Below are 72,089 nucleotides of genomic sequence, written 5' to 3'. Positions count from 1 at the left end.
CAAAGAACCAGGTTTTTGTTTCATTGATTCTCTGTATGGTATTTTTTTTTATTCTATTTCATTAATTTTGGTCCACATTTTAATTATTTCTCTCCTACTTGTTTTGGGTTTTGCTTGTTCTAGTTTTTCTAGGAGTTTGAGATGTAGCATCACGTCATTGATTTGAGAACTTTCTGTCCTTTTAATATATGCACTCATGGGTATAAACTTTCCACTTAGCACTGCCTTTGCTGTGTCCCATAGGTTCTGCTAAGTCATGTTTTGATTTTCATTAACTTCCAGGAACCCTTTAATTTCATATTTATTTCAGCAATGACCCACTAATCATTGAGCAATGTGTTGTTCTGCTTCCAATTGTTTGCATATTTTCTGTGGTTTTACGTTGTTGCTGCTGTTGAGTTCTAGTTTTAAAGCATTGTGATCAGATAGAATGCTTGGGAATATTTCTATTTTCTTATATTTGCTGACACTTGCTTTGTGCCCTGAGTTTTGATCAGTTTTGGAGAATGTTCCATGGGCTGCTGAGAAGAATGTATAATGAGCAGAAGTTGGATTACATATTCTGTAGGCATCAGCTAGGTCCATTTGATCTATGCTGTGATTTAAGTCTAGAATTTCTTTAGTGATGTTTTGTTGGGGTGACGTATTGATTATTGGTGATAGGGGGTTATTAAATTCTCCCACTACCACTGTGTTGCCATCTATATATGCTTTTATGTCCTTCAGAGAATGTTTGATGAAATTGGTTTTACTGACCTTGGGTGCATAGAGGTTGATAATTGTTTTTTATTTTTGATGTAGTTCCCCTTTTATTCATATGGATTGTCCTTATTTATATCAGTTGAAGTCTTCTTTGTCTCTCCAAGATAATTATTGCACTCCTCCCTGTTTTGGGGGTCCATTAGCTTGGTAAATCTTCTTCCAGCCTTTCACCCTAAGCCAGTGCTTGTTTCTGTGGATGAGATGGGTATTCTGAAAACAACAGATTTTTGGATCTTCCTATTTAATCCAATTTGCCAAAAGGCATCTTTTGATGGGGGAGTAAAGACCATTAACATTCAGTGTTAGTGTTGACAGGTATGTGGTGATTCCTGTCATTTAGTTGTTTTTGTTGTTTAAGAGTTTGATTGTGTACAGCTGCATCAATGTTTTTCTCTGATTCCTTGTCTTTTTTCCCCCTTGGTTTCCTGCTGCCTGTCCTTTCATGGTTTTGTTTGCTTTCATTTTCTCTGTGCAGAATTCCTTGGAGATTCTTTTGTAGTGGTGGCTTGGTGTCATATGTTGTTTTAGTTTCTGCTTATTGTGGAAGTCTTTTATTACTCCACCTACTTTGAATGATAGTTTTGTTGGGTAGAGTATCCTAGGGTTGAAGCTATTTTCATTCATTCTGTGAAATACCTCACTCCATGCCCTTCTTGATTTTAAGGTTTCCATTGAGAAATCTGCTGTGATTTTGATGAGTTTTCCTTGTTATGTTATTTGTTTTTTTCTCTCTTCCAGCTTTCCACAGTCTTTCTCTATTCTCTGTGGTTGTTGTCTTAATGATAATGTATCGTGGGGCAGTTGTATTTTGGTCTGGTCTGTTTGGTGTCCTGGAGATTTTCTGTACCTGAATCTGCATAACTTTCTCTAGATTTGGGAAATTTTCTGTTATTATTTTATTGAATATGCTATGAATCCTTTTTGCTTGCACCTCATCTCCTTCTTCAATGCCCATAATTCTCATGTTTGGTCTTTTGATGGAGTCAGTGAGTTCTTACATATTCCTTTCACAGGTCTTGAGTTGTTTCACTAATAGCTCTTCAGTTTTTCCTTTAATTTCCATTTTATCTTCAAGTTCTGAGATTCTGTTTTCCACTTGTTCTAGTGTGCTGAAGTGCCTTCTATTTTTTGTGTATTTCTATTTCATTCTTTTTTCTGAGGTTTTCCATATCATGGGTAGCTTCCTCTTTAATATTGTCAATTTTTGCCTTTAATTCATTTATCTCTCTATTTATAGTGTTCTCTATTTCACTTTGGTGTTTATTTTGGGCTTCTATGAGTTCATTTATTTGTTTCTGTGTCTTCTCATATTCTTTATTTTTTAGTGTCTTGAAATTTCTTGAGCATCTCTTGTACATTTTTGTTAACCATGTCTAGTATCATCTCCATGAAATTTTCAGTGATTTCTTGCCAGATTTTTTCTTTGAGGGTGTTCATGTGGACATTATTGGGTTCTTTGGTGTCATTTATCTTTGTTTTGTTGGAGTCCAGAACTGGGTTTCTGTTTTCTTCATTTCCCTCTGAATCCTATATCAAATTATTTTGGGGCAGAGAATGGTTTCCAGCCCTTTTTCTTCTTCCCATCACTCCACTTTGTACCGTGCAACTATGTTCTAGATAGGCAAGTTGGTGGTTTCAGTCACCTGCTTTCTTTCTCTTGGATTAATTTGTTTTTTAGCTGTATTGGGTTTTAGCTTAGTATGTATATGGTATTTCTGTCTTCAGTCTGGGTGTAATGTAATGTTAGCTAATTCACAATAATAAAACTAACAACAAAAACTCAAGAAATCAATGGTGAGAGATGAACAAACAAATAAGAATCAAAACAAACAAACAAAAACTCCAGATTCAGGAACAATAGAATTTCAGTCTTAATTTATATTATATTGTCGCTCCTCCAATATCTATTCCTCATGGAAGCTCTGTCATAGTTTCACCAGTTGTTTGGCTTGTGGGTAGTGTTTTTTTTGTGTGTGTCTTTCAGTGGCAGCTGCTTGGTCAACTCCTCCCTCAGTGCGGTGTGGCTATTTATGTTTGCTTGTTATCCTCAGGTTCAGGAGATCAGATCTGTAACCCACCAGCTGTCCCTCTGCTTGTTTACTGGGGACTTGTTTCTTTGCCTCTCTCCTTTCTCTGGGGCAATGTCAGTGATCCATCAGCTGGCTCCCTGCTGTCAGTTTGTTGTGATGGTTTGCTGTTCGTTTTTCAATTTTGCAGAGCCATTAGACTTTGGGTGTTGTTCACTGGCTCAGGAGATGATCTTTGTTGTCTGCTACCAGCCCTACTTCAGGCAGTGGCTTATCACTTGCCTGCTGTCACGTGGAGATTACCTCCTTGCCCCTCCCCCCTTCTTCAGTGCACTTTCAGAGTCTTCACCCCCTCTGCTGTGTTCTAGTTTTCAGTTCATTGTTAATCATTCAGGTTTTTTTTTGTGTGCAGAGGTCAGTCTGCCCAGGGAGCTATTCTGGTTTGTCCCAGGGGTGGCTGGGGGAATACTGTGTGATGCTTGGCATTCACCTCTTTGGTCTGCTGAATGTCTCCCAAGCAGGTTTGGAACTGGTAACTGGCTGCAGTGGCAGCCCACCTGTTTTCTCAGTGTAATGTGGCTTGGAGTAGCTTTCCATGGGATAAGGGTTCAGGGTGTTATAGTTTTGAATTTTCTTGGTCCTTTATTTCCACCAAGTGTGGCTCCAGTGTCTCAACAAAGTTTTTGATTCACAGAGCTTACGCTGTCTGCTTCTTTGCCCTAGTTGCCATCTTGGATCCTCTCTCAAAAATTAGTATGTTAATATTTAATCATTTGTATCATATTCAAATATACAATGCTATATCTTATTTTACAGGAGTAATCATACTATATATCATTTTACAACTAAAGTTACTTTTATTCATTAGTGAATAAATGAATCCACTTGTTACCATTCATGGTTCTTGTATCCATTCCTCAAATTCTCATGAAGTGATTACCATAGGTCAGGTACTGTGTGAGGTGACAATAGGGGCAAAACAATGAAGAAAACTTATTCCCAGAACTCAATATCTAGGAATTAGACATATTTAAACAAGGAAAGAAAAGGCTCATATTCCATGGGACAAACAGGAATCTTTTTTTAGGAAAGCAAAGAAGTTCAGAGAAGAAATTACTTATTCTTGTGAATATGGTGGCATAGAGATTCATACTGAGCAAGAATGACTTTGCTGACACAGTGACATTGGAATTGGGTCTTAAAAGACAATTTAATCAGGCAGAGAAGAGTAATTCCGGATATTCCATTTAGAACCAAAAAGAAGAGAGAGAAGACACCAATGCCCACCCAGGGAATTTGAAGTGGAGTGGTAAAAAACGAAAACGTTAAGGTGGAAAAGGCTGGAGTGTGAGGTCCCAATGAAGGATTTGGCTTTGATCCCACAGGTTACTCAAAAATATCAACAGATGATTGCTGTTTCCATATCTATGTCATTGTGTCCTCATTGTGGCAGTCAACAACGTGGATGCTGCTGATTCCCTGGAGAGAACCAGGCAGAAGGTAGCAGGCAGTATAATTAGGTTAAAGAATCAGTAAGAGTCAGGGAAATTTATGAATATATCCAAAGGAAAGTGACTCAGTTTACTCCATAGGCACTTGCACACCCACGTTTATTAAATTCAAAATTTCTTTTTAGTGTTACTGAACTTTGAACCCAGGGGATTGTGCTTGCTAGACATGTACTGTACAAATTTCTAGTATTTCTTGATTTGATATAATTGTCAGATGCCATCTAGACTTGCCTAAGTTAAGACTCTTTCCCTATTTCTATTCTTTTTGGTGTGTGTGGGTGTGTGTGAGGATTGAATTTAGAGCCTGTGCATGCTAGGAAAGTGCTCTACTACTAGTTATGTCCCTATAGTGAACATTTTTGGCTATGTATATTTGTGTAAATATTTCAAATAGAAGATGATAGATAGATAGACAGATAGATAGATTGATTGATAGATAGATGATGATACATAGATAGCCCATTAGGAAAGATTTTATATTTATATTTTTCATGGTAACTTTTACTAGTAGAAAAAAGAATGGTCTTCCTTGTCAACCCTCATATGACAGACAGACAGAGTGGGTTTAATATTTCTTTGAATGAAGAGTAAAGGGATTCAGAGTTAATCTGTTAATCTCCTACTCTATTGGCTGCTCTACTTTTTGAAAAAATGTATATATAACTGTTAAAACAAAGTAGAAAGATATGAAGGAAGATAACTATCAAATGGAGTGACATTCTGCCAAATATTTCAGAACATTAAGAAGTTGAAAACTCCAAATATCTGCTTGATTTTTCAAAATCTTGACTGATTTTACCACCTACACATCTTGAGGAAAAACAAGATGACTACCTCAACTTACCTTTGCAAAATTGTATATCTATCAATTTTAATAAGGCAAATTCCATGAAATTATGTGATCTAAAAATTATAATCACTTCAAACACACACAAGTATCTTGTCTCCTATGATTTAGGAAGTTCTTTTAATTAAAGCTTTAAAGCTTTCAGAATCCAATTAGAATTCTACTGTGGACACTTTTTCATAAGTTATTTTTTAGCATTTTATTTACCCAGATAGATTAGAAAGTAATAAAAACTTTCATTGAACCATTTAGTGAGTTATGAATTGATAATGATTTTCAAATTAATTTTCTGAATTTCCAAATTTATTCCAATGTGTTAGAAGTTTCTCGAGAATGTAGTGGTTGAGTGGAGAGGACATGAGCATATATTTACCATTTCACATGAAAGAGAGAGCACTACTTCACCCGTGCTGCAATATTGGACTTATAGCAGGAGATGTGAAAAAATATAAATCATATACCTGGAATAACTTATCCTGGTATAAAAACTATTGTGTTTTGTGGTCTTTAAAAGTTTTTAACATTATTTCTTATGTTTTCTCTCCAACAAGATCAGAGAAAAAAAGGAAGAAGAACTCCTGCCAGGAGTGCACAGGGCAGGGGGCAGGGTGGGGAAGGTGCCACAAATAATGTATACACAGTAAGTGAATGTAAAAATGATAAAATAAAATAAAAAAATAGCAAAAACACTTTTAAGATGCAGCACTAAGATTAACTTCAATTTGAAACAGGAACATATAGCTCTTTGTATGAGAACCTGGAGATGGACATAACATTAATGCCAATCTAATTTTCCATATCTGTCTTTATGATGTGACCCATCCTTGCTTCTCCCAATGTTACAAGATTATTCAGTATTCTTTAAAAAAACCCTCTAACTTTTCATTGTAAGAAAGTAGTAAGGACAAACAGAATAAAGCATCATAAGTAGCCTGGGTGTGCTTTTAGATCTGAAAGCCATCTGGAAACCATTTGCATGATCACTGTGGTTCGGCATGTTTCTTCTTTCTTACCCTTTGCACCAGTACAAGTATTCAAATGCACACAGAGCTGTGTGCACAAACACACACAAGCATTTTCTCTCCTCCATCCCCCTTCTCCTAATTCCTGGAACAGTTTCAGCAGGTATCAATTTTGCATTTACATACATGAGTATACATTGTTTGCACTGTATTCATCCTCCTACCCCTTTCCCTGCCACCTACCCCCTCTCATCAGTTCCAACCCCCATCCCCACATGCAGAACCTGTTCCACCCTCCTGTTCTCTGATTTTGAAGGAGAAAAAAAATAAAAGTAAAAATGAGAAGCATGACATTTTGCTACTTTGAGATAAAATAGCTACACAGGGATTTTCTTAGTATTGTTCCCATGCCTGTGTTTATTACAGCTCCAGGTGATTTGTCTCTTACAGTCCTGTTCACTCCTCCCTGGTCTGATTCCAATGGTGGCCCCAGCCAATTTAAAATTTCTGTATTTATTCTTGTACAGTGAATACATCAACCTCATTCAAGTTTTTGATTTCTTTCCCTTGCCTGATCCTTCCCTCTCACAGCCTCGCCTTCATGTGACCAGTGTCCCATAATATCGCTACATTTGTTTAAGGTCTACAGTCCACATATGAAGGAGAACATGCTGCTTTTGGCCTTCTGAGTCTGGCTAATGTCACTTAAGACGATATTCTCTAATTCCATCCATTTACCTACAAATGACAAAATTTCATTCTTCTTTGTGGCTGAATAAAATCCCATTGTGTATAAATACCACAATTTCTTAATCCACTTGTCAGTAGTGGGGCATCTTGATTGTTTCCATAGCTTAGCTATTGTGAATAGTGCTGCAATAAACAGGTGTACAGGTGCCTTTGTAAGAACCTGATTCACATTCCTTCAGGCATATTCCTACGAGTGGTGTTGCTGAATAGTATGGCAGATGTATTTCTAGTTTTTTATGAAGCCTGCATACTGTTTTCCATAGTCGTTGACCTAACTTACATTCCCACTAGCAGTATATGAGGGTTCCTTTTTCTCCACATCCTTGCCAATATTTGTGGTTGATGGTGTTCTTCATGGTAGCTATTCTAATAGGGGTGAGATGGAATCTTAGTGTGGTTTTGTCAAACTGTTTATAATTAAACAATGCTCTCCTGTTCTAAGCATTTTATAGTAGTTACTCATGTAGTCTTAAAAGTATTATTTTCTTCCAATGCTGAGGTTTTTTTTTTTCCTTTTATATTCACCTAGTATCTGGCAGAACTTAGATTTAACTCAGGTGCAGTTTAGAGAAAGTGTAGAGTCAGTCTACTCTTTAACATTAAGAATACTAGATTCCAGAGACTGTTTGAAATGTAACAAATACATCTCTTGTATTATGTCCAGTGTTACTGTATTTTCATCTATATTTCATAGATCAGGAAACATTTCTCTTAAGTTGTGCAAAATCACACGGATCCTGAAATGAAGTAGCAGGGAACAGGAATAGATAAAGTCTATGAAGCTCAATATTGTGCACTCTTTTCATGATGGTAGATATTGGTTCCTAATGCTGATGATAAATTCCTTTGTATCATAGCATAAAAGGCAGTTAGTGAAGTATTTCAACACAGCTCTTCAGGGCAATGAAGTAGAAAAGAGGGTAGAGAGTGAAGGAGGCCTCATGAATGCAGATTGCAAATGCCTGGCAAACACAGCTGTAAATCATCACCAACCAATGTTTAAAAACAGTTTTATCTTCTCTCTGCTTGCATGCAATATTATTTAGGTTCATGTGATTAGCTACTATCTCTGTCTATGGTAAATGATGTTTGAGACCTCAAATAGGAAGCAAGTTCAGGTAAATTTGATGCCATAATATATTCAGTTTGAAATTTTAAGGTGCTCATATTTTAATTGGCCAAGGTCATTTTTAATTAATGTTTTCATTTTCTTTGCTTTATTAGATAAATTAATTAAACATATCTTTCTGATATTTGCATGCATGCATATAATTTACTTTGATCAAATTCATATCCTCTAGTACTCTTCTTAACCTCCCTGCTTCCTCTTTGCTTCCTTCCCTCCCTCCTTTTTAATAGTTTTTAATGAGTTTAATACATACATATTTATTCATACACATATATGCATATATATTCTGCATATATTTCATACATATATTCTGCATGTGAGCAAAAAAGCAATATTCATATTAATTTTAAATTTCTGGCTTAAGTCAGCATCTCTGAAGAGAGAATTTTTTCAGGAAAATTTTTACAGTTTCACAATGATTAGTACACATGGCACAGGTTGAGCACACTGATCTAGGATCACTCCATGTGCACCTATTGAATATTCTTGGAAAATTATCTGCATCAGACATTTGGCAATGAAGACACAAATACAAAAACTCTTCACTTGAAGATTTCAGGTGCCAAGCAGAATGCAATTTTCACACTGATGTCTACCAGCTCCAGGATAGGGCCTGGTGCCCTAACATGACATTCTCTACAAATATGAAAAGTTAATAAATGACCCTTGTCCAACTAAGCATGTTCAGTAGTCATAGTCTTTAAACTGTGACCTGTAACTATCTCTGCCAGTGGCTTCTATGTGAATGAATTGAACAGGTTTCTCTTCTGTGAATGAAAGGTTGGTATTGTGGGAAGAACTATGAATTCTAATAATGCAATGTGATTACTTTTTAAATTTCCATTTCATCTCCAAATTGTTTTTCATTCTTATCTTTCATTTTGGCTGTGCTTATGTCATTGACTGTTTTTTTTTTTTGTGAACAAAATTGGTTTCCAACATTCTTTAATTGACCTTACATTGATAAATAAGTACACAGCCCATTTCTATACCTCATTACTCATTTTTCTAGTTACTCTGTTTCTGTAAAACTCTTCTCTTGTTCCAGGATTAAATTCTTTTAATCATTATACATGAATTCAGTACTTAGATTACTTTTTTCTGATTTTGATAATTTAAAAGAGATAATCCCAGGTTTGTCCTTTTATCTTGATTGGTGTCTCATCCCTTCACTTTTTCTTTTTCTTTTTTTCATTTTTCTTTTATTATTCATATGTGCATACAAGGCTTGGGTCATTTCTCCCCCCTGCCCCCACCCCCTCCCTTACCACCCACTCCGCCCCCTCCCTCTCCCCCCCCTCAATACCCAGCAGAAACTATTTTGCCCTTATTTCTAATTTTGTTGTAGAGAGTATAAGCAATAATAGGAATGAACAAGGGTTTTTGCTGGTTGAGATAAGGATAGCTATACAGGGCATTGACTCACATTGATTTCCTGTGCGTGGGTATTACCTTCTAGGTTAATTCTTTTTGATCTAATACCAATGATAACATCTATTCTCTAGATCCTGCTTTACTTTGCAGAAAACTGCAGACATACTTAAATGGTTAGATATACTCTCATGTGAACAATAACACAAGGTAAAAGCTAGACTTGGGAAAAATAGCCTATCAGAGAACCTTCTTCATATCCTTCATATTACTGGCCAGACACCCAGATAATACCATGACACAAATGTTGACGTATCAATTGATTTCTTGGTACCAATTTCTTCAGACACTTGATTTAATGACCATAACTTATACAACATTCAGAATGACTTCTATAAAACAGAAACATTGTGGGATTTTAAATTACTTCAGTCTCATTCCCCACTCATCCACTCAGCAGAAGCTGTGAAAAAAACTTGCACTGGAAAGGAACAAAAGGAGGTCATTCTCAAAGAATTTAGTGAATAAATAAATAAATAAATGGAAAGAAGAAGAAAATCTCCTATGTAAGTGAATTGTAAATAATTCGTTTTGGTGCTTTGCCCTCAAAGAGGTGGAAGATAAGTTTTTTCCTCCTTAAATGCATAATGACTTCTTTCTGAGGAGCAAATAATGGAAAAGGCAATATTAATGTAACTTTGCACTATAGAAACCAGATGTTCATTACTTCTGGCAAGCAATATCAAAGTCAACATCAATAGTGACAGTCATCTAGACAGTATGCATATTCAATATTATGTGATGAAAATTGTTCATCACTGCTGTGAAATGATCTTTGCCCTAAAAATCTATAGTCCCAGTGTTATAACAGTAAAAACATCTCAACTAAATGAGTAATCTTCAACATTGCCAAGATTATCAAAAACAAGTTCAGTCTGTAAAACATTCACAATCATGAGCAGCATAAGTAAACATGGTGACTAAATGTGATACTAGAATGGGATCTTGGTGTATATAGTAGACAGAATGTAAGTACTAAGAAAATTCAAAAAAATATAGTGTTCATTGATTATCTGCCAATATTGGCTTATTAATTATGATAAATGTACCATACTAATTTGATATGTTAATATTAGAGGAAACTAACCGAGCATGCAATACATGGTATTCTCTGTATTGTCTTAAATTTTCTGTAAATGCAAAATTATTTTAAAATCTAGACAGTATTAAAGATGATATTAAGAAATGGTATAAAAAATTCATGACTTTTTTTAATTTTAAATTAATTACTTAAATATTTAAAGATCCTGAGAATAATAGGTTTATTTATATGACAATAATATTATATTTTTCAGTATTTGTAAGGATTTCCCCGATGAAAAATCCATCAAACTCATTTACACAGTTTTAAATATATAAATATGAATCACAATTGCATTGTCCCTGTGTTATTAACTTTTAAGGCAAACAAAATTTTCCTGTTGAAAATTAAAAATATGATATGTAAATGGATTTTTACTCATTCACAAAGAAGAATGAAATTTTGGGTGGAACTGGAGAAACTCATCTTAAAGAAAGTTAGCCAGGCTCAGAAAGCCAAAAATTGTATGGTCTCCCTCATATGTGGATTACAGACCTAAAACAAATGCAGTAATATTATTGGACGTAGGTCACACATTAAGGGAGAATGTGTACAGGAAGTAAAAGGAAAGTGAAGGAAACCTAAAACTTGAAAGTGTTTGATGTGCCCATTGTAGAGGAGAGAATAAAGTAATCTAAATATGACAGAGGCCACTATGGGAAGGTGACCAGTAAGTAGTGAAGAGGTCTGGCAGAGATGAACCAATTCAGGTTGTAATACATATGTGTATGGAAACAATGCTGGGATTCTCTCTGTATAGCTATCTTTAGTTCAAGCTAGCAAAAATGCTATGTCTTTTTTATTATCTCTTATGTCTTTTCTTTAACAAAATTGGAGAAGAGGCCTAGAAGGGAGGGCAGTTGGGTGAGGGGAGGGGGAAGAGGCAGGGGGTGAGATTGCCCAAACCAGGTATACCCATATGAATAAATGAATAAATAATAAAAAATCTAATGTGTAAAAAAGCTGTCAATTTCACCTTTTGGTGAATTATCTTAAATAATAATTTTGGATAATTATCTTAAAGTTATTGTTTAAACAAATATAACCCTTGGTTGCCATTTAATTGCTTCCTTTGTAACTTTTAAAGAACAGACTAATGTGCAACTATTTATCTTTTACTTAAATAATGATGCTTTACATAAATGATTGTAATTTCTGGCTGCATAGAGAACTGATTTCATGTATTTGAGGAGAGTATAGCTATTCAAATTTAGAACTAAATGTACCAAATGAGAATATTGATACTTCAATAGAGTATCAATATATTTGAATGCTTGCACATAGATTTTGGTATACAGGCAGTATAGGACTCAACTGATTCAGAGAAAGCGGATGATACAGCTTTCAGTCAATAGAGTATTTCCCCCAGCATAGCTCAGAACACTTACAAATGTTCAGCATTCTTAGCATAAAATGTACCACTTTAAATCCAAAGGCAGAAGCTAATTTAATATCACCATACTAAAAACATGCAATAAATATACACATTTAAAGTCTACTGATACTCTTATTAATTCCAGGTCTACAAAATAGTATGTATAGGGGTATTTGTAGGGAGAAGAGTGAATGGAATAGATGAAGTTGATACTCTATGGTTAATGGTCTTCATACACATATACAAAACAGAAGGATGAAACCTCTTACAATTGCTTTAAGTGGGGTGGGGAGGGCATTGGGAGGAAGATGATGGGGGTGATCTATCCAATGTGCAATGTAAGGCTATTTAGAACTGTCACATTGAATCCCCCCTGTACAATGAACATAGCCTAATAAAAATGAAAAAATAATGTTTACTGATATTAGTGAAGAAGAGAACAATACATTTGAAACTGGCTTATATTTATCAAAGGAAAATAAGTGTTTAATTTCAGAATAGATTTTCCTCAGAGTTTCAGGGGAACCTGTTCCTTCATTTTCCAAGAATGGATAATATTGAAGAAAATCTTTGAGGCCAGTCTTCATTTCTCACCCAGTCTATAGGTATGGGAGGCTGACAGCCAAGAATCTAAAATGCACTGATCACTTTTTGAATATATAGCAGTATAAAGATGTTAAGGTACTTTGTTTTCTCATAGCCTCATTTTACCACTCTCTTTTGCAGCATTCTTTTGTGGAGCTTGCTAACATTATTTCACCCCTAACCACTGTATGTATAAGAGTTCACAGAATGCCTCCATGTGATGTTTTTATCGATCCCATTGTGTAGTAGATAACACTGGTTGATTTTTCAGTATTGAAACAGCCTTGCAGAGTTGGAATAAGCCTCACTAGATTCCTTTGTATAACTGTTTGAACATGTTTTTACTCTAATTACTAAAATTTTGTTGACTGATTTTTAATCTATGTTCACAAAAATACTGATCTGAAGATTGTTTCATTGTAATTTTTTTCTGCTTTGGGTTTTAGGGTAATGCGATCATCATAAAGTGAGTTAGGATATATTTCCTCCTGTCTCAGGAAAAAATTGAAGTAATTCATAGCATTTCTTTCTTTAACGTTCTTTAAAATTAACTAGCAACCTCATCTTGGTCTGGTGTTTTCTGCTTTCTATGCTTATATGGTATTGATTCAGTTTCCTTAATTAATGTAGGCCTTTTAGAATGTCTAGTCCTACACATTATTTATTTAATTTCTTACTTACTTATTTTCTTGAGACTGTGATTTGAACTCAGGCTTCAAGCTTGTAAAGCAGGTGCTGTACAGTTTGAGTCACACCTGCAGTCCATTTTACTCTGATTACTTTGTGGATGGGATCTCCAGAGCTATTTATCCAGGCTGGCCTCAACCTGTGATCCTCCTGATCTCAGCCTCCCAAGAAACTGGGATTACAGGTCTGAGTCATCAGTGCCCAGTCTCCACATGCCTTTTAATATCATCACTTTATAATTTTCTCAAGGATCTCTTCCTTGACCCTTCTCACAATCTAGTTGCCCTTATGCATTTTCTCAGCACTGTCAGTTATTTCCTAATCCTATTCTTTTTATGTTAATATTTCATCTACTAAATTATAGACTAATACCTGATTGAAGACCATATGCTTCTTGAAGACAATGATGTATATTCAATCTAGATGAAAGTTTCACTTTATATGAATGTTATTGGCTCTTTATGTCTATTTTAAATTAATTACTAAGCATCTACTATGTACTAAAAATCACATGGACTTTAGATCCTCATGAAAATAAAACAGTGCCTTATTGTGGAGGAGAAGTCAAATACATTGTTTGAAGAGAATATGGAAAGATCTAAAATATATACATGTTCATGTGACTAGCAATTCATAGCACTATTAGAGAACTTGATGTTTGTATCCAGAGATGGAATTCTGGAAAGTATTGACCATTGGTTATGCTATAATTGTAAGTGTTTTCTAGAACTTGATGGATGGCTGGGGAAGACACAAAAATATCATAACTGGGAGCAGTACAACGATGTAAACACATAATTTCTTTTATTAATTCTTGTTTTATCACACCTTAATAACATGAGGGTATTTATTATAATAATTCTATACATGTGCACAGTATACCTTGAAAAAGTTCACCCTCCATTGTGTTTCCATTCCTGCTCTCCCTCTTCCACCCTTTTATCAAACAATGTTAGGTGAGTTTAATTATGCTTCCTTTATGTGTATATATACATCCTCTTCACTCCTCATTATCTTTCCTTTCCTTCTTCCCTCTTCCATTGATCCACACAGACAGTTCTCCATATAGGATCATGTCTTCTTCTTCATATTATTATTATTATTTTATTATGATCATCATCATTGTTTGAGGTCTAGTTTCCACAAATGAGCAAGAACATGTGATATTTGGTCTTTTGAGCTTGGCTTATCTCATAAATATATATTTTCAATGATAAGTATGAAAAGAGGAGAGATTCCCTACCCAAAATTTGGAACCTAGCAGGGTTTCTAGGACAACATGATATTTACATTGAAGCTGTATGAAAGAGTAAGAAATATTCAGGTGAATAACTGCTAAGAAGATACTTTGGGCAGAGGAGATAAAAAGGAAAGAAATCAAAAGAAGAAATAAAATACACATAAAACTGCATACAATTTGAAATTGTTATTGTAAAATGCTTGGGGTAGGTCAGGGTTGATGATGAAGAAAGAGTAAAGAGGAAGTTCATGGAACACTTATATGGTGTACTAAAAAACTAAATTTAATTTAATAGGAACTGTTAGAATGTTAAAAGATTTTTGAGAGGAGGCTGTGAGGCAAATTTCCTTGAGGCAAACTCTTCTAGCTTCCAGATGGACAATATGGGAGTCAAGGAGAATGACAAGGACTTCCAATAGGTAGATGCTGCAGTGATTTGGAGGATGAACTGATGGAATAGGCTGGAACAGAGAATGTAGGGATGCAAAAAATATTTAAGAGAATAAAGTTTGTGAGGCTCTTCCCTAAGGCCATAAATAATCATTAAATCATGATGTAATCATCTCTTAATTATTGCAACGTCTTGATTGCAGAATTCTAACTTCCTGAGTTAGATAAGTAAGAAAATCTCTTTCAGTTCCTTTAGGTTTTCCTGTTTCAGGGTTGTGTGGGATAATGTGCGAGAATTATGTATTTTCACATCTTGGTATAATTTTAAGAGGCAAATATGTATCTTTTAGGACAAATTTGACTCTTGCAAGTTTCATCTAGTTTAAAATTGGCAGAAGACTTCATCCAGATAAAGAGGAGACTGATATTCTGCTGCTTTCTAAAAGTCACTTTCAAAAACAATTTTATAATGGGTATCTATTGATAAAACCTATAATCTGCATTAATGTTTAGTTGAATTGTACATAGCTTTAATAAATCATAAAATTTAAAGCTTCTATACACATGTAAATTCCTACCGTAAGTGACCTGAACACTCCATTTTACCATCATTCTCCTTTTCAGCATTTAATATGTCACCCTGGCCTCTTTTTACAACTTGAAAGATCCAAACTTCTGATGCTCTATCAAAGCTTTGTGCTGTTGTTAATTCTCTTCCCCTGCATAAATATATCCTTCACCAGTTCATTCAAGTGGCTAGCTCAATAATCTTTACAGGTCCCTCACAAAGTTTACTAGGATTTCTTAATATACCAATATGGCTACTCATCTAATATATAAGATTGGCATTTGAACAATTTTTTGAGTTAAGCAGTAGACATTTATTTTCTCAGTTCTGAAGACTAGAAGTGTGGCTCAAGGAGTACAGTGCCTGCCTAGGAAGTGCAAAGACCTGAGTTCAAATCTCAGTACTGACAAAAAAAAAACTTGTCCTAGTTTCTTATACTTACATTCTTAATATTTCTGAGCATAGAAACAGAGATATTTAAAAATTGATTGAATACAGCAAAAATATCATTGAAAAATTAGATATACTGCTTTAAATTCAGGGACTTACACAACTAAGGGTCATGGATACAGATATTAGGACAATGACAATGCTAGATAGTGAGGAATAAATGAGACTCAGAAGAATGAGAGTGAATACCTGTGCCACTACATATAATCTAGGTAATACTGGCTCATGCCTATAATCCAAGCTACTTGGGAAGCTATGATAAGAAGTCAGCTGGAGTAAAATGCTCACAAGACTCCCATCTCAACCAGTAGCTGGTCACAGTGATACTTGCTTATCGTTCCAGCTACACAGGGAGCTAAGATTGGGAGGATTATGATTCCAGTCCAGCTTGGCCTAAAAAGTTGGATATGGTGTTTTGAACCTGTCATCCCAATTAAGGGAAGGAAGATCTGTAAAACAGGAGGATTGCAGTTAAAGCCAGCCTGGACAAAAAGCAAGACTTTATCTCCAGAATAACTAGAGCAAAATGGTCTGAAGGTATTACTCAAGCTACTTAGGAGATGGAGATTGGAAGGATCATGGCATGGCTTAACAACTGCACAGGCAAAATGTTAGGGAGATCCCCAAGTTAAGAAGTAAGGAGAGGCAGAGTTAGGAAGATCAGGGGGAAGGTTAACTTGTGCAAAACCACAAGAACCTTTTTTAAAAATGACTAAGAGCCAAAAGAGCTGTAGAGTATGTTGCAAGTGGTAGAGAGTTTATGTAGTAAGTGCCAGATCTTGAGTTTAAGTACCAGTACCAGCCAGAAAAAGAGGTTCTAATTAAAAATAAATAATTATTTTACAAATACTGTTAGTAACAGGATAAAACACTTTACTTATTTTGTGCAAGGAATTGAGATGAAGGCTTACATGCACTCCCATTTTTAATCATTATAGCAAAATTCATCTTGATGTTACAGATGAGTAGTGGCCCAGATATTAAGTGAATGACTAAGTCATGCAACAACTAACAGACTAAATATTGATAACCAAATTTTTCAAATTATGCGGAACAGCTCTTAACTGTCATGCTAAAATGTAAGAATAAGTGAAAAATCATGATAAAAATAAAAGTCTCCTAAAATAGGAGGCCATAAATAAAGGCTGAAAATCATAGTTTTTATGTGCTACAAAGACAAATTCGAAGTGACTTTTTAGTGGACCAAAAGGAATCATCAATCCAAAACTGCATTTTTAGTGTATGATTCCATGGGTTTTCTCTTTTCATTCTTTTATATTGTTTTCTTTTTGTTTTTGAGCTATTTAACAACATTTTATAGATAGAAGTTAATTTGTGGAAAAATAACAATGCAAATAAATATTGTTTATAGACATGCAACTATGTTTTCTGGTTGATTTCAACTTATTCCTTCTGTCTGCTATAGAAGAAGCCAAGTTCAAGTCTATTAATAGATTTGTGGTTGTATGGCATGTGAAATATTGAAGTATGAAAGCATCAGACAAGTAAGGTAGTGTTTTAGATGTGAGTCCTCATGCAATATTATTGCTTATTCTCAGAAGCTTCTTGCTTTTGTATTATTATATGACCAAGTACTCAATACAAATCTGTTGAATGAATTAACTTCTACTTGAACTCAGCTGTACTGCTACAAAATATAACCTCTGTACCTATCTTGTTTGCTCTCACATTTAAAACTCATGAATCACAATTATTTTCTCTCTTAGCAGAGGTAAGGCAATAGTAAACAACTTCCTTATTTATTGAATTTAAAATGGAAGCAGAAATACTAGCAATGATTTGAAATACTTAGCACAGGAAAAAAAACATTGCATATACAACCATGATGTAAAAGGTGACTTAAGAGTTGTGAAGTGGAATGAATTAATAAACCTTGGCACAGCTGTTATGTATCACTCTCCTGGAATCATACAATCTTTCAGCAATTGTGTTGCAATAAAGGACAATGAGACACTATTCTCAGGGAATCACCTGAGGATGTTTTGTACCATTTGTTTAAAATACAGGTGTATAAGCCAAGCCTGTAACAGATTTTACTGTGCAGTATAAAAAAAATAAAGTGATGTTCACTTTTCACTGTCTTTGTCAGTAGTAATAAACAATAATCTAACGTAATTCTATTAAATAGGAAAAAAGTGGAAAGGGTTAGAATTTAATTAGTGCCTACTATATCCCACTTTTGTCATTCAGTAATTTTATAAACACTGTCTGTTTAGATCCTGGATACAAAACTAAACAATAGTTGTGTTTTTTATTCAGTTGAAGAAATACACTCAGAAAGTTTAAGACATTTTTTCTATGCTAGAATGTTAAAAATCATTGGAAATGAGAATGTAATCTTTCAGATCTCTGTCTCCAGATGCAAATCCAATAAAATTATCTTCATAAATTAAATTTAGTGCTTGATATATAATCCATTGATATTTTTTAACAAAGGAACTCATGGGAATCCTTATCACCCTTATCAAGGAAATAGTCATAATGATAAACTTTCTGTAAAGCTGCAATTCTGATTGTAATAACCTAAGAAACAACAGGGTATATGAACTCTGGATTCTACTGAATAAGTTCAAGAGGCTTTTGCAGTCTAATGTTCAATAAAAAATAAGACAAAAAACTGTGCTTCATGTAATCGGGGTGAATTACTTCTGTAAGAAAAGAGAGGGAAAAAGAAACTCAAACTAAGCCAAACCAAACCAAACCAAAACAAAACAAAATGGTAATTTACTATATTTGTATACATTCTAATAGTTGAAAAGTCAGAATTATAACAGAATGGCATATTAATTAAGAGAAAGAGTATTGCGTTAAATAACAAAAAGCAACCACAAAATTAATTGAATATAACATTTTTTCAGGAAAAAAAATAACAAACCATTTTTACAGGTGAAAATATAATTTTATATGTTTAAAGATTCTTACATTTGTACAATAAGATATCTTGCAAGATGGCTTTACAAACATAATCACTCTTGTTCCTTTCTAACAACTCTGAGTGTAGCGTAATAGTAACATCCCAGTTTACAAACAGGCATGTTGATAAGCAGCAAGGCTAAGAGACGTGAATGTGCCCAGCTGTCAGGTAATTGAAGAGTTGAGGAAGAACCGAGATTTTGACCACATAATTACTTAACCATATGAAGTTATGTTTGCTAAGCAAGAAGTCATGTCAAAATGGTTAGTAGAAAATGTTAAATTTGTGTATGATTTAAAATATGTGGTTTAGTGGGTGGAATATCCTGACACATTGTTATAAAGTTTTCTTAGAGGCATTTTTCTGTAGTGAAGACCTGGACCCAAACTAGATGCTTCTTAATTATAGAATAAGTATCCTGATGGATATGGAGCGGCATTAATTTCACAAAACCATTTAGGTGATTTAAAATTCAGAGTCTTCACACGTCAAATATTTCAAGATAATCTGAAAATAGCATCAACCTCAGAGCATATCTTTAACTCTAGTTTTTGAGGCAGAGTGGCAATAACTGGTTTTCCAAAATAGACTTTACAAAACGAGGGAGAAGATGGGGGAAAGGTGTAAGTTTCATATGGTTTTACTAATTAACTACTGCCTAAGAGTCATGATAGGGCACTGACAATAATTTCCACACTCTGTCTGAATATTTGCTTCCTTTCCAAGTGATTTTTTTGTATGTGGTTGTGCTGTACTGGAGTTTGAACACAGAGCCTCATGCTTGCTAGGCAAGTGCTCACTTTTGCTTTAATTATTCTTCAGATAAGGTCCTGCATTTTTACCTAGGTCAGACTTATCTCATCCTACAGATGCCTCTGTTAAGCTGGGATCATAGGCATGAACCACACTTGATTTATTTGTTGAGATGAGGTCTCTCTCTTGCACTGTGATTCACTTCAGCTTCCTATATAGCTGGGATTACAGGTATGAGCTATTGCACCACCTCTAGGTTACTCTTATCTTTTACATAAAGTAGTTTCCTAGTAATGGAAACTACTTTCACCAGTGCCTTAAATTCTTCTTAGAGAAAGTGAGCATAGAGAACTGAATGGGTAGATAGAGATAAAGAATAGTGAAGAAAACAAGAGGAGAAACTGGAAGGAGAAGACATGCTTCCAAAAGACATCACTTCTCATAGAAGTGCGCTGAATTTTCCAGTGGTGTTTATTACAGGACTTTATAAAATCGTACTTCTTTTTGTATTGTATGGAGGTTCCACAGCCCTATGAAAAAGAAGGCAGGAAAAGAGGTCCCCGACCCTTATGAGTTTGCAAAAGCCCTTTAACTGAGAGGCACAAAGGATGCCTACTAGGGGCTGGTGAAATAATTCTTCTCAGAGGATGAACTAGAGGGACTTTCATGATCATTTAATACGGAGATTTTCAATTTCTAGAAACACTTTTCAGAATTAGTTAAGATTGACCTATCAAATTTTTCATGCATAGGATGTCTCTTTTTGGTGGTTCAGGGTAAGCAATTCTTTGATTTTAATGATATTTTTATAATGTGGTTGAACTACTTCAATAAACAATTCATTTTGAGAAGAGTAATACATGTTGTCATAGTAGACTTTTTTTCTTTCAATTCTTCCTTCTTTTTCTAAGGTGTAGGTCTGGTTTTAAAGGTGATTGTCTTATTCTTCTTCCTCTTTTTAAATATAGGTTCAAAATTTCATTTTAGCAGAATATAAGTGACACATAAATTGAAAGTAAGTTTAAAATTCACTTTCAAAATGACACCTTCTAATATCTAAAAATGTGCTGAACTGTGGAGCTACACATTGTGTATAATATAGTCCTGAGTTTTCTGATTTTGATTGTATGGACTTCATGCTTTTCATTGCCTTTCAGCTATTTCAGACTTTTTTTGTTGGTACTGGGACTTGTCTTGAGCCAATCCACAGCCCCTTTTTTTGAAGGGTTTTTTTCGAGATAGAGTCCTGCGGAACTCATTTGCCAGGACTGAGTTCCAAACACGATCCTTCTGATCTCCGCCTCCTGAGTAGCTAAGACTACAGGTGTTTTTTGAGAAGGAAGGCCAAAACTAAAATTCTCCAGCATGGTGAGAAAATTTTCTACAATTAGGACAAACGCTTACTTCTTTGTCCTCCTCTGTAAAAAGACTTTCACTTCTGTCTGGCTGTCTAATATTCTATAGCTTCCAGTCATTTTCTACCTAATGTCTGGATTACAGTTAATGAATGTGATTGTTGGTCCTCAGAAGAAAATGATAAACAAATCTTCATGCAGAAGCTTTCTGGAATTGGACACAGGACACATCTCTTAGAACTCTCTAAGTGATGATAATAATACAATGATGGAATCCAAGAGTGATGGTTTTTTAGGAACACTTAATGTCCTGTTTGACAAAGACTCTAAGCCTGGATACAAACTCACATTGAAAAGATTGTCATCAACCTCCAGCAAAGCCTGAAACAAGAACATGGAAGGGCTTGTATGTATTAATAGCTGTAAATATGTGATCATTTCTGGATTATATAAAGGAATATTTATATTTTCCTTTTATATTTATAATGATGTTTTTGAAAATATGAATTAGCAAAACAATCATATACATCTCTATATTTATATGTATAGTAAATATTTCATAGAAATATGAAACATTAGTTTATGAGTCAGCTTTTTAAGGTTGATATTCCATTCCATAAATTGCTACTAACAACTGAAAATTTGGGATTGAAAGCCCTAGCCTCAACTCACAAACTAGCAAACTAATTTGGAGAAACAGAAAAAGACAGAAACTGAAGACTAATATATATATTGACTAAAGAGAATGGTATCTACAATGAAAAAGAGCCCTTTTCATTGTCTTACAGTATAGAAAATATAATTTCAGTAGTTATAATAAATAAAAAATGAACACTTTGAAGCTAAGAAATTGATAATTAAACTGTGGTATTATTTAAATTTCTCAAACTCTCTCTTTTTGGCAGTACTGGGGTTTGAACTCAGGGCCTCATGGTTCAAGGCAGGTCCTCTGCCACTTCAACCACTCCACAAACCCATAGTTTCTCAATTTCTACATGTACATTGCCTTTGTCTTTTTGCTTTTAAAATATAGTAGGCAGTTGGTGATACAGTTCAGTGATACCTTGCTTGGTTAGTATGCTCAAGACCCTGAGTTTAATAACCAGCTCTATACAAACAAGCACACACACACACACACACACACACACACACACACACTTTATGAAGTGTGATCTCTGAACTTTTCTGACAAAGTGTACTTTCTAATTAGCTTTTAAACTTTGACCATAGTAGCAATAAGCCCCAAAGAGTTGCTTTTATATATATTTCCTGGTCATGATATGTTTTAAACTCTTACTGTACATATTTAAAGAATTTACTGTTAATCAAGAACTTGGAGGGAGTGGGAAGGAAGGACATAGGTGTGTTAAAAAAATTATCTCCTCAAATCAATGCTTACTTTGTAGTAAAAATCAACATATTTATATGGAATATGTTGATGTTGTTAAGAAACTGCACTGGATTCTGGTGAAGCTTTGATATATTTCCATATCATTAACCAAGATCTCCAATAATGTATGTCAGGCTTCTGCATTTTTAGTATATATTAAATTTATTATATAGGTTCTTGATATTGCATACTACATAGAAGTCAAACTATAAATTCATTTTGCTATTCAACATATAATTTAATAAGAAGAAATATCAGTATATCGTCCATATCCAGCTATTATCTATCAATAAATCAATCTATCTAGCCATCTATCATCTAGCTACCATCTGTAATCTACATATGTACCATATACCCACCTATCTTATGTAGCTACTTGTTTTAAGCCTTAAAATCGTCATAGATTCATGGTTTTAATAAGTACACAGTTTACTGTGAAAATAAATATGTACTTAAGTTTTGTTACAATGACTTTGTAATGAGTTTGGTGAATTTCTACTTCATTCTTCTCATCTATGAAATAGATAACATCTCTTTGTTGTTTCCACTCTTCTTAAAACTTCTCTTCCTTTTGCATGAAAAGCACATCAGCCATTTTATGGAATATTTAGTTTGTTTTTGCAGTAGTGAATTCATAAATATTCAATATTAGTGTACAGTTTTTGTCTGTAGATTTTTTAAATGTTATTACTCTATTGGCATATATTTTATCTCCAGGATTTCTTTTCAGGGATTGCATATTTGAATCAGTGCTATGGCTATTTTCAAAAATTTATCTACAACTAGGTCAGAGCATGTCTTTCTGAATCTTAACTCTCTAGAGGAAGAAAGATCACACTCACTGTGAACTACATTTCTACCACAATAAACAGGGAATGATAAAGATTAGGTGTATTTGATGGAGAAGCAAAAGAGAATAGTTGACAGTAATTGAATGTTCTAGTTAACACTAAAATAACTAGACTGGGTTGATTAATAAGTGGTACATGAAACTATTTTTCTTGTCTCAGAAAGCACTGACAAAAAATTATCAGTTGACTACAATCCATCAGTCTCCACACATTGTTCAATATGGTGAATGGTGTAGCACTGATCTTCAGAATTTACATAGAGTAGTTACTAAAATTCCTCAGAATGTCAATGCAGGGACAGGTATTTATTACTGAAACCAACCTGGTAAGCTAGATAGTAAAGTTGTTATTCAGTAAATTAAAATATATATATATTTCAAAGGCTGGTCATTGTGGCAAATGCCTTAATCCCTGCTACTTGGGACACAGGTATAAAAGGACTGTAGTTCAATGCTGTCTTAGGCAAAAGCGTGACATCCTTTCTGAAAACCAAAGCAAAAAAGGGTTGACTGTGTGGCTCAAGTGGGAGAGCACTTGCCTATCAAGTCCAAGGTCCTGAGTTCATACCCCAATACCACAAAAAGCATTATTTTGGAGAAGACACTATGTTGCATGTGACTTTTATTTGAATCCAGTGTACAATGTTCAATATATATAATATTCATAGGCATATTCCCACATGCGTATGAATTATGAAGTATAACACAAAGGCAAAGTATATGAGGTATTCAACAGTAATCAAGGACACACTATTTGGGCCGGATGAGTCAAGACATTTCTAAAGAGGAATTAAGACATGATCACATAATGTGAATTTTTATTTTCAGACATTAAAAAAAGATAAGCACACTCCACATGTGTAAAATTCATTTCCTTTGTTCACTTTTTTCATGCAATTTTAATATGGCACAAATATTCTAAAAACATTTTTTTCACTAAGCCCAAGAAATTTTTTTCAGCTTCTTCACACTTGGTCACATTTTATAGTAGTCACCTCTTTTTTGCATCTGGTACTTGTATATGATTTCCCTAATCCCTGTGTTCTATCAGATTCCATTTCTATGGAAGATCTTTTGTGATCCTCTCAACAGAACCTTCATTTTCTTCTTTTTTTCTTTCTCTTTATATTTTCTATTTTTTCTTTCTCTTCTCTCTCTTCTTCTACCCTTTCTCCCTGTATCCCAACCACCCTTCCTCCTTTTCTTCCTTGGTTGTACTGGCAATTAAACTCAGAACCTCAAGCTTCATAGACAAACACTCCTATGAACACACCATTTTAGCTATACCCCTAGATCTATTTGCTTTTCTTCATTTATCAGACAGTGTCTCACACTTTTGCCTGAGGCAAGTCTTGGACAGTGATCTTCCTACCTGTACCTCCTGAATAGCTTGGATGATAGACAGTGCTCACCAACCAGTCCCAAATCTTCATCTTCTTCTGAGTTAGAAATGTCCAATTTTGGAGACATGAATTCAGTACCATAATCTATTTCAGACTAATTATTGAAAAGAATGTTTTTATGTGTCTTGCCAGATTTGCTGAGAACAGTTGGGAGGAGCCATCAAGCTTGGTTTCATCTTTACTCTCTGGAGTAACTGTCTAAGACATATTCTGTTATTTGGTAGTACATCTTCTAACTCCAAGGTTATTTCTATCTTTGGCATATATTTTACTCATGCCTTAGCAGTTTTGGCAGGGATTCTCAGGGTCAGTTTGTCTCTATTACAACAGTCAGATGGAGAGGCTTAAAGGCTTATTACCCACTGAGACCCAAGCTGATTTGGTTACTTATTTCCAAAAGCAATCACAACTCCTGTTTTGCATGTTGTCCTTTTCTCCTTTCATTAGCTTATACTTATTTTCCCTTCAATGCTTACATTTTCTTCAGAAAACTTTCTGTGACCAGCCTGTCCTCCATATTAACATTCTGTTTTGAACTGTTTTCAAATAATGATTGTAATTTTACATTTAGCAAATCAGTTACTAATTATCTTATGTCTTCCCAAATATTCAGTGAATTGGGTAGTGGGAATACAAACATGGACAGGGAGGTCGTTTGTTTTCAGAGTGAATGTTTTGGAGAACGAAGCGTATAGATAGGGCACTAATAATCAAAATTGAACATCTACTAACCATGTGCCTAGTGGTCTGGAAGGAGGCCTGCATTTTATTCTCATATAAAAATTTGAAAAAGGCACAGTGATTCACACTTGTAGTTCCAGCTACTCAGGAGGCAGATATCAGGAGAATCACAGTTTGAGGCTATCCCTGGCAAAAAGATAGTGAGAAACCATCTATCTACCTCAACAACAAAAAATGTTGGATGTGGTGGCATGTGCCTCTCATTCCAGCTACTTGGGAACCATAAGCAGGAGGATTGTCATCCAGACTGGCCTCATACCAAAACACGACACCCTACCTTAAAAATAACCAACACATAAAGGGCTGGGGGAATGGCTTAGTGTTAGGGTGCCTGCCTAGCAAGCAGGAAGACCTGAATTCAAATATTAATCCTTAAAAAAATTCAAAAAATATGTAAATTATTATTCCATTTATCAATAAATACTTAAAAAGTATTGTTTATCAATACATAATCATACAGAAGATTTTTTATATCATTACAAAATTGGAGCTTAAAATATGAAAATCTATGCAATATTATTTCATATTGTCTGCAAAAGGACATAATTGAAGTTATGATATGCAGATGAAAATATTTATGTGATTTGGTGGTATTGTATTTTTTATGATTTTGTTGTAAATGTAATAAATTAATATTTTAATATAGTTCTCTTAATTTAAACCATATTTTTCAAATTTAATTTATATGCTTGTAGTAGAAAATAGTATGCAAATAGTATGTACATTAGAACATTAATACTTCTGCACCTCTAAAGAGAAAAACATTTAATATTGCAGTAACAAAACTTGAATTATGATTTCTGTTTTAAAATTATTTCTATGTAATCCCTGTTTCCTCACTCAAACTACACCTTTAATCTATGACTGTTTTTTCTTTCCGTTTACAGTACAAGAAACAGGCTCTTTGTTATTGATTCTCAAGAAACTTTTTTGTCTCTGAGGACAATTTCATTGCTATAAAAGGAACAGAAAATTCAAAGCTTCATTAGATGTTGTGTTGTTGTATTACCTAATTTAGCAAAAGCTGAACATCTTGCATCCATATTTTAAAAAGACCTAATATACTTATTAGCATGCACTGTATTTTGCTGCCCGAAAATTGGAAAGAGAATGTCTTCCTTACAAATAGAATGCCTTATCCATAAATGCTATAGCAAAATTTAAGCTGTTTGTTTCTCTTATGTCTTGACACTCAGGAATACTGCACTGGCTTCAAAGACATTATTCTGTGCTCCCCTGGTGAGCAAACAAGATCATGGGTATACTTCCAAGATGGGCACTTCTCACCAGGCTGGGAGCCCAGTTAGCTTTAGAATCACGTTTTCTTCAAACATGTACACTCAGGAAATGAGCTCAGTGAATAGACAAAGGGAGGTGCTCAAAAAATGTGTTTGAATGTATAAATTAAATACATTTCGGAGGATTGTGAACCCAGTGGGAGGTCATTACATCTAAAACACATAATTGAATGACAAATTTCTGTATTACTTGTTTGTCAGGATGGAATACATTACATTGCCTGTTGAATCCAGACACACTTAAGAGATAAGCATTTAAAGGGATGGATTAGGAAGTTTGTCTATGAACATAATCTGTGAGTTAGTAGTAACAAAAGGTGTCATACATGTCCTATGTTTTCGTAAATAGAAATTTCACCATGTGAAATTTATGCAGTTTATATTATTCAGAACACTATTATGAATGCAAATTAATAGCTTAGTCTACAGTCTGGCAAACACTTTCTGTGAAGAGCCAAACAGTAAATATTTTAGTCTTTGATAGCCATATGGTTTCTGTAACCATAATTCAACCCTTTTTAGGCACAAAAACAGTGACAGGCAATATGTTATAGAGAGAATACTGTGGGTGGACTCCATAGATAGGGAGACTTCCAGCAATATCACTAATGGTCATATATCTGAAAGAATGTTCTCTAGGATATTATTATAGAGCCACTTGCACACCCACATTTGTTGTAGCACTATTCACAATAGCCAATCATTAGAAAAAGCTCAGATGTGCCACAACTAATAAATGAGCTAAGAAAATACGGTATATATACACAATGGAGCTTTATTCATCCATAAAGAAGAATGAAATTATGTTGTTTACAGGTAAATGGATGGAACTGGAGAATATCATGTTAAACAAAATAATCGAGTCTCAAAAAGGCAAAGGTCACATCTTTTCCCTCAAGTGGAAGCTAGTCCTATAAGTTAAATATGTATATAAATACATATACAATCATATATATACATATACGTATATATAGTGAGAAAACAGATACTATTTGTGGGTCTGTCTGAGGCAATAACTGAAGGTGGGAAGTGAAAGAAAATATTAGAGGATGAACTATATTGAAACAACCCAAGTATGAATATGCATCATAAGTAGTTGGCTATTAGGGAGCATGGTGATAGAGAAAGAATAAATAAGGGGGACATGAATTTGATTAAAGTGTGGTATATGCAGGCCTAAAGAAACAAGGCAAACCCCCCTTGACCTATCAATAAACACTTAAATAACAAAGGGTAGGAGGGTAAAACAGGCCTTTTCTAAGGGTGAGGACAGTGGGAGAGTGATGGACATCAAAGAAAGGGTGAATGAAAGTGAATGTGGTAGATGTATTTTATGTTTGTGTATGAAAATAGAAGAATGAAACCAGTGAAAATTGTTTGAAGAAGTTGGGGGTGGGATAAGGAAAAATGATGGAAGGGGTGAATCTAATTAAAATATATTCTAAGTACATATGTAACTATAAAAATATATCCCAATGTGGAACTATTACATGCTAGTAAAATTGTTTTAAAACTTGAATAGCTGTGTTGCATTTAAGTTTTATTTACTAAAGAGAGGTTGCAGGTCAGACTCAGTCCAGGGTCTGTAAGAGTATAATTTTGACTCTGTATCTTAATAATGAGATCATTGGGTATTGTTGAGATTTATAATATACTTTTAGCTTCCTTTAAAATGCCCAATGTCTGGCTTTCATGTCTTACATTGTGTGTTTATACATTTTTATGTTGTGGGGATTCAGAGCCTCCTAATTTATATGTGTATACATACACATATATACACGCATATATATATGCATATATATATATATATACAAATGCATACATACACATATATATATATACATGTTTTTATTTTTATATTCATATTATATTATATTTATTATATTACATTATATTAATCATATTATATCTTATCTTATAAAATCATATTTTATATATATTAGCATCTTAATATTTAAATATTAGAAGATTTTGAATCCCCACAACACATATATATACATATATAAACCATATATTTATTTAACTATATAAATGTAGTTGTATATGTATGTGTACATATAAACCATATGTTTATGTAATTATAGTTATTTCAATACTACTAAGTATATTATAGTAACAATTATAAGTACAATTTATTTTAAGTTGAAAAATTCAAATCAGATAAATTGACAAAAGAAAGAATATAGTAAAATGGAAACATTTATTCTTGTCAGGACAAATGGTAACCCCAGTTTGTAGAATTTATATAAGTAGGGCCCCTATTATACTTTTTATTCATTAGCATATAATAATTGAATAGACAGGATTCATTATGACATTTATAGATGTACGTACAATTTAGATTCTCCTCCTCCATCATCTTGCCTCATTCTCCCTTCCCCCCTTAGAACAATTTCAACAGGTTTCATTGCTCTATTTTCATAAAAGTACACCATAATATTCACCCTCCTTCACCCTCTCAGTTTACCCTACACATACACTGAAATCCTCATCAGGGAGCACCTGTTTACATTGTTTTAAGTGTATATTGATTGTTCACAGAGTTTTGCCTTAGTATTTTACACACATATAGTTACTTCAATAAGATTAACCTTTCCATTACTTACTCTTTTGTTCATTTATCTCACCACTTACCTTAACTATCAAAGAGCTTTCATTGATAAATAAGGTCTAAATGATTGATTGGTTTAACCATTTGCTAATAGCTACCAAGCAATTGTAAGTTTACTAATGATGATTACTCATGGTAATCAAAACCAAGTTCACAGAAACTTGTGAGGTTATATCCTTCATCAGTTCTCAAAGACAAAATATTTTTTCAACTTAATTACATAATATTCAACTAAAATAATGCTAGGAAATAATTTTTGATTAATAAAATAATTTACATATGTAGTCTCTTTACATCACACATCTTTATTGCCTCAGTTAAGTTTAAGTCAATTTTTAAGTTTTTTTTATGCAAACTGCTTTCATGCCTACCTTAATTTTAGAAAACTCTCTTACACAACATATTTTTGGATTTATATTTGCATGTAGTCATTCAGTTTTGGAATTTGTTAGTAGTGATCATTTGAATTCATAGGTGTATATTTGGAATGAACCTTTTGTACTTTGTGTCACACTCATTTTCATCTGTATATAATATATTGATTTCAGTTCAAACAATCTAATGAACTAACAGTATTTGTTTCAGCTAAAGCAAAGAAATATTCACTGGTATTTCCTTATTTATTTTCTTTGATTCTAGAGTAATTAGGCAGCATAATTCATAAGGGTTCACTACAAGTATCCATAATATTCTTGAATGATGAACTTGGACTAGCCTAGGAAAGATTGCCAGGCTTGGACATGGTCACCAGAAATGGGCAGTGATTTTGATGGATGTCTAGGGTCCACTCCAGAGGCCAGTAGTTCTAGGCAATTGAGTAAAGTAATATGTTTACATTAAGCCAAATGTTATTCCCAACATTTCACTGTTAGAGCAATTCGCTCTCTGGAAACAGATCCAGAAATATGTACAATTAAAAACATTCACGGTTTGGTCAATTGAATTTGAAAGCTGAATAAGGCTCAGGGCAGTCTGTTGGCAAAACTTGTGCCGTCTCATTGTTATGTGAAAACTTAGATGGCAGGGGTGCCAGGGGAGCAGGTGCTGACTCTTAAATCCTGTGCTGATGCAGACTTTTTTGTAGATTTTTTTTATTTAGAAAAATAGTTTCTATAGCCTGTACCATTCCCATATTAACTCCTAATAACATTGAAATTCATAATGAAACTACATAGACAGCCACTGTAAACAAACAAAAATGTCTTTTTTTCAAAAACAGAAAACAGGAAGTTAAAACAGTTTCTGTCTGGGTGCTGGTACTTGTGTGAGGGAGGAGGATAATAAGGAAAGGGTGCAGGAGGGTGAATATGGGGAAATGTTATGTACTCATGTATGAAAATGGAAACATGAGACCTGCTGTAAGTATTCCAGGAATGGGGGAGGGGGAAAAAGGAGAATGATGGAGAGAGTCATTTCACCTATGACATGTGGTTTTCTTTTCTTAATTTTTTTTATTGTTATGCTTGGCGGGGGTACATTGTGGCATTTACGAAAGCTCTTATAATATTATAAGAAATATATCAAATTTATAACTGAGTTCACCTCCTCTACCATTCTCCTTCATACCTCTTTCCCCCATTTGTGGAATAGTTTTTTTTTTTTCCTTTTTCTTTTATTATTCATATGTGCATACAAGGCTTGGTTCATTTCTCCCCCCTGCCCCCACCCCCTCCCTTACCACCCACTCCGCCCCCTCCCTCTCCCCCCCAATACCCAGCAGAAACTATTTTGCCCTTATTTCTAATCTTGTTGTAGAGAGAGTATAAGCAATAATAGGAAGGAACAAGGGTTTTTACTGGTTGAGATAAGGATAGCTATACAGGGCATTGACTCACATTGATTTCCTGTGCGTGGGTGTTACCTTCTAGGTTAATTCTTTTTGATCTAACCTTTTCTCTAGTTCCTGTTAACCTTTGCCTATTGGCCTCAGTTGCTTTTAAGGTATCTGCTTTAGTTTCTCTACGTTGAGGGCAACAAATGCTAGCTAATTTTTTAGGTGTCTTACCTATCCTCACCCCTCCCTTGTGTGCTCTCGCTTTTATCATGTGCTCATAGTCCAGTCCCCTTGTTGTGTTTGCCCTTGATCTAATGTCCACATATGAGGGAGAACATATGGTATTTAGTCTTTTGGGCCAGGCTAACCTCACTCAGAATGATATTCTCCAATTCCATCCACTTACCAGCGAATGATAACATTTCATTCTTCTTCATGGCTGCATAGAATTCCATTGTGTATAGATACCACATTTTCTTAATCCATTCGTCAGTGGTGGGGCATCTTGGCTGTTTCCATAACTTGGCCGTTGTAAATAGTGCTGTGATAAACATGAGTGTGCACATGCCTCTGGAGTAACAGTCTTTTGGGTATATCCCCAAGAGTGGTATTGCTGGATCAAATGGTAGATCGATGTCTAGCTTTTTAAGTAGCCTCAAAATTTTTTTCCAGAGTGGTTGTACTAGTTTACATTCCCACCAACAGTGTAAGAGGGTTCCTTTTTCCCCGCATCCTCGCCAACACCTGTTGGTGGTGGTGTTGCTGATGATGGGTATGCTAACAGGGGTGAGGTGGAATCTTAGCGTGGTTTTAATTTGCATTTCTTTTATTGCTAGAGATGGTGAGCATTTTTTCATGTGTTTTTTGGCCATTTGAATTTCTTCTTTTGAGAAAGTTCTGTTTAGTTCACTTCCCCATTTCTTTATTAGTTCATTAGTTTTGGGAGAATTTAGTTTTTTAAGTTCCCTATATATTCTGGTTATCAGTCCTTTGTCTGATGTATAATTGGCAAATATTTTCTCCCACTCTGTGGGTGTTCTCTTCAGTTTAGAGTCCATTTCTTTTGATGAACAGAAGCTTTTGATGAACAGATAGCTTTATCTATGCTATCTCTTAGTTGCTGTGCTGCTGGGGTTTCATTGAGAAAGTTCTTACCTATACCTACTAACTCCAGAGTATTTCCTACTCTTTCCTGTATCAACTTAAGAGTTTGGGGTCTGATATTAAGATCCTTGATCCATTTTGAGTTAATCTCGGTATAGGGTGATACACATGGATCTAGTTTCAGTTTTTTGCAGACTGCTAACCAGTTTTCCCAGCAGTTTTTGTTGAAGAGGCTGCTATTTCTCCATCGTATATTTTTAGCTCCTTTGTCAAAGATAAGTTGCTTATAGTTGTGTGGCTTCATATCTGGGTCCTCTATTCTGTTCCACTGGTCTTCATGTCTGTTTTTGTGCCAGTACCATGCTGTTTTTATTGTTACTGCTTTGTAATATAGTTTGAAGTCAGGTATTGTGATACCTCCTGCATTGTTCTTTTGACTGAGTATTGCCTTGGGTATTCGTGGCCTCTTGTGTTTCCATATAAATTTCACAGTAGATTTTTCAATCTCTTTAATGAATGTCATTGGAATTTTGATGGGAATTGCATTAAACATGTAGATTTATTTGGGGAGTATCGACATTTTTACTATGTTGATTCTACCAATCCATGAGCATGGGAGATCTCTCCACTTTCTATAGTCTTCCTTAATCTCTTTCTTCAGAAGTGTATAGTTGCCCTTGTAGAGGTCTTTTACATCTTTTGTTAGGTTTATACCTAGGTATTTGATTTTTTTTGAGGCTATTGTAAATGGAATTGTTTTCATACATTCTTTTTCCATTTGCTCATTGTTAGTGTATAGAAATGCTAATGATTTTTCTATGTTGATTTTATATCCTGCTACCTTGCTATAGCTATTGATGATGTCTAGAAGCTTCTGAATAGAGTTTTTTGGGTCTTTAAGGTATAGGATCATGTCATCTGCAGTATTTTGACAGTTTCTTTACCTATTTGTATTCCTTTTATTCCTTCTTCTTGCCTAATTGCTCTGGCTAGGAATTCCAGTTCTATGTTGAATAGGAGTGGAGATAGTGGGCGTCCTTGTCTGGTTCCTGATTTTAGAGGGAATGGTTTCAGTTTTTCTCCGTTAAGTATAATGCTGGCTGTAGGTTTGTCATATATAGCTTTTATAATGTTGAGGAACTTTCCTTCTATTCCTAGTTTTCTTAGAGCTTTTGTCATGAAATGATGTTGGATCTTATCAAAGGCTTTTTCTGCATCTATTGAGATGATCAAGTGGTTTTTGTCTTTGCTTTTGTTAATGTGGTTTATTACGTTTATTGATTTTCATATGTTGAACCACCCCTGCATCCCTGGGATGAAGCCTACTTGGTCGTGGTGAATAATCTTTTTGATGTTGAATTCGGTTTGCCATTATTTTGTTGAGGATTTTTGCATCAATGTTCATTAAGGAGATTGGCCTATAGTTCTCTTCTTTGGAGGTGTCTTTGCCTGGTTTTGGGATAAGTGTAATACTGGCTTCATAAAATGTGTTTGTAAGTTTTCCTTCCCTTTCTATTTCATGGAACAGTTTAAGGAGGGTTGGTATCAGTTCTTCTTTAAAGGTCTGATAGAATTCAGCAGAGAATCCATCAGGTCCTGGACTTTTCTTTTTGGGGAGACTCTTGATTGCTGCTTCAATTTCATTTTGTGTTATAGGTCTATTCAGGTGATTAATTTCCTCTTGGTTCAGTTTTGGATGATCATATGTATCTAGAAATCTGTCCATTTCTTTTAGATTTTCAAATTTATTTGAATATAGGTTCTCAAAGTAGTCTCTCATGATTTCCTTGACTTCCATGGTGTTTGTTGTTATCTCCCCTTTTGCATTCCTAATTCTACTAATTTGGGTTTTTTCTCTCCTCATTTTAGTCATGTTTGCCAGGGGTCTATTGATCTTGTTTATTTTTTCAAAGAACCAACTTTTTGTTTCATTAATTCTTTGTATTTTTTTTGGTTTCTATTTCGTTGATTTCAGCTCTTATTTTTATTATTTCTCTCCTGTTTGTTTTGGGATTTTCTTGTTCTTGTTTTTTTAGGAGTTTGAGATGTATCATTAGGTCATTGATTTGGGATCTTTTAATCTTTTTAATATATGCACTCATGGCTATAAACTTTCTTCTCAAGACTGCCTTAGCTGTGTCCCATAGGTTCCGGTAGGTTGTGTTTTCATTTTCATTGACTTCCAGGAACTTTTTAATTTCCTCTTTTATTTCATCAATGATCCATTGTTCATTAAGTAATGAGTTATTTAGTTTCCAGCTGTTTGCATGTTTTTTGCCTTTACTTTTGTTGTTGAGTTCTACTTTTAGTGCATTGTGGTCAGATAGGTTATCATTTTTCCCTTTACATACATGTGTACATAGCATTTGCACTATATTCCCCCTCCCACACCTTTTCCACACATTTTCCTCCCTCCCACTGATACCACCCTCCCACAAGGCAAGACCTGTTCTGCCCTCCTTTTCTCTAATTTTGTAAAAGAAAAACAAATGACATTTTTATTTGTTTAAGATAGCTACCTACACAGGGTGCTTCTTTGTAACATTTCTATGTATATATTAATTATAACCCAAATTGGTTCCTCTATTTTTCTTCTTTCTACCTTAGTCCCTTTCTTAAGGTAGTTTCAAATATTAAAACTCCTTCATTTATTCTTGTATAGCATGTACATCAAGCGTATTCACCATTTTAGCTTCCTTCTTTTACCCTCTCCTTCTTATATGTGACCTCCCATAGCATCTCAATATATATCTGAAATCAGGAGATAGGTTTAAAACAATATATGTAATTACAATATGAAATGATATAACCCTATTGGATTTTCATGACAAATTTTATTATCAAACTACCTAAACTTCCACAAATTATAAATTTAAAGATATGTGTCTCACTTGTGTTTAAAGCTAAATAAGATTTCATTGCATCCACGCAGCTGAAAATGTTTTCAAGATTCATTAAATCTAAAATAAGTTTTCACCACTATTATGTGTCACATAAAGAGAGGATACTGTGGTGAAACTTATCCTGTCTGACATTAGTTCTTTCTACTAGCCAAAGGATGCACATTCCTCAGAAGGGACCCATTTACTAAGGTCCAGTACTCAAAAGTGTGTAATATTTATTTTTGGTGTCCAAAAGTTAAAGATAAGGATCGGAGGGTATAGCTTAGTGTTGCAACACTTGCCTATCATGTGTAAGGGCCTGGGTTCAATCCCCATTATCACAAAGAAATTAATATTGGATTTTCACAAAATTAACATATATGGACTTTTGAGGGCCAATATTTGGGAAAGGAGGGGGGAAAATGGGAGGAAATGAAACAAAGAAAAGCTAATACAAAAAGATAATCTCTATATAAATGTTATTTCTGATGGGGCTTGTTTTTTGAAAGTTGATTAAGTTTGAGGAGTTATGTATGTTGTGTGTGCACACATGGGCATGTGTATGTTTAAAATCAGAAGGGGGAGCCTAAATTTTCTAATTCTTTTTTTGTTTGTTTACTAGAGTCATATCTTTAAGAAATTTGTCCCTAACTTTCAAAACTCATTGATTCAACATTTGATGGTGGAATTATGTTTATAATTAAACTCAGGATAGTTATGTAAATATTCAAAAATTAATTTCCTAAAACTTGTGGTAAAGGTAGTTAGCTTCCTGTAATTAAGTGATTACTCTATAAATAATACACAACCTATCCTTTTTCTCAAGTTCTAGAGATTTTGTTTCTATTAAGTCCTTCGCATCTCCTAGATTAAGAATACTCAAAACTATTTTTGAAGCCTGAGGAGTAAAGTATCATAAATTAAATTTCAAATAGTTTTTAAATTGCTATTTACATATATATTAAGTAAAAGAATTTCCTGAGTTATATCTGGTATTACATTTGCAGGTGCAGTTGCATAAGCATCACTCACTTATATTAACTTCCATGTTTTAAAGGATTTTCATACTAGTCTATGAATGCTCTGAATGCTTCAGAGAAAAAGAACCACAATCAATATTTTGTTTTTCTAAGATTTCTCAATTGAGTTATCCTTCTTTTCTACACACATAATAGCATTATCCTTTCATCTGATACCATATTGATTTTCAATATAGATTCTGAGTAGAAGGTAAAACAAATGCACAACTGGTTAATTCTCATCTCTTCTCATTTATCTGCGTCTTCATGCTATATTACATTATATTTGCAAGTAAAGTGCTTTGATTTCAGTTTTTTAAAGAGAATATGATCTATCATACACATATTTGTTTAGCTGTCCATCCTGCACCATTAATATAATGCCTTTCTCTGCCTCTTAATGTTTGTATCAATGTCCCCATATCTGCTACATTTAAACACCATAAAAAGCAAGTGTGATTTTGTGTTAGTGCTTTTGCTGATCAACTCAATATTTCTGTACCAATCACCATACTTATATGTATGCAGTAGGTGTATAGAATTGTTCAACATCAGAATAGTTGTTTACATTAAAATGCATGTAAACTTTCTGCCATTGTTCTCCATTTCAGTCTGGTAGAATAAGGAAGATAGAACATAAAAGTACAAATGAAAAAGAAAAAACAAAATGAAAGATAATTCATCTGTAGAAGCATTCAGGCTAAATCTTGAGTCATCCATGTCTTACTGTGGAAAGCAATTCCTATTTAAAATGTACTAAAGTAGCTGTATATAAGTCACCCCATAACTGTTTGAAATCCACACTTGGTTGAATTTAACCATTTCTTAAATTCTTAAAGTACAGATAAGTATGACTTAAAGGTATAAATTTTCAAGGAATGAGGAATCAGGAGTTAATTTTAAGGAAAATCATAGTATACAGTAATTGCTATAAAATGAAAATATCTTTTTTATTTATTAGATAACTTCTTGTCCATTTGAAAAGTTTCTGATGCAATGACTCAGTTTAACAAACATGAAAACCTTTTATACATTATTCCTTTTTATTCTGGGATGCTGATAGTAGGCCAACATCTTAGTTAAAATGCCAATTAAAAGTAATTGATACAAAGAAGGATTCACAGAATCTGTTGCTTTAAAGAAACAAATGTAATAACTTTCTATAATCAAAATGTATATTTGCATTGTATTAAAACTTAATATGATTTTATTGGCAGATGAATGCAGTTTTCCCTTTTCAATGCAAACATATGCCGCCAGGCAACATAAAATATTATGATCCAAGAAGTAGCCTATAGCTGAAGCAGTAACTAAGCATGATGAATTTGCTGTGAAATCATTAGGAAAAATAGTTAATTTATCTATAATTATGCTGAAACTATTTTTGCCCTAACATACCTAATTAAAGCCTGAACACCTGGCACCTTTTCCTTGATGTTCTGCTGGGAATCCCTAGGCTAATAAAATCATTTCATCACAGAAACATGGCTGGGTGATTGCAGTGATTAAAAACATATCTTACTCTTGTATCAACTTTTTGGAAAATTCTTGGAGCTTTACCATTAAAACTTCAGGCCAAATGTATATAAACATATTACCTATTTTTGTTAACTTAATCATACATAAATATGCTTCTATTTAAAGTGTTAGGGTAAAAATTAACAGTTGGTAAACAAGACATACTAAGGTCATCAAAGCTAATTTACTGGATGGAATAAGAGAATATCTAATTTATTATCTGGACAGGGGTTAAAGATGACCAAAAATTTATTGGTGAGAACAATTGCTCTTAATAGATTACTGTCTAGACTCTCATGTGTAACTAAAGTTGACAATAAAATACAATTACATATTTATGAAGTAAGATGGTTTGTACAATGCATTTGTTTTAGTTTTTATTCCATAAGCATTCCTTGAAAAACCTAAAAGCAGGGAACAATGGTCAGGGGCATATCAATCAAATAACCTCCATAGTTATTTTAAATCAGTATAAGTTAGCTCTGCTTATGGCATAAAATATTGCATTGACTGGAGATCATGAGCTCAGCAATATTTTTTATTTCATGTGGGCAACAGTAAAACAATGTAAGAGTGTTCACAAAATGTAGAGAAGATTGTATTTATCAATTACACCATAATTCCCTTTGTTTCCTTTCCTCTTCTGTAATTAACAGCAATGGTGAATTATGTGTATGTATTTCTATATATTTGAGAAAGCTGTAACTGCATGCATAATAGAATTCATAAGTAATTTTACATGATTCTTTTGAGTAGGTTGTGATGGATTTTATGATGACATTTTCACAAGTATATAAAGTTGTTTAATCGTATTTGCTACAATTACCCTTTCTTGTCTCTCCTCCCTTCCTTCTTCCCAAATAGACCCCTTCTACTTTCATGTCCTTTTAAAATTTTTAAATCTTGATAGCACATATAAGAGAAAATATGCTATATTTGCCTTTTCGAGTCTGATATATTTCTCTTAACCTGATGATCTCCAGTCCATTTTCCTGCAGTTGGCACATTTTTGTTCTTTATGGCTGATTAAAACTCCAGTGTGTATGCATACTACATTTTCTTTAACCATTCACCTGTTGACAGAAAATTACTCTAATTTCCTAACGTAGCTATTTTGAATGATGCTTCAATAAACATGAATGTGAAGGTTATGTCTATTGTATGTGGATTTACATTCTTTTGTTTTATGCTCAGGAATAGTGTAGCCAGATGATATGGTTAGTTCTATTTTTAGTTTCCTGAGGAATCTCCATACTGATTTCTATAGTTGCTAGACAAATTTATAATCTGACTAACATTGTACAAATCTCCTTTAGCCTACATCTTAACCAGCATTTATTGATTTTTTTGAAGATAACCAATCCAATTGATGTGAGAAGATATTTCATTGTAGACTGGAATTTCATTTCCTTCATGAATGAGGATGTTAAATTTTTTGGTATATTTATTATCCATTTATTTTGCCTTCGGGAACCGTCTGTTCAATTTGCCCTTTTTGATTGGATTGCTCTTTTGGTTTTTAATTTAATGATTCTTTATACATTCTGGATATTAACTCCTGTATGATGTTAGCAGACAAAGATGTTATCCTATTCTGTAGCTGTTCTTTACTCTGGTAATTGTTTGTTTTGTGTGCAACTCTTTAAATTGCTGTCATAATGTTTGCTTATTATTTCACTTAATTCCTGAGATACTGAGTCTTAATTGTGCAGGCCTTTAATTTGAACTATTTTCTCTGAATTTTCCTTTTATACTTTCAGTTTCAGATTTTATACATTTATGTCTTTGATTCAAACTGATGTACTTTTTTACAAGGTGAGAAATAAGGTATATAGTTTCATTATGCATGTGGATATCAAGTTTTCCCAGCAGTTTGTGTTTAAAAGGCTGTCTTTACTCCAATGTATTTGTCTGGCAACTTTATCAAAAATCAGATAGTGGTAGTTGTGTGGGATTATTTCTAGGACTTCCTTTTTTATTCTATTGGTGTACATGTCTTTTTGTGCAAGTTCCATGCTGTTTTTATTACTATGGGTCTGAAATCAGGTATTATGGTATCTCCAGCAATATTCTTTTTGTTCAGGATTGCTTTGGGTATTCAGAGCCTTTTTTTGGTTCCAAATTTTAGGATTGAATTTTCTATTTCTCTGAAAAGTGACATTGGGATAGAACTTGCATTGAATCTATAGATTACTTTCAGTAGTGTAGCCATTCTCACAATCTTAATTCTGCTGATCCATGAAGATGGGAGGTTTTCTGTCTTTTAGGTTCTTCTTCATTTTTTCTCTTCAAGGTTTTATAGCTTTTATTGTAGAGTTCTGTCAGTCCTTGATTAGGAATATTCCTAGGTATTTTGCGGGGGCTGGTTTGATGGGACCATTTTTTCATTTCCTTTCAAGCCTATTTAATATTGGTATATAGAAAAGTTATTGAATATAAATACAGAAAGTGTACATTTGTCTCATTCCTTATTTTAGATGGGATGCTTTCAACCTTCCTCATTGTGAATAATGTTGGCTATAGTTTTGTCATATGTATCCTGTATAATATTGAGGTATGATCCTTCTACTCCCGTTTTCTTCAGGACATTTATGATGAATTGATGTTAGCTTTTCTCAAAGGCCTTTTCTGCAACTATTGAGGATCATGCAACTTTTGTCTTTTTATTGATAAACTGTGTTATGTTTATTCACTTGCATATGGTGAACCATTCTTGCATTCTTGGGATGAAACCAACTTGATCATGGTGTTTATTCTTTTTGATGTGTTATTTAATTTGATTTGCAAGTAATTTGTTGAGAATTTTTGGCTTCATGTACATCTTTATGTAGTTTTCAGAGCTGGGTCATACTTCACAAAATTAACTTGGCAGGATTTTTTTCTTTCTCCTTTTACGGAACTGTTTGAGGAGTATTGGTTTTTGTTTTCCTTAAATGTATGGGAGAATTCATCAGTGAATGTCTTCAGTCCTGGGCTTTTCTTTGTTGGGGAATTCTTTATTATTGCTTCAATCTCATTGGGCATAGGTCTGGTTAGGTCATTTATGTCCACTTGTACTATTGTCATTATTATTATTGCTATTATTAGTTTAGGCCTAGATTCTGCATATGAAGGGAAATTTGCAATATTTGTGCTTCCAGGCTTGACTTATGTCATTCAACATGATGAACTCCTGTTTCATCCATTTTCGTGCAAATGACATATTTTTTCTTTATTATTGAATACATTTATTCTTTGTATTGTACATTTGAATTGTATAAATTAATTTCAGCTCTCATATTTATAATTTATATCCTTTAACAAATTTTTGTTTCAGTTTGTTCTTGCTTTTTTCAAGATCAATAGGTCATTTATTTGAGATCTCTCATTTTTTTAAATATAGGCATTGATTCCTACAGAGTTCCGTATTAGAACTTCCTTTTGCTATATCTCAAAGCTTTTGATAAGCTGTGTTTTCATCTTCATTAATTCTAGAAATTTTAAAAAATTCACCTTTGGTTTCTTTAATGACTCACTGATCATTCAGTGGTGTATTGCTCCATCTTCATGAGTTTAATAGTTTCTGTTGTTTTTCTTGCTACTGATATAAAATTTTATTCCACTAATATCTGATGAGATGTAAGAAATTAGTGCAATGGATTTGTATTTCTGAGAACTTACTTATGCGATCCATTTTTGAGAACATTCCATGGGCTTCTGAGAAGAAAGTGTATCCTGTAGATACTATATGGAATATTCTGTAGATGTCTGATAAGTCCATTTGTTCTGTGGTGATGTTTAACTCAGAATATTCTTTCTTGACTTTTTTCTAGGTGACCTATCTATTGATGAGAGTAGGTTACTGAATCTACTCAGTATTATTTTCTCTGGACATATTTGACCCTTTAAATACAACTTTGCTTTCTTTTGTTATCAGGGGAACAAACATTTTGTGCATATATAGTTAACATTTTTACTTCTTTTTTTTTTCATTTATTCATATGTGCATGCAAAGTTTGGGTCATTTCTCCCTCCATCCCCAATCCCCTGCCTTCCTCTTTCTCCCCCGACCCCTCCCTCTCCCTCCCTACCCCTTGATTCCAGGCAGAAAATGTTCTGCCCTTATTTCTAATTTTGTTGAAGAGAGAGTATAAACAATAATAAGAAGGACAAAGCATTTTTGCTAGTTGAGATAAGGATAGCTATACAGGCAGATTCCTAGCATTGCTTCCAGGTACATATGTGTTACATTCTAAGGTGATTCTTTTCAAACTGACCTTTTCTCTAGTTCCTGATCCCCTTCTCCTATTGGCCTCTGTCACATTAAAGTTTCTGCATCAGTTCCTTTGCATTGAGGCCATCAAATACTATAATGTTTTTGGGATTTCTTACCTATCCTCATACCTCCCTTGTGTGCTCTCACCTTATCATGTGACCAAAGTCCAATCACCTTGCTGTATTTGCCCTTGATCTAAAGTCCACATATGAGGGGAAACATATGATTATTGGTCTTCTGAGCCTGCCTAACCTCACTCAGGATGATGATCTCCAGTTCCATCCATTTACTTGCTAATGACAAGATTTCATTCTTCTTCATGGCTAAATAGAATTCCATTGTGCATAAATACCACATTTTCTTAATCCATTCATCAATACTGGGGCACCTTGGCTGTTTCCATAACTTGGCTATTGTGAATAGTGCTGCAATAAACATGGGTGTGCAGACGCCTCTGGAGTAACCTGTGTCACATTACTTTTGGTATATCCCCAGGAGTGGGATTGCTGGATCATATGGCAGATCTATGTTTAGATTTTTAAGAAGCCTCCAAATATTTTTCCTGAGTGGTCGTACTAGTTTGCATTCCCACCAGCAGTGTATGAGAGTTCCTTTTTCCCCACATCCTCGCTAACACCTGTTATTGGTGGTGTTTCTAACGATGGGTATTCTAACAGGGATGAGGTCGAATCTTAGTGGGGTTTTGACTTGCATTTCCTTTATGGCTAGAGATGGTGAGCATTTTTTCATGTGCTTTTTTGACCATTTGAATTTCTTCTTTTGAAAAAATTATGTTTAGTTCAATTGCCCATTTCTTTATTGGTTCATTAATTTTGTGAGAGTTTAGTTTTTTGAGTTCCCTATATATTCTAGTATGTACTGGCAAATATTTTCTCCCACTCTGTGTGTGGTCTCTTCAGTTTAGAGACCATTTCTTTTGTCATGCAGAAGCTTTTTAGTATTATGAAGTCTTATTTGTCTATAGATTCTCTTAGTTGCTGAGCTGCTGGGGTTCTGTTGAGGAAGTCCTTGCCTATACCTACAACTTCCAAAGTGTTTCCTACTCTTTCCTGTACCAACTTGAGAGTTTTGGGTCTGATATTAAGGTCCTTGATCCATTTTGAGTTGACACTAGTACAGGGTGATAAACATGGATCTAATTTCAGTTTTTTGCAGGCAGCTAACCACTTTTCCTAGTAGCATTTGTTGAAGAGGCTGTCTTTTCTCCATTGTATATTTTTAGCACCTTTGTCAAAAGTAAGGTGAATATAGAAGTGTATAGATCTGATTCATATCCAGATCCTCTATTCGGTTCCACTGGTCTTCATGTCTGTTTTTGTGCCGGTACCATGCTGTTTTTATTGCTGTTGCTTTGTAATATAGTTTGAAGTTGGGTATGGTGATATCTCCAGCACTGTTCTTTTTGCTGAGTATTTCCTTGGCTATTCACAGTCTCTTGTGTTTCCAAATGAATTTTAGGGTAGATTTTTCAATCTCTTTTATGAAAGTCATTGGAATTTTCATAGGAATTGAATTAAACATGTAGACTGCTTTTGGTAGTATAGCCATTTTTACTATGTGGATTCTACCAATCCATGAGCATGGGAGATCTCTCCACCTTCTGAAATCTTCCTCGATATCTTTCTTCAGGAGTTTGTAGTTCTTTTTGTAGAGATCATTCACATCCTTTGTTACGTTTACTCCTAGGTATTTGATGTTTTTTAGGCTATTGTAAATGGAATTATTTGTATATATTCTTTCTCAATTTGTTTGTTGTTGGTGTATAGAAAAGCTAATGATTTTTGTATGTTGGTTGTATATCCTGCCACCTTGCTGTAGCTGTTGATGGTGTCTAGGAGTTTTTAAGTAGAGCTTTTTGGGTCTTTAAGGTATAGGATCATACTGTCTGAAAATAAAGATATTTTGAGTTTCTTTACTTATTTGTATTCCTTTTATTTCTTCTTCTTGCTTAAATGCTCTGGCTAATAATTCCAGGACTATGTTGAATAGGAGTGGGGATAGTGGGCATCCTTGTCTCGTTCCTGTTTTTAGGGGAAATAGTTTCAGTTTTTCACCATTAAGTATGATGTTGGCTGTAGGTTTGTCAAATATACCTTTTATAATGTTGAAATACTTTCCTTCTATTTCTAAGTTTTCTTAGAGATTTTGTCATGAAATAGTGTTGGATCATGTTGAAGGCTTTTTCTGCATTTATTGAGATGATCAAGTGGTTTTTGTCTTTGTTTCTATTAATGTGCTCTATTACATTTATTGATTTGCATATGTTGAACCACCCCTGCATTCCTGGGATGAAGCTGATTTGGTTGTGGTATATGATCTTTCTGATGTGCTGTTGAATTTGGTTTGCCATTACTTTATTGAGGATTTTTACATCGATGTTCATTAGGGAGACTGGCCTATAGTACTCCTTTTTGGAGGTGTCTTTGCCTGATTTTGGGATGAGTGCAATACTGGCTTCATAAATGAGTTAGGAAGTTTTCCTTCCCTTTCTATTTTGTGGAATAGTTTAAGGAGAGTTGGTTTTAGTTCTTTCTTAAATGTCTGCCAAAATTCAGCAGAGAATCCAGCAGTCCTTGACTTTTCTTTTTTAGGAGCCTCTTTATTGCTGCTTCAATTTCATTTTGTATTATAGACTATTCAGATGATTAATATTCTCTTGGTTCAGTTTTGGATGGTCATAAGTATCTAGAAATCTGTCTATTTCATCAAGATTCAGATTTACTAGAATCTAGCTTTCATTTTCATTAACTTCCAGGAATCTTTTAATTTTCTCTTTTATCTCATCAATGACCCATTGATTATTGAGCAATATATTGTTCATTTTCCAACTGTTTGCATGTTTTTTGCAATTATTCTTGTTGTTGAGTTCTAGTTTTAATGCATTGTGATCAGATAGAATGCAGGGGATTATTTTTATTTTCTTATATTTGCTGAAGCTTGCTTTGTGCCCTAGGATATGGTCAATTTTTAAAAAGGTTCCATGGGCTACTGAAAAGAATGTATATTGTGTGGAAGATGGATGTAATATTCTGTAGATATTGGTTATATCCATTTGATCCATGATGTGATTTAGATCTAGGATTTCTTCATTAATTTTTTTCTTTGGATGACCTGTCTATTGGTGATAAGGGGGTATTAAAGTCTCCCACCAGCACTGTATTGGAGTTTATATATGTTTTTAGGTTCTTCAGAGTATGTTTGATGAAATTGGGTGTGTTGACGTTGGGTGAATATACATCAATGATTGCTATTTCCTTTTAGTGTATTTCCCCTTTTAGTAGGATGGAATGTCCTTCTTTATCTCATTTTATCAAAGTAGGTTTGAAGTCTACTTTGCCCAAGATAAGTATTGCTACTCCTGCCTGTTTTGGGGGACCATTGTCTTGATAAATCTTCTTCCAGCCTTTCATGCCAAGCCTATGCTTGTTTCTGTTGATAAGATGGGTCTCATAAGCAACAAATTGTTGGAACTTCCTTTTTAATCCAGTTTGTCAAATGGTGTCTTTTGATGGGGGAATTAATTCCGTTAACATTCAGTGTCAGTATTGGTATGTATGTGTTGATTCCTGTCATTTAGCTGTTTTTCTTGTTTAAGGGTTTGATTGTGTGCAGCTAAATTGATGTTACAGTCTACTTGCTTGCCTTTTTTTCTCCTGTGGTTTGGTACTGCCTGCTCTTTCATGGTTGTGTTTGCTTTCACTTTCTATGTGCAGAATTCCTTGGAGAATCTTTTATAGTGGAGGCTTGGTAGTCATATATTGTTTTAGTTTCCGCTTATCATGGAAGAATTTTATTGCTCCATCTATTATGAATGATAGTTTTGCTGGGTAGAGTATCCTAGGGTTGAAGTTATTTGCATTCAGTGCCCAGAAGACCTCACTCCATGCTCATCATGCTTTTAAGGTTTCTGTTAAGAAATCTGCTGTATTCTTGATGGGTTTGCCTTTGTATGCTGTTTGTTTTTTCTCACTTACAGCCTTCAATATTCTTTCTCTATATTCTGTGCTTGTTGTTTTAATAATAATATGTCATGGGTTAGTTCTATTTTGATCAAGTCTGTTTGGTGTCCTGGCAGCTTCCTGCACCTAAATGGGCATAGATTTCTCTAGATTTGGAAATTTTTCTGTTATTATTTTGTTGAATATATTATGAATTCCTTTTGCTTTCTCCTCTTCTCCTTCTTCATTGCCCATGATTCTCAGGTTTGGTCTTTTGATGGAGTCAGTGAATTTTTGCATATGCCTTTCACAGGTCTTGAGTTGTCTGACTAGTAGTTCTTCAGTTTTTCCTTTTTATTACCATTTCATTTTCGAGTTCTGAGATTCTGTCTTCTGCTTGTTCCAGTCTGCTGGAGTGGCCTTCCATTTTGTTTTGTATTTCTGTTTTGTTCTTTTTTCTAGGTTTTCCATATCATTGTTCACTTACTATTTAATATTATCAATTTTTTATCTTGAGTTCATTTATCTCTCTATTTATGGTATTCTTTGCTTCACTTTGGTGTTTATTCAGGGCTTCTACATTTTTTTTTATTTGTTCTTGTGCTTTCTCATGTTCTTTATTTTTGTTGCCTTGGAATTTCTTGAGTGTCTCCTGTACATTTTGGTTGCCCATATCCACTATCATCTCTATAAAATTCTCATTGCTTACTTACAGGATTTGTTCTTTCAGAAAGTTCTTGTTGGCTTCATTGGATTCCTTGGTATTGTTTCTCTTTGTTTTGTTGGAGTCTGAATCTGGGTATCCATTTTCTTCATTTCCCTCTGGTTCCTGTACTAATTTGTTACTGGGGGGAGAATGGTTTCCATCCTTTTTCTGTCTTCCCATCATTCCACTTGATTGCTGTTACTTTCCCTGTACTGTCTGTAATTTAGTGTTATCTAGCTTGGAATAGTAAAAGTCATGATATTTAGTATGGTAGAGTAAGAGGAAAAAGAAAGCAAAAAAGAAAAAAAATAGAGAACCAAAGAAATTAACAGTGAGAGATAGTATACTAATCAACAGTGAACTAATCATCAGCATTTAGAGAGAAAGAGAAAAAAGAAAAAAGAAGAGAGAAAAAGAAAAAAAAATCCCAGGTTCAGATGCAATAAAATTTCAGTCTTAGTAGTTCTGGTGTTCTTCCTTCAGCATCCAGTCCTGGTGTTGGTATTTGCGTAGTAGCTCTGTCTTTGTCTCACAAAAAGAAAAATTAATAATAATAATGGAAAAAGAGAAAATAATTTAAAAAAATAAAAAAGATAAATAAAACTATAAAAAAAGTAAAATTTCAGGTCCAGAAACAATGAAGTTTCAATCTTAGTAGTTCTGGTGTTGTTCCTTTCAGCATCCAGTCCCGGTGTTGGTATTTAAGCAGTAACACTGTTGTTGTCTCGCCAAGTGGTTGGTTGAGGAGACAGCTTTGTGAACCGCTATCTGCCCTGTTTCAGGCTGCAGCTCACCTGCTGACTACTGCCAGCCCGCTACTGTTGCAGGCTTTATGTATTTAAATTTCGCTGGGAGAGCTGCCATGCCCATCTTCTCCAGCAGGCTTTGTTTATTTAAAGTTCACTTGGGTGCCTGCCCCTCTCCTCTTCTCAGGTGGAGATTCCTACAAGCTGGCTACTGTTGCAGGCTTTGTTTATTTAAAGTTAGCATCGGGGACTGCCCTTCCTCTCTTCTCTGGTGGAGAGTCCTGCACCTTGATTACTGTTGCAGGCTTTGTTTATTTGCAGGCTTTGTTTATTTAGAGTTCCCACAGGAGACTCCTCCCCATTTCTGGTATGCTCAAGGTGCCCTGCCCTCTTTGCTATGTGTTGTTTTCAGTTCCTTGTTTATTATTCAGGTTTTTTTTTTACCCCCAAGGTGGAGGTCAGACTGTCTAGGGGACTTTGCTGGTTTATCCCAGGTGTGGCTGTGGGGGTATTGAATGCCACTTATTTGCTCACCTGTTGGTCTACTTCTCCCATGCAGGTTAGGAGCCAGCATCTGGTGGTGCAGGAGCCCTCCTGGTTTCTCAGTGTAACGTGGCATGGAGAAGGTATGTGCATGCTGAGGGTTCAGGGTGTTGGAGTTTTGCTTCTTGTTGGTGGTTTTTCCTGCCAGGTGTGTCTCCAGTGTCTCAGCAAGATTTTGCTTTACAGAGCTCATTCTATCTGGTTTTTCCCTCTAGTCGGCATCTTGGATCCTCCTTTACATCTTCTTGTTGGTTTTTTCTAAGTGACTTTATTTATCTATTCTGACAAATTTTGGCTTTAAGTCTCCTTTGTAGTAAATGAGTATAATTATTGCTACTTTCTTTCACATTTTATTGGCCTGGAACATTGTTTCACTTTGAGTCCATGCCTTGTGAGTCTTTTACAAGCAAGGGAAGTTTCTTTTAATTGTAGAACTGTATCTTTTTACTGAAGAATTAGATCTGTTTATACTTAGGCTTATTTTTAATGGTAAGTGCTAACATCCTTCTTCATCTCAGAGGTTTGCTGGTTTACTGAGCTAATAACTTTTAGTTATTTCCTGTTTTAATAGTTTTTCTAGTTTTCTAGTGAAATTTATTCTTTCCTAACCTCTCATGTAAGAGTATATCTTTCTTCATAAACTGTATGAAGTATCCCCTTACATATCTTCTGCAATGTTTCTTTAATTTTCATGAATTGCTTTTGTTTATGTAGATCATAAGAGCTTTATTTCTCTTTTGATTTTAAAGGATAATTTTTCTGGCATAGGAATCTTGTTTGGCAGTTATTATGTTTCAGGGCTTGAAATACAGCAGTTCATGATTTCTTGGCCTTTGGGTTTCTGCTGAGAAGTCTGTTGATATTCTGATAAGCAGGCATTGGAGAAACTTGGCCCTTCCCTCTTGCAACTTTCAGTATTCTTTCTTTGTTCTGTACTCTTGGCATTTAAATTAGAATATGACTTCATGTTATTCTTTTTTTGTCATTTGCATTGGATTGTAAATGTCTCATGTACTTACATTTCTGTTTCCTTCCCTAGATTCCTATAAAATTTTATGCTTTAAATTAATTGAATGAATTTTTTATGTCTTTAATCTGTATCTTGGTCTGCTCTTTTACATCCAGCAATTTGTGGGATTAGCCATATAATTGTATCCCACATGACTTGTTTGTTGCACTCATGATTGTTTTTTTTTTTTTGTTATCTGATTGTAATAATTCCTCAGCCTTGTTTTCAATCTGTGATACTCTTTCTTCTGCTAGTCTACTGGTGCCACTATTTATTTTTATTTGATGTTATTTATTGAATCTTTCATTTCCAAGATTTCCATTATTGTGGAGTATTTTTATTTTTCAGTATTTCTATATCTTTGCTGAAATTTTCATTCAAATTTTTGAATTCTGCCCAAGTTCATGACTTTCTTGTCTAAGTCTTTAATTGACTTCTTGTTACATTGGTTCATTTCCATAAGTTCTTTTGAAATTATCAATCTTTTTTGTTAAAACAGACTCTTTGATGTTTTTGGCATTTCAATCTTTTCAACATCTTCAGATTCAGTTGTTGAAAAGTTGTGAAATTTTGATAGTTAGGTCTGCTTGCTTTTTTATCTTTTCATGTTTCTTAGATGTAATTGATGCATCTGCTGGTATGTAAATATCTTCTAGATATGGGGAACTTCTTATTGAGCAGCCTACTCTTGAAGGCTTAATCCCCAGTACAACTTAGAGAAAATGGAAATTCCTGTTAATAGCAAATGACAGCATCAACACTTTTCAGACTGGTGGTCTATTGGGGCTGAGGGCCAGTCTAGTAAAGGATTATTTGTCAGTTTCATGACACATAAGTGGTAGAAGCTCCCTTTTTTTACATGCCCAGAGCTAGTGCTTTCCCCAAGGGGCTTTGCTGTTAGTGTGCTGGGCAAGTTCCTATCCACTCCACAGGAACCCCAGTTTTTGCATCCAGGGGTGGCAAATGTCCAAGATTACATTATCTTCTAAGTGTGTCAGAGAGTAGGAGAAGCAGAGCATTGAAATCTGCAAAAAGGATGGGAGAACCAAGGTACTCTACCTGCCAGTTTCTGTGCCTGAAGATCTTCCTTGCAGGCACAAGGAGACTAGAGAAATAAAACAATCCACCAGATCTGAGCTGGAGCTCATGTCCCACCTGACAGCAAATGCATGAGTGAGGCAGTAGTGAAGGCCATATGATCTGCTGGCCATGGGCTGTGAACACAGGTGCTGGGCCCTGCTCCTTGCCCCAGAGGGCAGGGACATTGACCCCTGCACTCTTCATGGCCTGAGCTTCCTGCTGTTTAAACTTTTCAGCAAGAACATGTCTGACCATCCTTCTCTCCACAAGTATTTCTCTTAATTATCTATTAGCTGCTCTTAGCCGTGAGAGAGTATTCCATGGCTTGTTGACTTGTGAATATTCCTTGTTTGTAGGTTCCCAAAATAATCCTGTCTCAACAACTAAGCTCCCTCCAGAAATAGTACTTGGCTTTAGATCTTTACAATGTAGGGACTAAATAGATTTCTTCCAAATGGAATGCTGACCTGTCACAGAGAAAAAGTCACTGGCACACCAAATTCCCACACTGGATTTAAGTATTGAGAGAACTATGGTCTTATTCAGCTGCTAAAGCTACCACTATATTTCATTAGGGTTGCTTGGCTTACCTTACGGTTGTGGTATTGCCTTCCACTCCACCCAATGAGATAGATTGGAAATGTGGGTTATTTCCTATTTTTCTCTTTGCATCCTTTCTGTTTCTCCATGCTTTCAAGCTGCCTTGTCACTTTGTTTATGATTCCTGTAGCTTATCTTGTTTCTTCCTTTGGAATATAGTCTGTCCTTTGTTCCCGTTACTCTCCTTATTCTGGAGTTACATTGAGCAAGCTTTTTCTTTATCTGCATTCTTACAACAGAACTCAAAAACCTCATTCTTGACTTCAAACATTATTAATTGACTTCCATATTGCCAAATCTATTGGTAAATTTTTATTTATACAATCTTTATATTTTCAGTGGTAACAATTCACAGTTGATCAATACCCACAGATATTTTTGTTGGGCTTCTATGTATGTTGACACTACATTACAGTCTTCTTAACTATTGTTGCACTATTTGACTTCTGAGGAGTGTATTTTTTTCACTTTACTTCCTGGATTGTTTCCCAATCTTTTCTATGTGGTAATAATGCATGTCTTAGTACTTGGACCTTCTCTTTCTATATGTGATGTCTTAGAGATCTCATTTAGGCACTGGCTTTCATTATCATCTATACAAATGATTTTCAAACTAATAGTTCCCAAATTTCAAAATACCTAAATGGCCTGTCTGTTTGGGTTTAAAAATGTCAAATTTTGGGGCTGAGGGTGTGGCTCAAGGTAGCAGTTCAAATGGTAAACATGTCAAAGTTTGTAACTCTAAAATGACCATTTGATCTTTCTACCCCAACCTACTCTACCCAAAAAGCCTTCCATGTGTCATTTATGTCAAAATATTCTTTTGGGTGTCTAGACCAAAGCTTTTCTTATGAAAACTGACAATCTACATCCACATTTTCCATATATCCAGTTAACTTTATCTTATGAATGTATACATCATTTAGTATTACATCTATTTTAGTTCTTCCATATTGGAGATTATCAGTTTGTCATTGCTGTGCTGTGTATATACAAGGCACTCTGATGAGACATGTACATGATGCAGAATTCAGTAAAAGATGACAATCATATAACTGTTAAATTATCAAAAAACACTTTTTAAATATGTCCTCTAATTAATACAATTCAAGAGAAAATTCACTGTTATTCCATGAAGTAATGGTGAAGAGTAATGCAGTAGGAGATTTTTATAGGAATGAACCTGCTAATTCAAAACTCATCTGTCTGTGATCAAATAAAATTATAGGGTGAATTATAAGTGTGTGAGCTCTGAAGTTAAATAGACAAGTCTGAAAACTGAAAATTTGAAATTACCAAAATCTTACTGAAATTACTTTATTTTTCTTGCCTTAGTGTATTAATCATTAAACTGCTATGAACACCTCAGAGGGCTAAGATAATGAAGGAACATTATTTAGCACATGCTTACTATATAGCACCAGGTGATCAATTAAATATTAACAGCCATGCTATATAGACCTCTTTTCTATTTTCAAAACTTACTCATTTCTGTCTGTATTTCTTGACTCTTAAGCACCACTTTACAAAGCCTATACTATTCTCCTTTAAACACACCCTTCTAAACCTAGTGAAAATTTGCCTACCTTAAAAAGCTAAGAAACTTTCTTTTTCTTTCTCTTTCTTTCTTCCTTTCTTTCTTCCTTTCTTTCTTTCTTTCTCTCTTTCCTTCTTTCCTTCCTCCCTCCCTTTGTCCATCCCTCCCTCCCTCTTTCCCCCTCTTTCTTTCTTTTACTTCCTTCCTTCCTCCCTCCCTCCCTCTCCTTCTTCCCTCCCTCCTTCTCCTTTCTTCCACCCTTCCTTCCTTCCCTCCTCCATCTTTTATTTTTGACAGGATCTTGCTATATATCCCAGGCTGGTTTCAAATTCAGGATTATCCTGCCTAAGCCTCTAGAGTGCTCAGATTATAAGTATTTGGTGCCACATGTGTTTTCTTTCTGATTAATTCAAAATCACTTTCTTTCCAAATACTTTCTCAAATTATTAATTTCACATATATCTTGACTTTGTGTCATGCTATTTTTCACCTTGTATTATAATTCTTTTTTATATTTTCTTCAATGAACATGGTTAAATAATGTTATTTAACCATTAATATTATTTATGGTTAAATAATATTAATCACTAGCTTTTTCTCTCAGATATAATCTTCTTCACAAACAGTGCATTAAATAAGTGATTGACCAAATATTTATATTCAGTCTGAAAATTTACATTAACAGATTATGTACAATATAGTGTAATATTACTTATTTTTTTCTTTCTCTTATTTCATCATTTTTTCATTTACTTACATGTGTATATATTGTTTGTGCCACTTCCCCTTCAATCCCCTCTTCAAGCAGCATCTGTTCTGCCCTTTTCTCCAATTTTGTTGAAGAGAAAATATGAGAGATAATAAGAAAGACATACCATTTTTGCTAGTTTAGGATAAAGATAGCTACATGGAGAGATTCCTAGCATTGCTTCCATCCACTTGTGTATTGCAACCCACATTGATTGATTTCTACAAGTCCCCTTCCCATAGTGGCCTCTGCTAATTTAAGAGTACTATATTCACTCTTCAACAGGGAGCACATCAACCACAGTTAAGTTTTAGGTTTCCTTTCTCTAGTTCTCCCATATATGATCTCCCCACAGTGTGTGACCTGTGTCTAATACTATTAATGCATTTGTTTTGAGTGTATAGTCTGCATATGGCAGAGAGCATGTAATTTTTGACCTTCTGAGCCTGGCTAGCTATACTTAAGTGACATTCTCTAATTCCAACCATTTTCTTGCTAATGATAAAATTTCATTCTTTTTGTCTGAGTAAAATTCCATTGTATATAAATATGACATTTTTTAAATTGTTTTATTATTGATATGTGCATAAAATGCTTGGGGCATTTTTCCCCCCTGCCCCCACCCCCTCCCTTACAACACACCCTGCCCCCTCCTTCTCACCCCATCCCCCTCAATACCAGGCAGAAACTATTTTGCCCTTATCTCTAATTTTGCTGAAGAGATAGTATAAGCAATAATAGGAAGGAGAAAGGGTTTTTGCTAGTTGAGATGAGGATAGCTATACAGGGAGTTGAATCACATTAATTTCCTGTGCATGTGTGCTACCTTCTAGATTAATTCTTTTTGCTCTAACCTTTTCTCTAGTTCCTGGTCCCCTTTTCCTATTAGCCTCAGTTGCTTTTAAGGTATCTGCTTTAGATTCTCTGCATTAAGGGCAACAAATGCTAGCTAATTTTTTAGGTGTCTTACCTATCCTCACCCCTCCCTTGTGTGCTCTCGCTTTTATCATGTGCTTAAAGTCCAATTCCCTTGTTGTGTTTGCCCTGATGTGTAGTCTCTGATGATTTCCTGGACTTCCATGGTATTTGCTGTTATTTCCTCTTTTGCATTCCTGATTCTACTAATTTGGGTTTTTTTCTCCTCATTTTTGTCAGGTTTGCCAGGAGTCTATCTATCTTGTTTATTTTTACAAAGAACCAACTTTTTGTTTCATTAATTCTTTGTATGGTTTTTTTGGTTTCTATTTTGTTGATTTCAGCTCTTATTTTTATTATTTCTCTCCTTCTGTTTGTTTTAGGATTTGCTTGTTCTTGTTTTTCTAGGAGTTTGAGATGTATCATTAGGTCATTGATTTGGGATCTTTCACTCTTTTTAATATATGCACTCATGGCTATAAACTTTCCTCTCAGGACTGCCTTTGCTGTGTCCCATAGGTTCTGATAGGTTGTGTTTTCATTTTCATTGTCTTCCAGGAACTTTTTAATTTCCTCTTTTATTTCATCAATGATCCATTGTTCATTAAGTAATGAGTTATTTAGTTTCCAGCTGTTTGCATGTTTTTTGTCTTTACTTTTGTTGTTGAGTTCTAGTTTTACTGCATTGTGATCAGATACTATGCACGGTATAATTTCTATTTTCTTATATTTGCTGAGGCTTGCTTTATGCCCTAGGATATGATTTATTTTGGAGAAGGTTCCATGGGCTGATGAGAAGAATGTGTATTGTGTAGAAGTTGGATGAAATGTTCTGTAGACATCAAGTAGGTCCATTTGATCTATTGTATATTTTAGATCTTGGATTTCTTTATTGATTTTTGTTTGGGTGACCTATCTATTGATGATAATGCGATGTTAAAGTCTCCCACAACCACTGTGTTGGTGTTAGAATATGCTTTTAGGTCTTTCATGGTATGTTTGATGAAATTGGTTGTGTTGACATTGGGTGCATACAGGTTGACAATTATTATTTCCTTTTGGTTTATTTCCCCTTTCATTAGTATGGAATTTCCTTCTTTATCTTGTTTGATCAATGCAGGTTTGAAGTCTACTTTGTCAGAGATAAGTATTTCTACTCCTGCCTGTTTTTGTGGGCCACTGGTTGGTAAATCTTCTTCCAGCCTTTCTTCCTAAGCCTATGTTTATTTCTGTCTGTGAGATGGGTCTCCTGTAAGCAACAAATTGTTGGATCTTCCTTTTTAATCCATTTTGTGAGTTAAGTCTGTTAACATTAAGTGTCAGTACTGATAGGTATGTGGTGATTCCTGTCATTTAGTTGTCTTAGTTGTTTGAAGGTTTGATTGTGTGTACCTAAGTTGAGGTTACTCTCTACTTTCTTGCTTTTTCTTTTCCTGTGGTTTGGTGCTGCCTGTCTTTTCATGGATAAGTTGGGTTTCACTTTCTGTGTGCAGAATCCCTTGAAGAATCTTTTGTAGTGGTGGCTTTGTGGTCACATATTGCTTTGGTTTCTGCTTATCATGGAAGACTTTTATTGCTCCATCTATTTTGAATGATAGATTTGCTTGGTAGAGTATCCTGGGGCTGAAGTTATTTTCATTCAGTGCCCGGAAGACCTCACCCCACGTTCTTCTTGCTTTTAATGTTTCTGTTGAGAAGTCTGCTGTGATTTTGATGGGTTTACCTTTGTATGTTATTTCTTTTTTCTCTCTTATAGCCTTCAATATTCTTTCCCTAGTTTCTGAACTTGTTGTTTTAATGATGATATGTTGTGGGGTAGTTCTATTTTGATCTGGTCTGTTTGGTGTCCTGGAGGCTTCTTGCATCTGTATGGGAATATCTTTCTCTAGATTTGGGAACTTTTCTGTTATTATTTTGTTGAATATATTATGCATTCCCTTCGATTGCACCTCTTCTCCTTCTTCGATGCCCATGATTCTCAAGTTTGGTCTTTTGATGGAGTCGGTGAGTTCTTGCATTTTCTTTTCATGGGTCTTGAGTTGTTTAATTAATAGTTCTTCTGTTTTTCCTTTAATTACCATTTCATCTTCGAGTTCTGACATTCTGTCTTCTGTTTGTTCTATTCTGCTGGATTGGCCTTCCATTTTGTTTTGCAGTTCTGTTTTGTTCTTTTTTTCTGAGGTTTTTTCCATATACTGGGTGGTTTCCTCTTTAATCGTGTCTATTTTTGTCCTGAGTTCATTTATCTCTTTATTAATTGTGTTCTCTGTTTCACTTTGGTATTTATACAGTGCTTCTGTGGTTTCCTTTATTTCTTCTTTTGCTTTTTCAAATTCTCTATTTTTGTTGCCTTGGAATTTCTTGAATGTCTCCTGTACATTTTAGTTGACCATATCCAGTATCATCTCTATAAAATTCTCTTTGAGTAACTGTAGTATGTCTTTTTTTAAATTATTCTTGTGGGCTTCATTGGGTTATTTGGCATAGTTTATCTTCATTTTGTTGGAGTCTGGATCTGAGTATCTGTTTTCTTCATTTCCCTCTGGCTCCTGTACTAATTTTTTGCTGTGGGGAAACTGGTTTCCCTGGTTTTTCTGCCTTCCCATTGTTGCCCTTGATGTTGTTATTGTCCCTGTACTGTGTGTAATTAAGTATTTTCTGTCTTATAATAATAGCACTAGTGATATTTAGAATGTAACAGTGAGAGGGGTTGGAATGCAAAGAAGTTAAAGGAAAAGGGAAGAACAAATAATCAAGTAGAAAAGAACAAAACAAAGAAACAAACAAGAAAAGGTTCAAAGATATAAAGAAGGATATACTGTGTACTAATTAACTGTAAGTTGAAAAGGCATTAGAGAGACAGATAGAGGATTGAAAGTAAAGAAATAAAAAGAATAAACTTAGAATTAAAATAAAAAATAAGTAAATGAAAGACATAATATGTATATATAAATAAAATAAAACAGACTGAAAAATAGAAAAAAAGAAAACCTCCAAGTTCAAATGCAGTGAAGTTTCATTCTTAATTTTGGTGTCTGTCTCAGCCTCCAATCCTGGAGATGGTGCCTCAGCTGTTGTTCTGTATTTGTGTCATCAAAGGGGACACATAAAGTAGAAAAAGCTGCACACACACACACATACACACACACAAAACCACACAGTGTCTCAAGTTCAAATGCAATACAGTTCAGTAAATTTTTCAGCATGCAGTTGTAGTTCAGTTGTTTTCTCATCAAAGGTAAAGAGAGAGAAAAAAAGAGTCTGGAGACAGTTCTGTGAATGGCTATCTGTGGCTGTGGCTTGCCTGCTCACTGCTGTCAGCCTGCTGTTGCTGGCAGAGTTATTTATGCAGATCTCTGGGGTGAGCTTAACACTCACCTGGCCCCATGGGCTTTGTTTACTCAGAGTTCTCCTGTGCATGAGCTACTGCTACAAGCTTTCCCCTTTCCAGGCACACTGGGGGAGGGGACACTGCACCCGCTTTCTCTGGCCTGTGTGTTTATTTACAGTTCACATGGGAAATGGGTCTTTCCCCCTCCTGTGGAGTTTTCCTCCCACTGCCACTTTTACAAGCTTTCCTGCTCCTGATTGTTGGGTGTGTGCTGCTGCTCCTGCCAGCCAGCATGTTTGTTTACAGTTCATGTGGGAGGTGGGTCTTCCCTCACTCCTGTGGAGTTTTCCTCCCCCTGCCACTCTCATAAGCATTCCTGCTCCTGGTTGCTGGGTGCATGCCCCTGATCCTGCCAGAGCCTCTCCAGCCAGGCCCAGCTTGTTTATTTACAGTTCCAGGAAGGATTCCCCTCCCTCCTCTTCAGTGTTCAGTGTGCCCCACCCTCTTTGCAATGTGTCTTTATTGTTCTTATTGCTTATTACTCAGTTTCTCTTTTATCCCTGGGTGGGCGTTGGTCTGACCAAGGGGCTATGCTGTTTTGGCCCAGGGTTGTCTGTGGAAGTACTGCATACCTCTTAGCTCACCTTGTCTGCATCTTCCCAAGCTGTCTGGGCATGGGCGACTGGCAGCCTGGGGGCCCTCCTTGTTTCTCCATTTAACGTGAGTGGAGATTCTCTGCGCCGGCTGGAGGTGTGGAGGGGTCAAAGTTTTGCCTCTTCTAGGTGGTTTTGCCTGCAAGGTGTGTCTCCAGCGTCTCTCCAAGATTTCACTATAGGAGGCACTCTTTCTGCTTCCTCCCTCTAGCCACCATCTTGGAATTCTTCCATACCACATTTTACTGATCCATTCATCAGTTGTGGGGTATCTTGGCTGTTTCCATAGATCAGCTATTGTAAATAGGTGCTGCAAAAACACATGGGTATGCAGGTGCTTTTAAAACAACTTGAGTCACGTATATCCTTAGGAGTAGTATTGCTGGATCATATGGCAGATTTATATTTAGTTTTTTGAGAAGACTCCTTAATGTTTTCCATAGTGGTTGTACTAGCTTACATTCCCACCAGCAGTGTATGAGGGATCTTTTTTCCCCTCATCATCACCAGCATTTGTTGTTTGTCATGTTCTTGATGATTGCCATTCTAACAGGGGTGAAGCAGAACCTTAGTGTAGTTTTGATTTGCATTTTCCTTATGGCCAGAGATGGTGAGCATTTTTTATGCATTTTTTGGACATTTGTATTTCTTCCTTGGAAAAAATTCTGTTTAGTTTAGTTGCCCACTTCTTTATTGGTTCATTGGTTTTTGGGGAGTTTAGATTTTTGAGCTCTGTATATTCTGGTTATCAGTACATTGAGATATAGCTAGCAAATATTTTCTCCCACTCTGTAGGTGGTGTCTTCAATTTACAGACCATTTGTTTTGTTGTGAAGAAGTTTTTAATTTCATCTAGTCACATTTGTCCATCCTTTCTCTTAGGTGCTAAGCTGCTGGAGTTCTACTGAGGAACTCCTTTCCTATTCCTATTGTTTCCAGGGTATTCCCTGCTCTTTTGTGTATTAACTGCAAGGTCTGATATTAAGGTCCTTAATCCACTTTGAGTTGATACTAGTACATGTTGACAGGCATGGATCTACTTTACATTTCCTGCACACAGATAGCCACTTTTCCCAGCAGCATTTGTTGAAGAAGCTGTCTTTTCTCCATCACATGTTTTTGGTGCCTTTGTCAAAAATAAGGTGGGCATAGCTGTGAGGATTCATACCCGGGTCCTCTATTCTGTCACTTAAGGTATCACAATAGCTGACTTCAAATATACTACAGAGCCATAGGAATAAAAACAGCATGGTACTGACACTTATTTTTTTGATAAATCATAAAACACACATTTCTTTCAAACCCACATCTACAGAATCACATTATTCAAGACAGCACACAATTTAGTCAAGATTACACAATTTTAAGGGTCATTATTTCTTGAAGGAGGATCTGTTTTCATGTCTGTGTTTTCAATGAATTTCTCTCAAAGTATAAAGGTGACAATTCATTTTAATCTGCAACAAATTATATTTCAGTATAATAATTTTACAAAACCAAGTACGCTATGTAGCATGAACTATATTAACTATTACCAGCATAAATCCACACATACTTTTGAAAGCTTAGTTTGTTTGAATGAAGAAGTAATTTTAAAGTCCTAACTGGGAGAAAACTAGAAAGTTTAAGTCCACATAGAGAGTAAGTTCTGAGTTTTGGAAAAATCTATTTGTCTTTGATCTTCAGAGAGATGTGGTAATATCATATGCATAAAAAAGACTAATAGGATAGCATCGTTCAGGGCAAGATTCTGTGAACTGAAATCCTACTTTTTCTTTAAAAGTTGCAGGACTGCTATACTTCATTTATGGCAAAGCAATCTGTATTACACTGGAATTGAAGAGTAGCAAATGTATCTCCATTAACCTTCACCAGTGGTTAGATGATTTAATCTGAATGCCTGTGGAAACCATTCTTGAATTGGTTAGAGTTGACAGATAATTTAAGAAGATCCACTTAAGATCTTCTACTAAAATCAGTTAAGAGGAATGTATGTGGATGCTTCAAAGCCATTTGACACCAAAATCAAAATAATCATGTCTACTGTCACATACCCTTGCTATCTTCTTCATCTCTCAAGCACAAATTTAATCATTCCTTCCTTCTTTTCTTTGATCCTAATCCTTATATAGTAGGTATACAGCCAGTTATGTCCCTTGTCCTGTTCCTATAAAGCTGAATTTAATAATTTTACAGCAATTGAATATGACTATGTTTGTCATTATGTGAACAGCTATGTTTAAATAATTCTTGCTGTATAGTACATTTTCTGTTAGTGATAAAAGAAGTTTTAAAACTTTTTGCAAGCAGATAGCTAGATTCATCTCAAAAGAAAAACCTGTATTGAAGGCACATTTTATACACAAAGGGTTGTCTACAGAAAAGCATTTACGTATTAGTTAGACATTTTTTAAATGAAAAATGAGAGTAGTCATCTGATCTAATGTCTTTAAGTGAGCACATTAGCATGGTTATACAGGACATTATCATATAAGTTAAATTTTAGAATGTTGCTTTAGAAGTATACAGTATTTAAACATTTTGCTCATTTTTTTGCTTCCCAAGTATCTCCTAATAGCAATAAATTTTAAGTTAATTTTTTGGCCTATAAATATTAAATATGTTAATGGAATAGCTGATTTCTAGGCTTTTGTTGTATTCCCTAGTGCTCCAAAACATGAGGTATTTCACTTTAGCATTCAGGTAGCCAATATACACATTCATTATTCCAACCCTTCAAATATTTGCCAAAGAATGTGAGAAAGATTTTAGTCTTCTTGTTGGCAGTCTTCAGTTCTATGAACATATTAAATCTTTGTTTTCTGGCTTAAACTGAAGCTGATTTTTTCCCATACTGTTAGGTGGATGTCATGACTTGAAATGATACTGCAGTATATTTATTTTTTTTAACCTCATAGGGTAGCTCAAGCAGAGGAATGACCTTTCCATTTGCATGAGTAGTGTCATTCAATCCCTAAGGGCTTACAAAAATATTGAAAAGTTTTACATCAAATACATTTCACTTACAAAAATGAAGAATCTTACTTTTCTTTTCAATCACCATAAGATTTTATATATTAATGCAGGATTTTGAACACTTATACTTAAAGCTCCAGTAGAGCCCTCTTATATATATAATTATATGTGTATATAGATATATGTATACATATATAATGTTTGTGTAAGCAAATTGAATTCCTATAGCAATATTCTCACTATTTTGCTGCAATTTTGGTCTTCTTCCTAAGTTGGAAATAAGAAATCCATTTTTCATTCTCCTTGCAGCTAGAGTATGAGTATTTGACCCAGGTCTATTAATCAGAGTCACTAGTGTGAGAGTTTCATGTAAGGAAAGCAATGTGAGGAAGCACATCTCTAAAGAAATTCATTTTTTCAATGTAAATAGTACCAAGGGCAGTTGGCCTTGAGTGTCAATGGCCAAAGTTCACTGCCCTTGTCAGCAGTATAAGTGAGTGGGTCCCAATCCTGCATGTGGGCGTCCTTTCCAGGAACTGCATTATAGTAGTTTTGTCTGTCAAATGGCCTTAGCATCCTAATTTTTGGATTTCAGCAACTGTTGTGAGCTGGTTAATAATTTTTAATGAATTTTCATCTGACTTAAGTTATTTGTTATGGGGTTTCTTATTTACAAAACATACTTCTGAATCCTGAAAAAAAAGAAGTTTGTAATACTGAATAAGTCAAATGCTTATCTTTTTGAACAAGTTTATGACTATATAATCGTTCTATAGGTTCTTTCACCTTTAAGTCAAACAGTGGTGGTTACATCTCTCTGTACTCTCCGCATGGTGTTTCCCTTCAGTTGTTAACTTACCTTAATTTTGTCTGCCTCTATGTAAATAGACTTTACATTAAACTTTATATGATCATTCTTTTCATGTTTTTATGTTTTTTATCTTTTCCTTCTTTTAACAGGGTCTCATAATGTTAGAGAGTTAGTTCATCTGTAACTCCTGAGTTTATATTGTCTTCCTACCTCAACCTCCCAGTAGCTGACTTCAGGCATGTTCTATGCCTTATAATAGCTTACTTTTTTTCTTTTCTGGTGTTTTTTGATCCCTGACAAAGCAGAACATCAAATATCATCACTCTGAAATACTTTTTCTGTTTCCAAGGCTCCTGCCAAGTAAAAGGAGACAATACATGTGGGCTTGTATTGTGTTTTATGTTTATTATATTATACATTATCTCCAATTTTGTCTGATTAAAGAACATGCATGGTCACTGATCTTTTGGGATTCAGATTTGGATCTGTCTCATTTGATGTTACTTATGAAAATACAATGGTGAAATTGTATTTTTTTTTAATTTGGAGAAATCTGTTTGACTTCTAGAAAAAGAATAAGAACAGATTTTTCAGAAGTAATGTGGACAATGTGCAGAATATTCTTGGGGTTTTTTTCTCTATATTGACAGAAGACTGACCTTTATCTACAATTACCCAGGCAAGTTAGCCCTTCTTCTGGTAAAGTAGCTCGGGGCTTCTGAACTTTGACTGCTTTCCTTAGAATACACTAACTGCTCCTTGTTCCACTTTTGTGCCTCAAAATGACTAGAACCAGTACTGTTCTTAAGGCATGGTCTCCTAAGCCTCAGACAGGGAACCTATTAAAAGATTAAAGAAAATTAAAACATTTGTAGAAATTGTAATATCCATCATCTCTAGTAATCTTTATTAATGATCTCTATATCTACTGCCTATCTGGACCAAGAATCCTCTGTCTCTGCTTATGCTAAATTGGTTCTGTGTTTTTGTCTCATTGTATCTATCTGCAGCTACCTAATGCACTGAATTGAGGTTCTCAGTCATATTGTTTACTTGATCACAGATTTTACAATCTATCATGGTACAGATATTTGTATTTGTGTATTTGACCTTAGATATGGCTTAAATCTGTACCAGGCTTCATCTTTTTTTTACTATCCAAATTGCTATAATATGGTTAATGCTATCCTATAATAACTCCTCTCCCTTTTGTTAACAACTAAAATTTGAATATGTGCCACATTTCATACTGTCTGTATTAATGTAACACATGAGAATGTTGATTTTTAATCTATGATATCACACCTTGTGATTATTAAGTAATAGTAGCAGGGATTATCAAACTGCAGAAACTATTTTTACTACTTTTTACTCTTCTTAAGGCAAAATACCTCATTTTTACCATTACACAAAGGCAATCAATAACTGATATTCTGTCTTAATTAATGTTAACCCCACTGCCTGTATTACCCAGTATTCTTCATCTTATTTGTCAGCAAACCAGGTTACCTTTGCCAAGAAAAATCTCTTTTCAATTTCATTTCCTTCTCATCATCACTACTATTAGCAATCTCCATCAAGATCACCTCACCTCAGCATCCACTTAGACTAATGAATTCACTTTTTAACTTAGCTGCTTATTATCTTTTCCCGTGTGGGAACTTCTTCTCACTACACTAAGACTGATACATTTTTTTAAAAAGTCAGATCCTTTAACTCTCAAGTCAAGTACTCCAGATTCTCATCAAGGACAATTGGCATTTAGTTACTGCTTGGTTCTGACCTCTTAAATCATATTGCTTTTTTTTTTATTTGTTTGTTTGTTTTGCTTAGTCTATCCTAGTTTTGTTAGCCTCATAATACTTTAATACTGTTACACTTTTCAGAACATCACAAACTCAGTTGCCTCAAGGGTATCAGTCTGGAACAGCTGCCTGCCAACCTTTTCATGGTGCATTGCTTCATTTACCACAGGTAATGTCGAAGAAGGGAATGTCTATCCCTAACCAATCCACCTGTATTGTAAGCAGTCTTTTATCAACAAATTCCTCTGTTGGTTATGTTTCTGATGTTTCTGTCTCTCAGCTGGACTATGTATTTATGAACTCTTAAATTTCCTGTCTCACCTCACCTCTGAAATGGAAATAAGATTTTTTGAGTTATAAAAGCTTAGGATAGAATTCTGATTTTTTTCATATTAAATATAAGATTTTTCTAAAAATATTAAGTTCCTTGAGGTTTTCTTCTTTTAAATTGCTCTGAGAATTTTAAAAAGGAAATAAAAAGTACTTCAATTACTGTATGAGAAGTGCTGTTAACACTGAGAACAAGGTCACCAAAGAGTAACACATAGTGGAGAACTGGAAAATTTCTGGAGTTAAGGCATGGATACAGCAAGAATATATTATAAGCAGAAATAGCACCAAAATAAAACACAGGGATGTGAAAGGACAGATTAAGACTCAGGAACTAAATACAATCCATGGTGTTAGCTGGTACAGTCATTAAGAATATATGTCTGGAGTGTTTGCCACTTAAAGTAGGGCAACTTTACAATATTAATTTCATGTTTGAACCTTCTTATCTCATTTGTAAAATGTATAATAATAATGCATACTTCTTATGATGGTCATGAGGGTTAAACAATTGATGCATGTACAGGACTGCGAAGTCATCCCTGCACATAGTAAGCCCTTCATAAAGGTTATCCATTAGTTATTATAACTATAGTGTATGAAACAGCTAAAGTAATAATGTCAGAATCAAGCAAGAAAATCCTGTCTGCATTTTTACAAGAAGAAATTTCATAACTAACGTCATAACTAAAATATATATAAATCCATTCTCTTTTTTGTACACAGTTCCCACCCTCACTAAAGCCCTCAGTAAATATTTATATATCTAAATTCACAGAAGGAAAATATTTCTGAATTATGCTGATTATATGCTAAAATTCGTGAAGAACATTAGACTCATAAGATTAGCATGAATTATACTTTATTTGTTAATATTTTCTGTCATGGATACAATGCAATTATTAGTATGTAAATAGGTATATTTTCTCCTTTATTACTTTATAACTTTAAAGTGTTAATTGACATATTTTGTTACTTCTTTTTTTTATATTGACAGACATCATTGTAGTCTAAATATATTTATGCAGTCAGTAAATTCTAGAAAATGCAGGTCACTTAAATGAAATGACAGTTTCACAGTATACATGGCTGTAAAATAATCAACATGCACACAATGGAATACTGTTGCAACATCAAAAAGAATAAAATCTTGTTGTTTGCAATAACATGAATAGAGATGGAGATCACTATGATAAGTGAAACAAGCCAGGTGCATAAAGATAAGTACCAAATGACCTCATTCACATGTGGAATATTACAAAGTTGATATTATAGAAGCTGAGAATAGATTAGTTGTTACCACAGTTTGGGAGAGTAGGAAGAAGGGAGGATTGGTCAGTGGGTACTAAATTAAAGCTAGAAGAATTTCCTTATTTAGTTATAGGTAGCTATAAGGAACAATAATCTCTTTTATAGAATTAAAAAAAAGGTTTTCAATGTTTTAACTTTGAAGAAATGGTAAATTCAGATGTTTAGCCTGTTTTAGACATTACACAATCATTAATTTATGGAAATACCATGTGCATACTCATAAATATGTGCATTTTTATATTATTATTCCAGTTAGAAACTAATTCAGTTAGAAATAAATAAGATATATATGTCTTAAAGGATAATAAGAGACATAATAACAAAAGATAATAACAAAATTAAGTATCACTTGCAAAACTGCAAAGCAAGACTGATTAGCTGGATGGATGAAGGGTGCTACTCCTCCAACAAATTTTCCCAGGGTATCAGACATCTAGTCCTAAAAACCATAGTTACTCCTTCTATACAGCTTCACTTTTTTCAGGGAATTTTTTAAAGTTCATGTTTAATAAAAATGTGCAAAATCAAGAATTCAAGAAAGCTGTTTTGGAAGTATCACAATGAAATCCTCATGTTGTACAATAAATATGCATTAAGGAAAATTATTTTAAAACAGAAAGATTTTTAAGTATTTACTAGTAAATGCATATATGTGTTTTAAAATTTGGAATTATGTTTTCATAATGCATCAAAATACAAGACATACAGGTTTTTCCTAATTCCTTCATTAATATTAGTCTCAATTGGCCTGTTATTTATGTTCAAAAAATAAATTAAAAATGAAAACATGAAATGGTGAGTTAATTTTCTCAGTATTTCTGACTTTTTAGTTTTGATCCACAAGCTTACTAATGCAAAATGGTCTGATTAACTTTTTCCCTATAGGTAATATTGACTTTTCTATTAAGTCAGATCAGAGTTAGTGGCTGATGGTTAGTAATCCTTCTGAATGTTCCATCTGAAAAATGTCCTACCTTTGTAATCAATGGAAATAAATCATTAAACTATTGGACCAGGTTTTAAGCTTAAAACTTTAAATCTTGTAATCTTTTATGAGCTTCCTTATAGCACATCTGCTGTTTATCACAGTAATCTTTTATGGAAATGTAACTGTACTTATTAACTTGAATTGTTTTTTGGGTCTTCAATATTTCTGTCTGCAATGGGAATGATTACGCATAAGTTGTGAAATTTCATCTGGGGTGACAGGATGAAGAATCCGTCATATAATCAAATCAGGCTTCATGAATTTGTCTGGAGAGGAGAAAATCATTTTTCTCTTCATTTTCTTACTATGAAGATTAAAGAAAAGAATTTCCTTCCAAATTCAATTCTCCTGAGTATTATCCATATGCTATGATTAAGATTACTTCAAAAAGCCTAATATCTTTCAAATTCATTTTGCTCTCATTCCAAATCATGAAGAGCATCAGTAAATATGAAACTATTTACAGTCAAATCTCCTTTGCTAAACCTTGAGAATTTAAGCCAAAAGAAGATATTTTGGCTCCTGGGCCAGAATTAAGAGATGAAGATTTTTGCTTCCATATTCCATGACATACTTTTTACTTTTTCTTTCTTCCTCCAATATAAAACTAAACAAATATTAAATCCTACTTAGTTTCTATCCCATTTACAAAGCTATTTTTGATCTTTCAAGATCTCAGCAGAAGTCATGAGATTTATAACTTTGTCTCTGTAGACAGGCATACTTGGATTAAAATGTTGATTTCATTCAGTAACTGCTGTGTAATTTAAGGAGTTATTTAACCATATTAATTTTAATTCCTTTACTTGAAAGTTAAGATTCATTCAGAATCTTTCCCTTAGAATTATTAAGATTTCATGAAAATTTTATAGGACAATGCATAAACACATATTCTAAACTCTAAACAAATTTTAGCTATCAGTTATCACCATCTTTAAATTTTATCTGTGCCAATTAACATCTCTAAATTTTCGCCCTACCTAATACTGTTTAGCTATTCATACATTCATTTATTATATCTTTTAAAACATTTAATTTTCTTGAGAGCAATAGCTAAATTCTATTATTTATATGTGCATGATTAGAATACAGGAGCAGAAAATTGTTAGTTTATTTTTTTCTCTGTAACACATTGTCATAACCTTGGTGGCTTAAAATGAGAGTACATAGAAAACCAGAAAAATATATGCATGTTGGATAATTTATTCATATATTTAAGTTTCATTTTATTCTAAACTAACATTTATAGGTCCTAGATATTAGGATGTGGATAATTTGGGGACCACCATTCATCCTACACTAATCATACTCTTATCTGCAAAGAGTCATAAGCATTCCACATGCAAAATGCATTAATTCTATGTAAGCATCTCAAAAGTCTCAATCCATTACAGAAAAAAATCCCCCAAATAATGTTTTAATTAATCTAAATTATGTGACTGTGAAATTGTTAGTGTTATTAACCCTGTAGAAAAGTTTATGTATATTTTTGGAGCTGTGAAACTAGAAAACATCATAGGTATCCCAAATATAGGGTAATAGTATAACATTTTCATTCCAAAAGATAGCAAAAGGAAGCAAGATAGGAATCAGTGAATAACCTATGACTAATTTTTGAAATCCATCTGGGCAAAGTAAATCTGGGAATAATCCTCTGTGGTTTGTGGCTCACTAAACTCTGTACTTGTGTTTTTGCTTACATTCCCAATACTCCAAATTCCTTTCTCTTTGTTAGACATCCTTCCTTTTTCTTCAGTGTTAGTGCTTACTTCTTCTAAAAAGATTCATTAGTTTTTTTTCTTCTTGAACAATTTTGGAAGTCAACCTCTTTAATTTTGTCCCCCCTCCTGTCCTTTCAGTGCAATCTAGCAGTTTTCTTCTTGAAAAACAGACTCAAAAACTTGTTCCTCCCCTGTGTGTGTTGTGACTTTATGATGCTAAAGATTCTTTCTGGACATATCATATTTAGATTCTGCTGAGGTAACTGAAGAGATCTGTGAATCACATGTCTAGTCTTGTAAGCAGTAGTAAATATTTTTCCATCCACATACATGGCCCTTTCGCTAGACACACATCCATGACAGTCAATATATTAACTTTCTCCCCTTTACCATGCAGATGGACTAGGAATTTTCCTCAGTCATCGAGTTCTGGTTTCTTCCTGTTTAAGAGTTCTTCCAATTTATTTCTTATCTCTTCAGTTTTACTATAACCATTCAAAAGCAACCAAAAAATACTTTCAACATTTTGCTTGAAAAATGTCCTTAGTTAAATATCTAACTTCATACCTTACAAATTCTTCTTTCTGCATAACTATAGGATTTATCACTGAACATTTCTGCATTATATAACTAAATCTTGGTCTGTAGTTTTCAATAGAGTGTTTCCCATTTAATACTGATTGATCATCCGTGGTGATTTTAATGTTCCTATTTTTACCAGCATTCTATTATAGACAAATCAGATATTTTTTAAAAAGATAGAGATTTTTCTTATGCTCTTTACTTCCTTCTGATACCTCACTAACAGTGATGTAAGCATTCAAATTTTAGGTAACACATTATAAATATCTGCATGAGTTATTGGAGACATAAATTAATTAGGATTATTAACTTCCTCACATTCCCAAACTGGTTGCTATAAACCAGTTGACAGACAATTCATAGAACAGACAATTCCATGGCCTTAAAAAAGAAAAAGATTTTGCTACCTTTATATAACAATTTGTGAAAGAATGCTGCATTTTTACAAATGCATAGCATCAAAATCGTAAATTATGTGTTCATGTGGTTATCATGCTGGGAAATAATCCTGTGTAAAATGAGTATGCATGTGTATCAAATGTATGCTTGTGTATATGTGTGTCTGTGAATGAATTTTCTGATGAGGTTGTGTTTCATTGTTAAAACTACAGCTCTATAATCTGTAATGTTAAATACCCATCAATAATCACATTATAGGCTGTCTTTCTATTTCTACGGGCACCACAAGTTCACTGCACTCTCAAAACTATCCAGTTTAGTTCTAGGAGGGTACAGTATATATTCATCTCAGGTTTGTCTGCAGGATCACTGAGAATGTCACAATAATTCATTTTTGGTGATTTTTGGCTTTTGGCCAAATGGAAGGCTATTTCTTTAATTATCTTTAGTTCATTTGTCCATTCAATACAGAAATATTCAACAACTATTAGGTTTCTGGCACATAGGTTTATGTAAAATGTTTTTTAAACAAAAGACAAAAAGAACACTAAAATAATAAATTTTGTGTTCTTGCAATGGGGGGGTCACATAAAAATAATTTACATAATATATTAAGGAATCATAGTATTATGAAAACAGTAAAATAGAACATATGAAGAAAACAGTGGATTTTAACTTTGCATACCATAATCATGGAAGGCCTTTTTGATAAGTTTGTGTTAGAAAAAATATAAGGATAGAATTGGTATGAGTGACTATGCAAATATTCACATAATGAGCTGGTGCCAAAGACCTAAAATGTATGAGATATCATCAAAGACACAATATCATGAAAGTCTTTGCAATGACTTTTGAAATTTATCTCATTGGTCATGCAATTTTCTCCCTGATCACATTATATAATGATGTGGGAATGCAGAGCTTTCCTTAGCCCTCCTCCTTCCTCCAAAACAATCCCCCTTATATTCATTTCATATTATTATTATTGTTGTTATAACTTGTAGTGTTATTTTAGATTTAGGTGCTGCATATGCAAGAATGTATGTAAATTTGTCTTTCTGAATGGGGCTAATCTTAACTTGTTTTATATTTCCATCCATTTTTCTGCAAATGACATAGCTTCACTCTTTCTTATGAACAATTAATACTCCACTATGTATATATGCTACATTTTCTTTATTCATTCTTCAGTTGTTGGGCACCAAAACTGATTCTGTAGCTTGGCAATTGTTAGTAGTGCTCAGTATACATGAGTGTGTTTGTTTTTCTATTGTATGCTAATTTACATTCCTTTGGATATATCCCCAAGAGTGGTAAACTTCTATTTTTAGTTTTTGGAAAACCCCCATACTGATTTCCAGAGTATAGCTGCACTGGTTTACATTGCCACCAACAAAATGGGTCCCTTTCCAATATTTCTAAAGATACAATGTAGTATTTTATAGTTATTTTTAGCATGAGGAAAAAGTTTAAACTAAGAAAAATTAAGCAGCTACCAGACCACAGAACCAAAGAATGATGAAGTAGGATTTCAGCTTTTGTCTAAAGTATCTTGCAGTCCTGAAAACTGAAATATGTGCCTGGATAATTTAGTCTCATTTTACTTATTGGTCTTTGTTCTCAGAAATCATCCCAAAATAGAAATTCCAGGAACCTCATTTACTATTAGTCACATTCTCAGTTACAAATCATTTCATTGAAGGTACTGATTTGAAAACCTGGGGATAAAAGAATGGTTGTAATGACAGAAACAGTTTTCCATCATTTATCATGTGCAGTATCAGTGCAGCAGTTAGACTTTAGAGGGATGCTCGCTTAAAAAGAGTGGAAGACGCAGTCTTCAGGGATTTTTCCATCCTTCAGACAATTATTTTAGCTCTTCTTGTGCCTTACACCTTAGGAAGCAAAGAAGGGGTGCTAATTACAGACAAGTTAATGTACATTTTAGGCAAATCAAAACTAAGGAAAGATCCTTGTTTAGATACTCAATTTATTAATTCCTTCAGTGTATTCACATTAACATAGCTACAGTTAGACATAAAATAGCAAAAATTTGGGAAACTTAAATAAATGGTTTATTCTTTGCTTAACAACTTAGAATCTATTTTCTCTTTCTCTCTTTTAACTAATTGTTCCATTTTTGTTTTTCTGTATCTTTATGTTTTCATGTAAATGTAACTGATTTGAATTTAACACCAACATTTCAGATTTCAGAACAATTATGCTGTGTCTACTTAAAAGGTCATTTCAAGGGACATGTGATTGGATTCCTCTCATGTCATGAACTGTCAGGTGCTTTTGCAAAGATATTTTTTCTTTTTATTATTACTTTGCCTTTTAGCTGTTTTAAGTCTAGCCATTAAGAAAGTTTGCAGAAAACAGCATCAGATTTTAGCAAAAATGCTAAACAGGCTTGAGCTTTACTTTCCAAAACTCCTTGTTATCTGTCAATTATTGTGACATGTAATCTAAATGAAGATAACATCTCTGCAAATAGAAATGCCCAATTAAACCATTTTCTTTTCCTATTGAAGTAAATGACAAATACAAAAATGGCTACTGTACTTTTCCAATGAAGTTTCAAGTAGATGAACACAAGACAATTGACATAAAAAGAGAAATAGATAGAAAACAAATAAATGAAATATCAGTATATTGGAGTAATTGAGGAATTGCATATTTTGTCACATGCATTACCATAACTATATTGTGAACAGTAGATAATATTAAATTTATAGCTTTAATTTCTGGAAGATGGAGCATAATGAAAGTACTGTGGCTAGGTGTAGAAATTGTAAATGGGTCAAAACTTTAAAAAATCAACTAAGAAAGGCAGGCATGGTGGCTCATGCCTGTAATCTTAGCTACTTAAAATGCAGATATTGGAGTACTATGGTTTGCTGATAATATGGGCAAAAAGAAGAAAGAAACCCTATTTGAAAGAACAGGATAATACCTGTAATCCCAGCTACCTGGGAAGTGGAGGTAGGAGGATTGTGGTCTAAGGTCAGCCTGGGTAAAAAGGATGCTACCCTACTTGAAAAATCACTAAAGGCAAAATGTCCTGGATGTGTGGCTCAAGTTGTAGAGCACTTGTTTTTCAAGCATGACATCCTGAGTTCAAAACCCCAGTATCATCAAATAAAACCTCCAAGTCAACAGGTAATATATAGTAGTACTCATAAAACTGTTTATGTAACCTTACCTCAGAGTGACAGGAAACATTGAGCTGCTTGGAATGTCATGTTTTTATATTTATAGAAAACTAAGAATAAAAAAAAATTTATAAATGTAATCATTAATGCATCTTACATTATTTAAATGATGAAAACAAGACTGAAAATAACTGTAGCAGTTAAAACTATTGAAATGACACATGAAAGCAAATGATTATTGCCTTGTCATTAAAGATATAATTATGATAGAAACTAGCAAAAACAAAGAGGGAATGTTTAGAAAAGTAATACAAACTCAAAATTTTATATTTATTCAAAAGTTACAATAACATATTCAGGTTTTCATGTGCTTTTTGACTTAAAGAATTGAGAAGGAAATTCTAAATATGGCATATTTTGTTCTGGGAATTAAATCTGATAACATAATACACAGTGTCTGGCTTATAATATTTCTTATTATTGCTATTATTATTTTGATAT

Source organism: Castor canadensis, chromosome 1 (assembly GCF_047511655.1).
Source record: "Castor canadensis chromosome 1, mCasCan1.hap1v2, whole genome shotgun sequence".
Lineage (NCBI taxonomy): Eukaryota > Metazoa > Chordata > Mammalia > Rodentia > Castoridae > Castor > Castor canadensis.
Note: the sequence above shows the minus strand (reverse complement) of the source record.